Source organism: Psittacula echo, assembly GCF_963264785.1.
Source record: "Psittacula echo genome assembly, chromosome: 5".
Taxonomy (NCBI): domain Eukaryota; kingdom Metazoa; phylum Chordata; class Aves; order Psittaciformes; family Psittacidae; genus Psittacula; species Psittacula echo.
The window spans coordinates 62,659,746-62,731,834 of NC_137739.1; the positions used below are offsets into that span (position 1 = coordinate 62,659,746).

General features: G+C 40.7%; 1 protein-coding gene across 1 annotated transcript; it reads left to right on the forward strand.

The window, feature by feature from the left end:
• Positions 1-16,102: 16,102 nt before the first annotated feature.
• On the forward strand, positions 16,103-46,299 carry TUNAR (transmembrane neural differentiation associated intracellular calcium regulator; the record flags this gene model as incomplete). Its single annotated transcript, XM_080619443.1, has 2 exons — positions 16,103-16,141; positions 46,114-46,299. 2 exons carry the CDS (start codon positions 16,103-16,105, stop codon positions 46,297-46,299), a joined length of 225 nt encoding a protein of 74 aa, XP_080475569.1.
• Between the last annotated feature and the right edge of the window lie 25,790 nt (positions 46,300-72,089).

Below are 72,089 nucleotides of genomic sequence, written 5' to 3' on the forward strand. Positions count from 1 at the left end.
AAATGTACAAAGCATTATGCCAGAAGCCAGTGTAATCTGCTTCCAAGGATGAGGATAAAAGTACAAACTAAAGATCAAACAGCAGAAGATTCTGTAAGACTAAGAAAAAGCAAAACATTAACAGCAGTCTAGAAGTAGGCTGAAAGGCAAAAACTTTCTTATGAATAAGAATTGTTTGACTTTAGACAGCATTTTCCATCTGTGAATTCCAAAGCATTTTACTAATTATAATGAAAGCATCACAATATCTTTCTGTGGGAAGTAAATATTATGTCTGTTGTGTGTATGTGTAATGATGATATTTCAAATAAAAAAGGTATTTGGGCTTCAAATACTGCTGTCAACTTCTCCCTTCAAAAGCTGTAAATTGTAAAGAAATTGAGCTGTGATGAAAAAATAACAAGGTTTTTGGACTGAAATCCTTTTAACCTTTCCAGATTATTTTTTATATGACAGTCACAGGAGTGTTCTTACACAGACTGCCCATTGTGTCTGGTTAAGCCGTATTAATTAGAAACAGGACTGCAGATTGATTGTGATATTATATTCCTCTTTATATGTAGTCTGATTGATATGTGATGGTTCTTTTGAGTTAATGAATAACATGAGATGCAAACATACTTTCTTTTTTTGTTCAAGCAGAGTTAAAAAAAAATGTTGCTGCATGTCCTGTTGAAAGTGCTCAGGAAAGGACTGTGTTCACAGGCTTTCTATAGTGAGAATGTTGTCATGAATGGATGACTGGGCTGAATCTTTTATATGTGATCTTTTCCTTGCAAACCCAAAAAAAGCTTTCCCGTCCAATGCATGTATCATAACGGCAACTGATAAAAAATATCTGTGATTTATTTATCTGTGGCTTATCAAGCTTACAGAATAGCATACAGTGAGAATGATTATAATGCATTCATAATGTCTTTTCTTGAAGGTTTGAAATTAGAGAAAAATGTAAAAGAAAGAACAGCAACATCTGTCACATCTGTTCAAGACATATCACACTAAGAAAAGCCTGTTCTTAGAGTTATGCTTGAGATAAAGGTGGGTGCTTATGGCAAGCAGGCAAAATTGGGTCAAGGTTGACAAGATGACCTGCTGAGGTCCCTTCCCACCTGAATTATCCTATAAGACTATGTTTTTAAACATAAACTCACTTTAGAGTGTGATGCACTGTTCATAAAAGTCTGAGGAAAAAGAAATGGCATTATATCCATTTATCCTGACAGGTTGTTGCAGTATTCTCCCATTCATTGCATGCACAAAGTATGCAACAAATGTGTTGTAACCTTCTCTTAAAGCAGCTGAAGGATCAGAGAAATTTTCCTTTGACAAAGGAGTTTCTGTCACTTTTTGGACTGTGAAAAAAAGGTGCTTCTTTCTCAAGCTTGGCTTAGATATTTAGGCATTTGAACACTGAACATAGGACAACAAATAAAAGTTGTTTGTCAGTTTAGATTCCTGTTGACACATGCATTGGCATGTTTTAGATACATTCTACTATTTTGCAGGGAACGTAATCTCTAGGGGAATTTTTCAAGATAGCCCAATAGCAGCCTGTCCAGCTCTGCAGCATTGAAACTGATTTTATATGTAACATATAGGAACCGTTTGAGCTTAACCAAAACTAAACACAATTCTTTAATTTCTTGCTGCTGTTGCTACAAGTAAAAGTGATCACGAACTGTTATTTTAAAATACGACTGAACTTAATCAAAATTGAGTCTTAAGCATGCTGACTCAACTTTCTCATTCTTATGTATAGAGACTTGTTCTTTAAGCACAAATAAGTTTATTCCAGATATGAATATGGATATGCACAGGGTGTGTCAGGATTTATGTTTCTGGCTAGAAATAAAAGTAACATAATCATTAAAGACACCAATTTCCACCTGTGTTTATTTCTGTGTTCATCTCTGTGTTCCTGGTTTATTGTTTCTTTTAATAAGACTCTGCACCCTCGACAGAGCGGTGAAAGTGCAAACTTTTCGTAGTTGTTACTTTTTTTTTTTTTTCTTTTATGTCTTGGAACTATTTTGCCATTTGATTACATTTCAACAAGGAAGTTGTGCAGGGTATATTATTTACTGAAACATGCATAAAAAGAATTGCTTTGATGAGGATTCTCTGAGCAGGATACAAAGTAAAAGTATATTTGGAGGCCTTTGGTGTTTAGGGAGATGCATATATTATCTAAAATGAACTGATCTCAGTCTGTCAAAGGCTTTTTTCGTGCTAGAATATTATGTAGGAAGATCCAAATGACACAATAGAGCATTATGTCATGCTTGCTAGGATCTTTTGGCTCTTTGAGAGGCTGTATGCCCTCACTGAATTCCTGCTGACTTTCAAAAGAAGCTGAAGATGCTCAGAGTCCTTCATAGGACACACAGATTTTCCCAGGATGAGCAGGGGATACCCATAAGCCCTCTGCAAGGGTAGTGTCACCTTCCTATGCAAAAACAGCCCTTGGAACAAATTCAATTCTTTATAGTCAGTAGCTGAAATGCCATGTCTCATGGAAAACTATAGATCTCCAGTGTTATTAATATGCTGGCTTTGGGGGACACCCACATTGACCTCTATTCCTAAAATGTACCTTTGAGTGAGGGAAGTATATTGTACAAAACATAAGGCAAGCATTTTTACACAAGAATTATTGGACCTGATGGACAGAGGGATAATTCAGACATTCAAAATAATTTCTAGAGGCAGATACATTTTGTAGAGTCAAAACATTGAAGTTCTTCATGTTTAGCAAGATAGTGCCAAATTTCATGGTCACTGGCCTTTGTTCTGAAAGAAGCTACTGATACCTTGCTCTCTCTCTCTTTCTATCTTTTTTTTCTCCTACTCTCCAATGTTAAAGTGATCCACCCTTTGAAAAGTCCGTACAACATCAGACCTCTTTCCTAGCCTGGGAACCCAAAACGGGAACCCTGGGCATGCTAAAAAGACCGAATGCATGATAAGTGGTTTTAGAAGTCAAATATGAGTTGAGAAGAGGATGGACATTGAGATTTCTGCCATATAATACCAGACTTTGTTGCAGGGACATGGCTGAGGGTGACCTTCCATCTGTGGTATCAATCTACCATAGTAGGAAATATATGCTAGTGTGCAGAGAACACTATATGCTGCATCAGTGGCAGTGGTGGTTTCTTTTTGTGTGGAAGTGTTGCTGTTTACACATTCTGTGATAGATGGTGCCTTACTGCTTTTTTTATTGCAGGGGTACTTCATGTGATGCTCTGTCAGAGGCTTGGATGTAGAGCAGTCCTGTGCTAGTGGGAAGACTCCTGAAAGGAGCAAATACCCAGTCAAACTGCAGAGTTGTAGGGATGAAGGGAATTTTCTTGGGAATCTAGAAGGGTCTGAGTGGAGTTGATACAACTCAAGAAGTCACTGAAAGTTGCTGGACTCAGTGGGCTGGGATTTCCTCCGCAATGCTCAGAAAATGGTGTTCCTACCCTTCTTATCTGTGTCTTTTCCAGGGGCAGTGGGGTTGTTGAGCATCCAGAAAGAGTATTTACCTTCCACCCAGGCATCATATATAGAAAGCAAGTTGCCAGTATATCTAATGCATAGGGACATATGAGCAAATGTTTCCTCTATAGTATCAGCAACCAAAGCTTTATCAAAGGGCAGCTGTTTTTCCACGCACATATAAGATAAGGATACTAGGTTGCAGCAAAATACAGAACTGTGAATATGGCAAAGAAAGGAACATGCAAACTAAACTTAGGGCTACAGCATTTTCAAACAATGCCAAGGATGTAGGATTTGCTGTATCTGGCATGTGCAGTTCCTCAGAGCTTGAATGGAAAACATAGTCATTTTTTAATCCCCAGTTTTCATATTTTCAGCATATCACACAGATGCACATTGACTACAGCCTTTGTAAAATCTGGGGTAACGGAAATAGCGGTTAATTTTTTATTTTTCCAAAATGTGATATTTTCACTGATTGCAAAGGGCGAGATCAAGCTCTTCTAAGGGGAAAAAACAACCCAAAGTATGGCAGCATTAATAATTAGAAGGCTTAAATTCAGGAACTCTGTTTCCTGCAAGATTTGGTGCCACTGCAGGTGGACAGTGTGTGTGGAAAGCATGAAAGGTGACAGCTGGACTGTAAATTCATGCAGCTGTGTTTCTTTGTTCAATGCTTGAACAGCATTTGGCTCAGTGGCGTTTTGATCTGTGACTGGGCTGGAATGTTTTCTTTTTGGCCCTGAAGGGAATGGGCATGTGTTTGTGCTGCATATGTTATCTGAGCAAATTCAGACCTAGCGTGGCACCGTTACATCCAGGGGAGCTTCAGGTCACAGCAGGGTTTCAAACAGCTCCTTCCAAGATGTTTTTGGTGACTTTGTGGTCTAGCTGTATAGTGATGCCCAGGGACACAGGAGCCAGCTGGCAAATGTCCTCATCCACAGCCTCTCAAAATCTATTTTTGTGGGCCTCAGTGGGATTTGAATTAGGGTTTTTAAGCTGAAGTTCCCATTGCTTGATGCCAGTAATTGGGACAGTTATTCCAAAGTGTTCATCAGTTATGATTTTCATGACAGCCTTCATAGTCACATTTTCTGGAATGTCCAAAGACCTGGTGTGTTTAGGCTATAGAAAAAGCAGTCACAAATGCATTTATTTGTATCTAGGAGATATGGCATTATTAAATGTTCGTTCTCCACATATGCTTCAGACAGTATTGGTAATAATAAAATGTTCTATGGTACTGATAAATGCTGCTTTCATGTACACATCTCTGGTAGATTTTGGAGCTATCTGATAAGTTTCTCAGGGGAGCAGAAACAATTACAGTAGTTACACATACTGAATTTTCTTTTCCTACCTGTTTACCTCTAATAAACAAAAAACTTCTAATTTCCTTTGCACTCTGTCTCAGTAGAAATTAATGGAGTAAATGCACATGCTGCTTTACTTTGCCAGAGACTGGCTTATACAACAGATTTTTACTCTGTGAGACAGATTTTGCTGTATTTGTGCTTTTTTCATCTCCCCCTAAGGAGTATTAACTCAAAGCAATCGCAAGACTCCCGTGCTTGCCTGCTGCTTCTTGGGCTGCTATATCCTCTTCTTTGCTTCTTGCTTCTCTATTTGAAGCTGCTTTTTTTCTTTTTCTCTCTTCCCCCCCCCCCCCCCCCTTTTTTTTTTATTTAAAGAGGAAAGAGCAACAACCAAAAAAATCTAAGGGCTGTCTCCTTTCCTAAATCATAACTATTTGATATGAGAAAGCTGAAGCATGTAAAACCCTTTTGTTCACACAGAATTTACTTTCCACAACTGTGTTTTTTCTACTCAAGTTAAGATAGGTAGAGTGCTCTGTAAAGTACAGTGTTGGAAAAGGAAGACGTGTACATGCTTGGAAAATGCTGAGCTGCTTGTGAACTATAGACACGGCATGTTTATGACTTGGTTTTCTAAGCAATCTCCAGAGCCTGAACGGATTACAGTGATGTTTTAACAAGGCTGCTGGCATCCATCACCAGCTTTCACTTACTGAGAAAGCTAAAAGATGGAAGAATGTAATTATTTCCCTGTAAGCTAAATGGTAATGGCTGATTGTCACGAGAACTTTGATGCTTTAAACTTCTTTGTCTCCTGTAACGTAAACAGGTAAGTCTCATGGGGTTCTCTTCAGCATTCATTTCGGTAAGGGAGCAGGGGCTCACAGGAGAATGGTGTTGAAGGAAAATGAGTTTGATATGAAAGCAAACTGTATTTCTAAAATTTTAAACAGTATTACACATTGTCATTTTCTGTCTGTCAGGTTACAAGTCCACTACCTATAAGAAATATTATTGCATTCCATAGTTAAGATCTGAATCTCACTCCAAATTAATCCTGAATATAAGCACTATTGTATACATTTATATGCTATTGGAAGAGGATGTTCTTCTCTGTCATCTGTGCATAGTTAAGTATCTGTGTCTAAACCTCTGTCATCTTACTGTTACTTCTGGATCAATTACCCTGGCTAAAACAATGTTATTCCATATGATAAATGCAATAATATGTATGGAATTGTATTTGCTAAAGATGATTTTTGTTGAAGAGTTTTTCCCTGAAAACATGATTTCCTGGACTGAAATCTTTGGGCAGCTTACATTTCAAATGAGTCCTGCATCACTGTAGAAATACTGTGGTAAAAAAAGGGGTTTCCTAGCTCGCAAATGGGGGTCTAACAGCATCAAAAATAGATATTTCTTTCCCTTTAACCATTGAAAAAATACTTATTCTCTTTGACTAATTGCACTGCTGTGCCTCTAGAGGTAAGGCTTCCTATTTAAAGACTTTTAACCTAAAAGACCTGATTACCACTTAGGAAAAAAAGGACCCTTTGACCATAAATAGTTTTCGTCTTCATGAAGTTTTTTTGTTGTCCTCTGGGAACATTTACTTGCTTATGTATTGTTATTATCGAAGGGCAAATATTTTACATAGTCCTCAAAGATTTTTGTCTACAGGAATGACTATCAGAGAAAAGAGTATTTTGAAGTAAAAAATATTAATACATATTTTTTGTTTTAAAATATGATTGTTTACAGAAAGCAATTAATTTAAGCTCCATTCCCAATCTGGCTCCAATAATTGAAAGAAAGCCTGCTGGCAGATACAATTAGAGACAAACTTCTAAGAATTAGATGTGTAATTAACAGAAGACTGAGTTATTATCACTTTCTCCTCCATATAGTAATTCTGCATAAAAACATGAGAAATGGCTCTCATTAAAATCTCACAGCAGATCAATCCACAAAAGGGAGTGACGCATTAAAACAGAGCATTCAAGATGTGCAAACAGTCGAATTAATTAATTAAACAGAGACCAGCACCAAGGAAAAGCCTGAAACAAGTTTAACATTTAAGAAAGAGATATGTCATGTTTAGGATGGTTTGAGGGTTTTTTGTTGTTTGTGGTTTTGGTTTTGGTTTTTTTTGGGGAGGGCAGAATGTTTGTTTTTAAAAGGAATACCTCAGAGTACCTTGTGGATCTATATTTGTATATTTTGCTTTTACCATTTGGCTCTGAAAAATTCTTCTGAATACCTGTGCTTTATTCATCTGTAAAGTTTTCAAAATATTAATTAATGGGAGTGAGTAATTACATACGAAGGATTTAAAAGAGACTGAGAGAGTAGTTTGCTTTATCCCCAGCTACAGAGTATTCTCTGTTGAACTTCAGGGACTTGCTGAGCTGTTTCCAGTGACTTTCACCAGAAAGCTGCTTACAAAGGTATCTCTGCTAGTGGCAAACAGAAAACCAAACCAAACTGGCTGACAAGTCTTTTGTGAAACAAAGGATAAACAGGCATGTATTGAAAGGCTTTACCAGGCAAAATACTGTGATTCTGGAGAATGACAGTATTAAGAATAGAAATGACAACAGTTACTTAAATGTGGCTTCTGTCAAATTCCTCAAAGTGCAGTATTAACCCAACATTTACAGTTTGCATTTTAGAGTATTTAATAATATCTTGGCTACGTTGCTGTTGTGCAGTATTCATGCTATCTCTAGCTGTGGATCATATAAATATTCAGGTTATTTTACTTCTCTTAGGGCTTGGAAGTTAACCCAGAAAGGGAAATCTTCACCTCTTCTATTAAAGAAAATAAAAATTAAAAAAAAAAAAAAATAAAAAAAATTAAGCAAGAGAAAGAAATTTTTATTCTCTAGTATTAAATTGTAATGTCATGTAATACACACCCAAGAGCTTAACAAAACTGTAGTAGGACTAGTTTAGCCGAGTCTGTCTAATCTGTCATTAGCATGCTATTTCATTAGCATACTATTATTTTTTTGCCTGGTGGGTATATTGCCGATTGAGAAATAATGTGAATATTTATTCAGCAGTAATAACTGTTGCTGCTTAAGAGCTTTTTTTTTTTTTTTTTTTTTTACCATGTGTGAACATGCGTATCTAGAAAAGGATTTCAGGCAGATGATCACTCTTGGGATTCAATGAATTCATTCATTGCATGTCCTGTTTTACTACATGGCTGTACAGCAATATTACTCTTTTTCTAATGCAATTCCAGTTTGAACTTGGACACTGCAAACATCACTGCATCTCAGAAAATAATACCTGTCTTCTGGAGTGGTTTAATCTATACATGGAACTAGTCTATTAAAGCAGCATTAGAGGTGCAAGTCTGACTTTATTTGGTGCAACAGGTTAAGCAGTTTCTGTTTGAGACTGTAATAGTCTCCTCAGATGCCAGTTCTTTTGCTGTAGAAACTGGGGAGCATTTTGCTCCCAGAGAAGTAGGATCAGACCAGCTGTTTTGGTGTGTAACTCGTGTTCGGTATTGATGACCCCAAAAAAATACAAATGCCACTGCATCTTCATAGAATCATAGAATAGTTAGGGTTGGAAAGGACCTTGAGATCATCTAGTTCCAACCCCCCTGCCATGGGCAGGGACACCCCACACTAAACCATGTCACACAAGGCCTCATCCAACCTGGCCTTGAACACCGTCAAGGATGGAGCATTCACAACCTCCCTGGGCAACCCATTCCAGTGCCTCACCACCCTCACAGTAAAGAATTTCTTGCTTATACAAAACACCATTTTAAGTCAAGATGTCTCTTTTTAAAATGAGATTATGAATTTATGTTCCATTGTGTGCAAAGAAGTTAATTTCAAACTAGGTTTTCTTTTTCTGAAGAAAAAATATACTTAGTGTATGCATTTTCTGCAGTGAACATAGCTGTGCTACTAGCTAAGTAGTCACATATTTTATTCAGCTATATTGAAATGCTATTTTTAGTGTTAGGGTGATGTAAGGGAAGCAGTGCTACATTACCAGTACACAGTGAATTTAAACTCAAACTAACTCAGCAATGGACAGTTATTGCTGCATATGTACTGTTACTAGCTACACTGGTGTAAATTAGGGACAATTTCTTTCCAATAGGTGACTGTAGGAGGTTTATTTTACAAGAAATAAAATTCAAATCAGATCCATTAAAATTTATTTCAGACTAACTTGGGAAAGTATAAACAAGCCCAACAATTAGTAACCACAAGCTGTAATCTTTTATTATTCTTTAGTTAGCAGTTAAGTTGTAGTAAAGCAGCATTTATGGAAAAAGAAGGAGAACAACAAAATCTAAAATATTTTGCATTTTGTTGTTTTTACTTACAACTGATCATAATATTTTCTTACCATAGCAAGTTTTGGGCAAGTATGATACCCTAGCCTGATTTGCACTGATGGAAACTCGAAAAGACTGAGACCAGTTGCATATAGAATATTGAAAATAATTATTACAGTAATATTATATTAAAGTATATTAGAAATAGTCTGTAGGGATTCTAAGTATACTGCATATAAATGGAATTATGTGGACATTCTCTGTCATGCTTTCGGATTTTTTTTAATGAAAGTCTGTTTCTTACACTTAGATTTTCCAATTAATTGCTGATGATGATCTGGAAATGCACTCACTGAAACTCAGGCTCTCATGCATGTATTATGCCATTTCAACTAAAAAAGCAAAAAATCAATTCAGTTGTTTGTGCTGCAATTGACTGAATAGTAATTGAGACATAGGATATGGAAAGGTCAAAAAGAGAAACATATCCAGAAAACTTATTTGAAAATTATTTTCACAGGTTTTTAATTAAAATTTGGTTAATAATTAAGCTATACCTTCTGTTTAATACTTTAAATATTTTTGCACAGCCTGTGCATATCTTTGCATTTACTTTAAAATTACTGTATCTTTTGCGTACAATGCTGCTTTGAAAAATCTAATTCAGTTCTTAGATGGCAGCTACCAGAAAAGGTACATCTTGCAAGGAATAAAGCGATGGTCTCTATCAAGTATTAATCTATGGTTGCAATGAACGCAAATATTTTGGTAAACAAGCAATTTCATTTGCTTCTAGCAGCCAGGCAATATGTAGCAGGCAGTTGGGTGAACTGGGGAGGAGGTTTCCCTTGTCACTCAGTTCAGAGCCTGCATGGATGGCCTGCACTGCCCTGTGGGAAAGCACCTCCTGACCAAAGTGGGTACTGAGGCTCTCTGAGCACCCAAGGACCAATGCTGGTACACCTCTGCTTCCACCTCCCTTGTTTTCTGTGCTTCTGACACTTGCAGGGAGATTTCTGGGAGATTTTTCTGCTTCAACTTAAAGCCTGACAGCCTGCGACCACATCTTCCAAGTCCCCAAAGGCCTCTGCTCTGCTTCAGGCTAGGGGACAGTTGCCCAGGACAGTAAGGAACCTATACCACCCCACTGCCCTCCCTCCCTGCAGCACAGACATCCACACCCAACCAGAGGAAGGCACCATTTCCCTAGCCTGGACCACCACTCTGTGCTTGCTGCAGCCCTCACTTGCCTTCTTCAAATGTCATCCTTCCACTTGGTCCTTTCCTACACTAGAACATACTAATGGAAGAGGCTTTTTTTCTTCCCATTCATCTCCCTGGGGGCTTTCTCTTGCCAGGTCGCAGCAACATGGAGGAGCCAATCTAAGATCTGAAACTGGGCTTCTCCACAGCCAGTTGTAGCTTGCTGCACCTCTCCATTATGTTGATGCCCAAGGTCTTGCAGTATGGGCCTTATTTATCTACACGACTTGAACAGAGAGGGTTGCTGCTGGTCTGATTCGGCTGCAGTAACTGATGTGGTTTTGGAGGGACACCAGTTGTACCATTCCCCCGGGGAATGAGGGCTGACTGGGTCCTAGCTTGCTCTGGCACTTAGGCTCACGAGACACTCATTTCCTCAAAGAGGATAATGCTACTATTGAAAGGATAGGAAGGTGGGAAGAGAAAAGATAAATAGAAAATGAAATAGGAACAGAACACATGTATTAGTCAGCCTTTTCAATGCATAATAGAAATCATTTATATGAGATTAAATTCAACCCTTATGTAAGTAAAAGAAAGATACTGTACTTGCTTTCTGTAAGAGAATTTTATCTCTAAGCAGCTTTGCACAAATGTTGACATCTCCAAACCTATTTCTCCTACAATTTCTTTTAATAATCTGGTGGCTCCTTCCTACATGCTAGTTCACTTTCATTTTGAAATCACCAGTTGTTGACTTGTTTCCTTTCTATAGCTGTTTTGTTTTATTGTCTTGCCCTTCAACTGCACTTCCTTAGCACTTTTTATGATATTTGCTCCAATATAGAGAGCTTCAACACTGTGTTTGGTATTACACCTTGTAAAAATAACAGACAAAATAAGGTACATTATTATTAATTTGTTGGCAGACTTTTTAAAGTTTGTACTGTTGAGGATTAAAATGGGCACTGACATGAATGTAAAGGGTTAAAGTGGAAAAGATAAAACAATTACAGTTTATCATGTTGAAACAAGTCTTTCTTCACTATTTGAAGTGAAATGGTGAAATGTATAATGAAATATGTTCGTACACACTTAATGTCTTCATAAGAATTTGGGAAATCTCTCCACCCCTTTGTTCCCTTAGTCTAAATGCTCATAGATTTTCCAGGCTTTCATGAATCCAGGCTCTTACTCCTCCTTATCCCCCCAATTTTTTCTCTATTTCTATATTTTTCATGTTTTATATACCTGAAAGCTTGTGCTAGCTTCCCTTTTCTGTTTAGTCTTTTATAAATGATTATACAAATTCCAGGGAAAAAGTTGTCTAAGAAAAAAGAATATTGAAACACTATTTAACCTTATTATCACACTTAGGTGAAGCAGTACCCCTTGTTTCCCCATTCCTGTGTATAGGTGACTCACTTCCTAAGAGAGACACTGTCTCTTTGGTACCTTTTACTTTTGCATGCACTAATGTGCATTCCTATTCACACGTAATTTCACACTTGGTTTTCTGTACTCTCATGATCCAGAGGTCAGTGTGTTATAAACCACTCCCTAAAAAGTGACAGAAGAGTAAAGGCTCAGATAAATTTTTAATCTAGAAAAGGACAAGAATAAGAACAGATCTAATGAATTTTATATACATGAAAGGTAGTTGCACTGAGGAATGGAGGAGCTCTTTTCTTTTACTATAGTGAACAGGACAAGAAATAGTGTGTTTAACTTTGCAGCAGTGGTGCTTAGAAATACCTTTCTTGTAGTTACAGTTGTGAGACTTCGGAATAAATTGCCTTTTAAAAGCATGGAGTCTCCAGAAAGGAGACTTGTAAGCACTGGTTAGAAAGCCATTTCCCAGAACTAGCATTTGTGTGATTGATCCTGCTGTGAGACAGAGGTTGATTGGCTCCTTTTCGGCCCTGTTTTTTGTCATTCTTCAGCATTTTATTGCAAACAAGTAAACTCGTGGGCTAAAAGAAGCAATGTCATGTATGAGCAGTGACATGCAACAAAATACAGTGTTTACATCAGCAGCTGCTAAAGGAAACCTTGTTGGATTTATTCCTATCTAGGAACAAAGATGAGGTACTATGAGAGACAGGCAAAAGAAATGTCCAAAGGGTCAGAAGAAGAGATAAAGGGAGGATCAGTGATACCAGATTAATTACATAAATCGATGACCATATAAATCAAGAACAGTATGTTTATTATGTGTGAGTTTGCTGTGCTTAATATGTTAGATCTCCAGAGCCACATTTTCATGGAGTGGGTGAACTATATCACCTCTTCCTTAGACATATCCTGCTGTATTCTGCTGTTGGTAGGAGGTTAAATGACTTTCATTTACTAAGTGTCCTGGGTTCAGCAGTAGCAGTCAGTTTTCTCCTTCTTAGTAGCTGGTGCAGTGCTGTGTTTTTGACTTTCGGCCTGGGAGCAGAGCTGATAACACCAATGTTTTTAGTCGTTGCTCAGTAATGTTTACTCTGACCAAGGACTTTGTGAGTCTCATGCTGCAATAACTATATTGATATTAACTTGTGCAGCATCATGAGATCAAGAGAAACATCTTGGATCTATTATAGCATACGTGCAATTCAGGCCCTGAAGGACACATGCAAAGCAGTGAGGTTGGGTGGAGGGCAGTGTTCTGCTTGACTGTAGGCAGCATCAGAAACTGCTTCTGCAAAGCCGTTGGCAGGTGTCCCGGGTTTAGTAGTAGCAGTCATTTCTTCTTCTTAGTAGCTGGTGCAGCGCTGTGGTTTTGACTTTCAGCCTGGGAACAGAGCTGATAACACTGATGTTTGGTCTGAGGAAGGACTTTGTGAGTCTCGTCCTCTTCCAGGGAGGAGGGGAAGCCGGGAGGAAGCAGAGACAGGACACCTGACCCAAACTAGCCAAAGAGGTATTCCATACCACAGCATGTCAGGCCCAGGATATAGCTGAGTTACCTGGAAGGGCTAGCTCACTGTTGGGTGGGGGCGAGGTATCGGTCGACGGGTCGCGAGGTGTTGTATTCTCTTCCCTTGTTATTTCCCTTATCATTATTATTATTGGTGATAGCAGTAGTGATTTGTGTTATACCTTAGTTTTTAAACTGTTCTCATCTCAACCCGTGGGAGTTACATTCTTTTGATTCTCCTCCCCGTCCCTCTGGGAGGGCGGGGAGGGAGTAGAAGCTGCGTGGCTGACTTGCCAACAGGGCTTAAACCACAACACTAAGTCAATACCAAAGTTCCCATATGACTCTGTATGCTGTACTTTCGGGATCAGGAATATCCAGTATGTGCTTTTATCAATAGACATATTGGATGAACTGAATAGGTTGTGCAATCTGTTTCATCTAGCAGCCCTGCTAACCTCATCTAATGATCTTTCCTGAGCTTTGCATATATGTGAAGCATCTGGCATTGCTAAGAAAATGACGCTAAATGGTAGATCTTTGTTGGTAAAGCATGAAAGCAGAGTGTAGTGGGGATAAGGTACTGTCAGAAAAAAATTAATCTTTTGCTTAAGATAACCTGTCCGTTTGCACAAAGACCTCGTGTTTGCCATTTAGATAGTGCACACAAGATATAGGTTGGAGTCTTTCAAGGGCAGAATTAGATAATTCTGTTCATATGACTGCAAGCAAAGGCAATCCTCAGGGCCTTGACCTTTAAGTTGTCCTATCACTACAACAGAATAAAGAGCTGATCTAGCTCATGTCTTTGACAGTAATCACGCGTGAGCAGCTTGGCCAAGACCTGATATTGCACTTACTGCCAGGTCACAGGGAGAGAAATCCTGAGGTCTTTTCATTTTTTATGCCTTACCTGTGCAATGGAAAGAAAGCTTAGTCAGTGCTGAACAAATGCCATAATCCGACTGAGGATTTATCCAAAACAAAAGCACAAGAAAAATGTCTTGATTCAGTCACTGTGGTGGTCTTGAGATTTTTTTCAGGCTGTAACGCCACAGAAGTAATTGGAAGACCTGACACAGATTGCAGTGGTCAGGTCCTGTTCAGGGTCCATCCACCTGGCAACCTTGCAGAAGTTCCCAACGCAGCCATCAGTTGAGGCACTTTAGGAGGAGCCCCTTTGAGCCAGCTGCAGGCTACATGGCATCATTGCTGCTTCTCTCCTATGAGGAACTTAAATACAACATTGGTTAAAGCAATGACAAGGTTATGTCAGAGCTTCATTTTGCAGTCTCTGGCAAAGACATCCAGGCCATTCCTCTGGATGGTGGCTCTGGCTTACTGTTGTACCCTTACAGCCAGAGAAGTGTCTGCTCTGTCTGACGGGCAACATGAAAAAGAGGTCAGAAATAAGTAGTAAATTTGCCTTGTTATTGCAGGGACAGAGCTTAAGTGGCTGAAGCTTCAAATGGAAAATCACTTTGAACCCATGAGTTGACATAGCTATGAGAGTTCCTTGTTATTTTGACGGCATCTTTGCAGTGTGCCTGGAGAACCCGGAGGGTTAACTTAGCTTCACTTTTCAGAAGGAAGCTGCATCACTCTTGTTACTTGCCTCTCACCATGGTGGGGTGTTTCCTATGCCCCCCTAGCCTAGGTACCCCCTGCAGGGCAGCTGCGGGACAGATGCCCTTTGGGGCTGCAGTGGTGCTCGCCTGAGCTCTCCCAGTGCCGCACAGGGTGGGGGCAGTAAGCCACATCCTCTCCCTGCTGCATTAATTGGGGCTTTTTCCTTTTCCTTGCAAAGCTTCCCTGCAGGGCAGCTGAGGGCATCCTAGGGAGGGTGAGGGAGCCCTGAGGGGAAGAGGATGGTAGGAGAGACCATCCCCTCTCTCTGATGCTGTTGCTGATGCTATGCTGGAGCCCTCATAGATGTGGCTCCCCAGAGTTAGTTGCTCAGCAACCAGAATCAATTAATATGCTTTGCAGAAAGTGCAGGGGAAGCCCAAGCTGCTGTCAGTGAGAAGGCAGGAGGCTGAGGGTGACTCAGGATCCCACTCCCTTCTGTCACCCATTTGGTCCCACCCCATCCTTTCCAAACTCATCATTAGCCACTGTTCTTTATCTCTTTCTTCCCTACGATGACTTAGTGTATGTGTCCCCAAATTCTTCAGGCAAAGTATCTTCTTGGTCAAGAACTTTCTTGCTTTCAGGGTTTTGGTTTTAGATCTAATTTGTGTTTTGGGGTTATTTGTCAATCTTTCTTCAACACTTTTCTAGAAATTCGAATATTCATGTTCTTCGGGAAGGGAAAGAGCTGATGTTTTTATCGGATTGTTTTAAAGATTCCTCAGGATAAGAAGGGTTGTTTGGCAGTGCACAGCTGAGCAGCAGTAATGAAAATGCATCATGTACAAATTGGGAAAGTTTTTGCTTCTTCTTTTATTACAAGTAATTAGCACTGCATATATGAGACCAAAGAGGTAGTACTGATCATTGTTGAACACATGGACAGTAGAATAAATGAGGGGTTGTCGTTTTGTTTTCTTCTCCTTTTCTGCATAGTAACTTCAGGGCTTCAGTAAGGTATTATTTTCTTCTTTTCTTTCTTTGATTTTCTTTGGAGTCCCTCTGATGACACCACGAATCTGGGAATGAAGAACTTCTTAGAGCTGATTGGAAATGGCATTGCGGAGCTGAGACTTAACTGGAGGAAATATATGTCCTGAAGAAGAAAAATATAATGCACTGTAAGGATCTGACTTCTGGTGAAAAATTCAAGCCTAGAGAAAACTTGTCTGCTTTGTTAGGAAGAATGGGTTGGACAATTTTCTTCAATTCCAAAGGATATCTGAATGCCATGCTGAGCTTAATCTCTGCAGCATGCTCTGTGCTTCTCATCTCTTCCTGATGCACTGCATGGTAAGGCCTTTTTCCTTCCTTTTAATAATAACAACCACCATATTTCTGTTACAGTGAGAGGTAAAAATAAAAGCAATAATCAACTGAATATTAAAAAAAATAAATATGGAAAGTTAGCAAAAGAATTTCTGTTTGTATGGTCGTTTCCAGGAGCAAGTATCCTGATTACTGCAGCAGCATTGTAAGATCATTTCTGTCTTTCTTCCTTGCTGTGTGACAGTGTGTGTGTGTATATATGTTTGTGCACACCTGTGCTGTCATTTGCACTTGGAGTGGAACATTAGTAGCTGTATTGGACATATTTCCATGCTAAAAAGGGTGCTTAAGGATTTGCTTTGACATTTTTCTCTTTTTTTTTCCTCCCTCCATTTCCCTCCTCCTGCCTCCTCTTTCTCTTCTTCTGTTTGTCTCTCTGGGGTCTCTGCACCTCAGTCATGTACTGACCACTAGAAGGCGAAAACAGAAGGTAAAAGAAATCCAGTGCCAATGTAAGAATAGTTCTGAATAAGTATTATCTGAGTAGATAAAAGCTGCAGGAGAGATTAGTATGTCTGCAAGATCTGCAGGTACAAAAGATTTACTTTGTTTTGTTTCCCATGGGAAATAAATATCAAATGCAGATTTGGATGCTGTGTTTTAGATACAGTGCGAGGCAGATCCTTCTGCACATGTCAGAAAGCCAAAAAATGACCACTGTGAATTATGACAATGTTACTCGTGATGACCCAAGTAATAAAATAAGCAAACCTAGTATGAGATGTCCTCATATCAAATAATTTTTGTCTTGTATTAGCAGGGTGTTGAGAATTATTATAAATTACTTCAGTGGATGTTGCGAGATATTTTTCATTAACAGCTGTAGTGTACTTACATCTTCCTGGATGAAAGGTGCTGGGGGAGTACAAGGTGATGTTATTAAGTAACTACCCAACTTACCAAAATTTTGGGTCATTATCAGCAAATTGCCAAGCAGATCAGGAATTATATAGCGAGTGTACTGAGACAGGAGAACAGATTAGTTTTCCAGAAAGCCTAGTTTTCTTGGATCTCTGTTTCAGAAATTAGAGTAGAACTAAAAGATGAAAGAATGGTGATGTGAAATGTATGTATTTCTTATACATTCTGGTTGTTCACTGAGTGTGGAAGAGGGAAAGTTGAGTGCCTCTTGAGAAGCAAACTCTGATAAGGGCCTCCCCCCACTCTGAGGGTAATCCCTCACAAATCCCGCTGCTTTTGGGGTTAGAAACAGACCAGGAACGGGTTTGTGTGATAGTTGTCACCGGCTGTCCTGCTGGGTATGGAGGTTATGGGTTCCTGGCAGCAGGTTTTGAGGGGGAGAGGGAAGCAGAGAGCCAAAGCAGAAAGGTCAGGCCAGGCCAGGCCATACCAGGACTCGTGAGCAAGCATCAGAGCTTAAATTCTACCCAAATAATGGAATTTTGTGGTAGTACCCAATACATCTCCTCCTTGTACGATGGACTCCGTAAGAGAGATTTTAGAGAAAGAATAGTAATAAAGCTTTTTCAGATCACTGCTGGAAGAAGAGACAATACAAACACATTCAGGTAGCGTGACAATTTTTCAATAGGTTTCAAAGGAAACACCCTTGATATCAGGAGTTCAAAGTATGCATGCATGTGCATTGAGGTAGATTTTTTCATGTGTTTTACCACCTAAAAATTTGGCTACTATAAAAACCAGTAAGGAAAACTGAGAAAGGACAACAGAACCCATAAAGGTTATCGAAGTAGTCCCCTCAGCTCTTTATTTGAACAAGGACTGCACCTTAAGTTCAAGTTTCCCAGTTGAAATCTCTCCTCACATCAGCAGTTCTATTCCAATGGGACAACTTGTACAAGTGTCACGGTTTAATGCTAGCCAGCAACTAGGCCCCACACAGCCATTTGCTCACCCTGCCCCAGTGGGAGGAGGGAGAGAATCAGAAGAGTAAAAGTGAGAAAACTCCTGGGTTGAGATAAAGGCAGTTTAATAGGTAAAGCAAGAGCTATGTGTGCAAGCAAAGCAAAACAAGGAATTCATTTACTTTCCATGGGCAGGCAGGTGTTCAGTCATCTCCAGGAAAGCAGGACTCCATCATGCATAATGGTTACTTGGGAAGAGAAATGCCACCATTCTGAACATTCACCCCTTCCTTCTTCTTCCTCCAGCTTTTCATGCTGAGTACAACTTTACATGGCATGGAATATCCCTTGGGTCAGTCGGGGTCAGCTATCCCAGCTGTGTCCCCTCCTAACTTCTTGTGCACTCCCAGCCTGCTCGCTGGTGGGGTGCTGTGAGACGAAGAAAAGGCCTTGACTCCGTAAGCACTGCTCTGCAGAAAGGAAAAGGTCTCTGCATTATCAAGACTGTTTTCAACACAAATGCAAAACATAGCCTTTACTAGCTACAATGAAGAAAGTTAACTCTGACCCAGCCAAACCCAGCACATTCTCCTCCCCTTATTTCATGCCATTTATGTCACGTTTAGATCTCACGCTATCTGGCACATTCTCTTTAACCACTGCCACCCTTCCCATCCTTTTATATAATACGCAGGTACAATTTCCTTAGTCTATGGACCACACTTGTAAAAAGTCCTTAAAATGTCCACAAAATGTCCCTTGAGTTAATTTAGTCCATGACTTGGGCTTCATCTGTTGGTCACATAGGACAGAAGAAGTCAAAACCACCACAATGAGTAAGAACTACTCATGTGGATAAATTATGAAAGGTTTTATAAGATCAAGCTCTTTGATTTTTATGGCAACAGATTTATTAGGCTTCAGGCATAATTTGTATTTCCCTTCAAAACAAAATCAGTTTTTCTTTACCCATGTGAATCCTTTTGCCTTGTAATTAGGACAAGAAAAATAGGTTAATTACATTCTTAAAGATCATGCAACTGTACAGATACATTGTTAGTGAAGAATTATCAGAGTATGCAGAAATTTACTTTAATTAGTGGTCTCCAAATCCAAGAAGTGTACTCTTATTGGAATCATTCATTGCCTTATTTATTTTTGCGACAGTATTAGCATTGCTAATAGGTATTTTCAATTCTTCTGGCAACTAAAAAATAATAAATAGTTACTTTATCACTGATGTTATAAAAGTACTCACTATTATAAGGTTCAAGGATACTTACCAAACTGTCTACTATATTAGATATTCGTTTTATAGTTAATACATGCTGTTTAGCTCTTTGCTTGACCCAGGAACATTTTTACCTTTAGGGTTTAGAAACACAGTATGAAGTCATAATTATAGTAAGCTTCCTGCAGAATATGGGTATATATTGAAATAGGAAGCATAAAATCATCTAATTTTCTTCTTCTGTGCAATTTTTTGTGCTTATAGATGTCTGTACTGTTGATAAATATTACATAAAAAGTAATGTTTCCTTTGTTATAGTTTATAAAGAACAGTTATTTTTTAAAATAGATAGGATTTTGCACGTATAGCAAACTTTAAAATGCATCCAGTACATTAATGCAGCAATAGGTTTTTTTCTTTCTCTTCTCTATAATGATAGCAACATATACATAGGAAGAATAGTGGATTATTTTCCAAAGAGTGTGTGATGTTGAGAGAGAAGATTTTGCATGATACAGGATGTTCATTGTAACAGATATTTCTGTCAATGATTTATTGTAACTTAGAACTTTTTCTTCAGTGAGATTTTTAATCATTTAAACATTTGCACAACAGCTGTATTTGACTTGCTCTGTCAATTCTAAAGCAAGTAAAATTAGTAATTTCCTTTGCTTTTAAGATACTATTCAGAGAAGGTCTGATGCTGAAAACACATGTATTTCATTTCAGTCCATTGAACTGTTTCTTTAGATAAACTATGTGAGATAGATCTTGAACCATCTGCATTATCAAGGAAATGATACTGAACAGTGGAAATACATTCCACGCTTGCATCAACTATTTCTGGTAAAGAAAAATGTAGTTGAATAATACAACACATAAGCACAACACATTACTGTACTTGGAATGCCTCAAACTATCTTGATTCAAGATCCAGCAAAAATTTTGAAAAGCTTGCAAAATCCCAACACAAACCAAATGAGTCTTAAGCTTTTGTTGTTTAAACATAAATAGACACAGAAAGAATATTTATCTGACAGAAAATTTCAGTAGATCGGCATCTGTGCTTTTCTTACATCAGGCTGAAAAAACTGAAAAGGCATAATGTTTTTCAAAAATGAAAAGCTCTGCAAATCCATATGTATGGAAATACTGATTTCAAAATGACATGCCATTTCATGTTAACATTTTTAAATTTTCACTTGTCACAAGAAATTGTACTTATACCTGTGTATCTGTTTTTCTCCGTGAAAATTTGCAACACTGATTTTGTTGGGGTTTTATTATAGAATCATGGAATCATAGAATAGTTAGGGTTGGAAAGGACCTTAAGATCATCTAGTTCCAACCCCCCTGCCATGGGCAGGGACATCTCACACTAAACCATGCCACGCAAGGCCTCATCCAACCTGGCCTTGAACACCGCCAAGGATGGAGCATCCACAACTTCCTTGGGCAACCCATTCCAGTGCCTCACCACCCTCACAGTAAAGAATTTCTTCCTTATATCCAATCTAAACTTCCCCTGTTTAAGTTTGAACCCGTTACCCCTTGTTCTGTCACTACAGCCCCTGATGAATAGCCTACCACCAGCATCCTTGTAGGCCCCCTTCAGATACTGGAAGGCTGCTATGAGGTCTCCACACAGCCTTCTCTTCTCCAGGCTGAACAGCCCCAACTTTCTCAGCCTGTCTCCATACGGGAGGTGCTCCAGTCCCCTGATCATCCTCGTGGCCCTCCTCTGGACTTGTTCCAACAGTTCCATGTCCCTTTTATGTTGAGGACACCAGAACTGCACACAATACTCCAAGTGAGGTCTCACGAGAGCAGAGTAGAGGGGCAGGATCACCTCCTTCGACCTGCTGGTCACGCTCCTCTTGATGCAGCCCAGGATACAGTTGGCTTTCTGGGCTGCGAGCACACACTGAAGCCGGCTCATGTTCATTTTCTCATCGACCAACACCCTCAACTCCTTCTCTGCAGGGCTGCTCTCAATCTCTTCTCTGCCCAACCTGTAGCTGTGCCTGGGATTGCTCTGACCCAGGTGTAGGACCTTGCACTTGGCATGGTTAAACTTCGTAAGGTTGGCATCAGCCCACCTCACAAGCATGTCCAGGTCCCTCTGGATGGCATTCCTTCCCTCCAGGGTATCAACCGAACCACACAGCTTGGTGTCATCGGCAAACTTGCTGAGGGCGCAAGTTTGTTGTTACAGGGAAATATTTTTTTGTATATATTTTAACTACATCTGTTCTAGCTCCCGCAATATTTATTGGCTTTCATAGGTCAGTCTTTAATTAGAAGCTCTCTAAAGGGTCATCTTTAGCAAAACGTATTGTATAGCCTTGTATTACTGGTACTGAACAGCAGTTCTTACCAGGTCTATGGTAGACATCAGCTCTGATTGTCATTCTGTCCTTTAATTCTTCTTTATGTTCAATAAAAAGCAGGCTTCTATTCTGCTGACTGCTTTACAGATACTAGAAGTACTTCCTACAACAAAAACCTTGAAGAGGCCTTCAAAAGCCATGTGGGCAAGGAATAGCACTAACTGAGTATTAATATCCTTATTAAATAGATAAGGACCTGAGGAACAAAGAAACTGCCCAAAGCTATACTGGCAAAGAAAGAGATCAGAATCGAACCCCAATGTCCTTATTCTTAGTTCATCATTGCCCCTGCAAAGTTGCTTTTAATTTTGCAGTTGTTTTTGGTTTTTTTTTTTTTTATTTTTTTATTAATGATTTGCATTTGGACTTTTAAGTCAACACTAGTTGAAATATCATGTGTAAAAGGAAATTCCTGGTGCAGTTGTCCTAAAAATTCTTTTTTCTCTTTGTTGAGCCATTCTGTTTGAATGTAACCATTAATTTTGCAATTGCTTTACTACACAGGGGAAGTATATGTTAGATGAAACACAAAATGACTAAACAGAAATATTCTAATCACGCCATACAGGTTCTGTGGGATGTACAAGTGTATCTGTTTACGCTGACAGGGTTTAGGCATAGCTGTGGGGCTATGTAAGTGTTTTGAGAGCTCTTGGTAAAATAATCAAATTGCAGCACAGAAAAAGATCCAATTGAAACAAGAAGGCTGATGATTTGTTATCTAGAAGTCATTATGAATCCAGCACTTGTGGGCAAAAAGATGACACAAAGAATATGGTACCTAACAGCTATTCTTATTATCCCCGATATGCCTCCTCTGTCCAAGGCAGTCTTTCAGCTTTTGATCCTCTCTGTGAAAGAGGAAAAGATGTTTTGTACAAAAACTACTTAGCTGCTAAAATTACATCTGAAGTTGGGGAAAAAATATCTGTCTTGGCATCTTAATACAAACCCAGGGAAATCTTGTACATGTTGCGAACAGAAAAAAGCTTTTTGCAAATGTGCTAGAGTTTTGGACTGAGTTCTGCAGCAGAATATCCCAGAAACTTAAAGGGTATCTGCCTCACTCTGGTCTGCTTCTACAGCTCCCGGTGTGGCACACCTCTGGAAGGTTCTTGCCTGATTCCCTAATGACATATTAGTGTAGAAGAGTATAAAGTCCTATTGAAAGCAGTGCGTCCACTGGAAACCTCATCTCATTTGCGTTTTATTCCTCAGAAATGTTAAGAAGAGAATTTAAAATGCACCATACTGCATCAAGTACATTCTCTTATTTTTCCTGACATAAACTTTTCACTGGCTTATAATGGAAAAGGGTTAGAAAGGAGTGCTTTAGTCGATATATACTCCATTATATTAATCAATTACATAATTAGATTCAAAGTACTGTTCACCAAAGCACAGAACTCAGGGCAGCCAGGAAGATCCCCTGCACTGTATTTTCATCTGCAGTGATGATGCACAGGGTCTTCCCCAGCCTGCCTCAGCCCTCCATCCTAAACTAGACCTGTAAAAATCATAAAAGAGGTTCTGAAAGGCTTTTACAGTTAAGCTGGCAATTTTTCCATGGAAACTTGGATGTTAGAATACATAAAAGTGTTTAAGTTCGAACACATGCTGGTGTTTAAGAACTTAATATATCATGTGGCCCCCAGTTCTTTTTTAAATAAGCAGGGCTAAGGAATTCAAACACCTTTGAGGACCTGAGCATGGGGTTTATAATATTTGTATATTTTCTGCAACACAAATCGATCAGAAAAGTAAATCTGATGATTATAGTAGGATAATTATTGAACTTTGACAGGTAAGGAGGTTTTTAGTTGGCTAAGAAACACTGAGCAACCACTGTAATCCATGAACATGAATAAAGAATTTCATACAAAGTAAGAGCCTCCAAAACAAAAAGCCTGGAGAAAAGTTGATGAGCCAAAGAACTCAGTAAGCTTTGATGAAAAAATGGGTAAAAGATGTCTGGTACATCTCTATATGAGAAAACAGAGTGGAGGAATGCCTGTTCCAGTTGTCAGCCAAGCTAGACAGAAAGGACTGGTGTGAGTAGAAAACAATGTAGCGTCTGAGAATATAAATTGTACCTTAATAGTTTGTTACTCTTTTAATGAGGATATTAATGCAGTACCTATACTTGACTTCTGAAAATTTGGGACTTGTCACTTTATGCATATGTCGTTAGATACTGAAAAGTATCACTTTCTCCTCCATGTGCAACCATGATGTGTTTGATGAAAAAACTGAAACTTGACTTTGACACATCCCAGACCCTAACAAAACTGTCTCTAAAGTGAGATGTTGCTGACCTATGTTAGGAGTACCAGAAACTTTCCTTTAAGGAAAGTCTGATGCTTGAAAACAAAACCATTGAGCTTTTTGGATGAGAAAGCAGATGGCAAAATTGCTTATCAAGACCTGTGACTTATGTGTTGTTGGAATTTTTTACTTTGTGCCTAAACCAAGAACTGGTTGAAAGGTTTTTGTTTATATATTCACAGGAAATGTAACTTTTCACTGAATATAGAAATCATACAAAATATTTAGCAGGAGAAGGTAGGATTTTGGAGGGGTTTTTAAAGCATTCTTGAAAGCGGCTCTTAATGGATGAACACAATGGCCCTCAGGACAATATTGTTCCTGTACTGCTGAACATTGTATTTGTTCTCTATCTGTATTAATAAAAGCTAGAAACTAAAGATTTCCTTAGGAAGACTAATCCATTTCACTGACATCATAGCTATGTGGTTTGAGTTCCTGTGGTTTTGTTCCATAGCAAACACTTTACATTGCACTAAAATGCTCTGGAGCTTGGCACAGCTGAATGCGTTCTCAGAAAGCTGCACTCAGTATAAAGGGAACAGCATCTCTGAAATTACTGTCAGAGTGTTTCAATGTGTCATGTCACTGGGAACATCCTGAGTGTTCAATGTGATTTACCTTATAATATGGTTTTAATATCACTAGCGTATCAGAGCAGACTGAGGAAGGGTTGCTCTGTTACTTCTGCTCCTAATTGCTGTCCCTCAAATTCTGCATATGTTTGTGTGCTTTTTAGTGGAATTGTAAGTGATCACTGGTATCTTTGGGTCTAGTTGCGTCCCCACCCGGAAAACCATGCTATGGATATGCGGAAGGGCCCAGGAACTATCTGCTCCAGTCATTCATGCTCAGCACAAAATAATTCCAGTCTTCCTCGCTGAATTTTAGTAATCTAGTAAAAGAACACAAGTCACATCTGCAATGTTTCACAAGAGAGGATAGATCAAAAGAATCACTAAAGCCTTAAACTCCTTTTTCAGAGGGAAAAAACAAAAACAAAAACAAAAACAAACAAACAAAAAAAAAGCCATTAAGTAGACCATGCCTAATATTACACAGAGAATCCTACAATAGTTTTGCTTATTGTGTCTCCAAATTAATTTGTGATCTCTAGTCTAGCTTCCAGTAGATTTATTGAATGCATGAAGAAGACACACCAAATGGGCATCACAGGGATTTTAACATCAGTAACACTAGTGCTCCCTACCTCACAACCTGTTCCTACCCACACCCCTTCTGATCCTCACATGGAGGTTCAGCATCCCTTTGCAGAAGTCAGGTCATGCATGAAGAGAGAAACAATCTTTTTGGATCCCTGTAGGTGAAGCACAGTAGTACAGTGTGATTATGATGCAGACAGACAGGATCAGTAAGCTATTTCCTTCATAAAACTGAGGAGACCTTCCTGATATCAGTTCTTTGTGGATAAATCCCAAATATCTTTACCAAATTACAACATGTGAATTACTATATCTCTTAAGAATCAGGTGGCATGTCCTCCTTGCCCACACATCTCTAGCAGATACCTGCACAGACACATCTTCACCTAACACTTTTGTGTCTGTCCTAGTCCATGTGGACACACATCATTAATCCATAGGACAGCATATCTGGGTACATCCATCCACTGTATGAGTGTATGAATCTCTCACCCCTTTGTTGCGTGCCCCTCCATCACAGATCCTCCTTGCTCCTCAGTGCAAAACCAAAGCCTTTGGTTCAGGACTCAGCTTTCATCCATGTTTAGTATACGGTGACTGCTACTGCTTTTAGAAACAAGTCCCACTGAAATGAGCTGAGATCCATCTGCGGGTCCTGAAGGAGCTGGCGAATGAAGTTGCTAAGCCACTGGCCATCATATTTGAAAAATCATGGCAGTCAGGTGAAGTTCCCAACGACTGGAAAAAGGGAAATATAACCCCCATTTTTAAGAAGGGAAAAATGGATGACCCAGGGAATTACAGACCAGTCAGTCTCACCTCTGTGCCTGGCAAAATCTTGGAGAAGATTCTCCTGGAAGGCATGCTAAGGCACATGAAAAACAAGGAGGTGGTTGGTGACAGCCAGCATGGCTTCACTAAGGGGAAATCCTGCTTGACCAATTCTATGATGGGGCTACGGAACTGATGGACAGGGGCAGAGCAGTTGATGTCATCTACCTGGACTTGTGCAAAGTGTTTGACACTGTCCCACACGACATCCTTGTCTCTAAATTGGAGAGACATCAATTTGATGGGTGGACCACTCGGTGGATAAAGAACTGGCTGGATGGCCACACACAAAGAGTTGTGGTCAATGGCTCCATGTCCGGCTGGAGACCAGTAATGAGGGGTGTCCCTCAGGGACTGATGTTGGGACCGGTCTTGTTCAACATCTTTGTCGGTGACATGGACAGTGGGATTGAGTGCGCCCTCAGCAAGTTTGCCGATGACACCAAGCTGTGTGGTTCGGTTGATACACCGGAGGGAAGGGATGCCATCCAGAGGGACCTGGACATGCTTGTGAGGTGGGCTGATGCCAACCTTATGAAGTTTAACCATGCCAAGTGCAAGGTCCTAGACCTGGGTTGGATCAATCCCAGGCACAGATACAGGTTGGGCAAAGAAGAGATTGAGAGCAGCCCTGCAGAGAAGGAGTTGAGGGTGTTGGTCGATGAGAAAATGAACATGAGCCGGCTTCAGTGTGCGCTCGCAGCCCAGAAAGCCAACTGTATCCTGGGCTGCATCAAAAGGAGTGTGACCAGCAGGTCGAAGGAGGTGATCCTGCCCCTCTACTCTGCTCTCGTGAGACCTCACTTGGAGTATTGTGTGCAGTTCTGGTGTCCTCAACATAAAAAGGACATGGAACTGTTGGAACAAGTCCACAGGAGGGCCACGAGGATGATCAGGGGACTGGAGCACCTCCTGAATGAAGACAGGCTGAGAAAGTTGGGGCTGTTCAGCCTGGAGAGGAGAAGGCTGTGTGGAGACCTCATAGCAGCCTTCCAGTATCTGAAGGGGGCCTACAAGGATGCTGGGGAGGGACTATTCATCAAGGACTGTACTGACAGAACAAGGGGTAATGGGATATAAGCCATGCATTGTCTATGCTTTCAGATGATATTTGCTGATGTAGTTTGACTGTCTTAACCCTCTCAGGATTTAGCCCCACTTTTTCTAGCTTACTGATTGGGTGATACAGCACAAATATGTAAGGCTGCTGATTTTTCTCATAACGTATTCTCTTCCCTCGTTATTTCCTTTATCATTATTTATTATTGGTGGTAGCAGCAGTGATTTGTGTTATACCTTAGTTATTAAACTGTTCTTATCTCAACCCGTGGGAGTTGCATTCTTTCTGTTCTCCTCCCCGTCCCTCCAGGAGCGGGGGAAAGAAAGGGGAGGGGGGGAAGTAGACTGCGTGGTTCTGATTTACTGCCTGGGCTTAAACCACAACAGCAGGATTTGGCCCTGCTGCACCACAGGACCTGCAGGTCCTCACAACAGCTGGGAGGCTCAGCATGAGGCCCTCCGAGAACCCTACCTACGAGTGTGCTTGAAATTTGGGAGCCTTTTTGCCCTGTGCTTATCACATAGATTATTATCTATGCTATTATCAGTTATTGATATCAGGGCCTGACACTGGTATATACTGTACAAACAGTAAGAGAAGCAGTCTCTTCTAGAAAAATTCTAAGTGAATGCAACTTCCATAACTAACTCTGCAAGCACACAGAACAACAAGAGTGTCCAAAAGGTAGCTAGTTTCACTGGCTGCTTTACCATATACCTGGTCCCAGTTGTCAGCATTACTTGTGGATTTTTATGTTGATTTTTGGTATGAATGATTACTACATTCATTATCTTTAATGCTTTTTGCAGTGATGATCATTTGCCACTGATCTTTTCTCATGTCTCTGTAGGTGTATCTATATTTATCCTTAAATACCTAAGCTAGAAATCAATGCTGCAGCATGAGGCTGTTACTGCCACAAGATGTTACTAAATTAGAATAGGACAGCCAAAAGACAGGGACTTTCTGTGAATCTTCATTGTCACAAGGACCTCTTCTTTGAGGCTACTGAAGGTGATAACTCACTATGTGGGCCATTTTCAGAGACTAACACAGCAATATGGGGTCAGTACATATGCTAGCAATTTACGAGACAAAATTATGGAAAAATATTTTTTGTTTCTGTCACTATTGCTTTTCTGGGCTACTTTTGCTTTCAAAGCCTAATCCAGAACCTGGTGGACTCAGCAAGAATTGTGCCCCTGATTTCTTCCATAGCTGGATCACACCGTCAGCTGGTTTCATCACCACCACCAGTACAAGCTGCTGCAGTATAAAATATAAAGTGGCTTTGCGCTTTATTTCTTTAGCTGAAATTTTCTTTACATTCTTCTGCTTCAGACATTTATCTGTCACATACGTAGGGCTTCAGCAAATGTACAGGGCATATCTCTCTGTCTCTGCACAATGCCTTTGCATGCAGATCTCCACTGGTATTACCAGAGCTGCTTCACAGCTGAACTGACTAAACATATCTTGTTTAGTTTCACTCAAACAGTGTGTTTGTCAGCCACAAAACTCTGTGAAAATGATTGACAATGAAAGGACTGATTTCTTATTCTCCCTCATAAAAATAACTGTGTATCTCTATTTAGGGTGTTTATTTACACTTGTACTAAACAACCTGTGTAAATGTACCCAGCTGTCATAGATCTAGCCAGATTAAGCAACAGGCAGAGGGAAGACAGTGAGGTGTGGGCTTCAGGGTACATAGAATCATAGAATAGTTAGGGTTGGAAAGGACCTTAAGATCATCTAGTTCCAACCCCCCTGCCATGGGCAGGAACACCTCACACTAAACCATGCCACCCAAGACTCCGCCCAACCTGGCCTTGAACACCGCCAAGGATGGAGCATTCACAACTTGCCTGGACAACCCATTCCAGTGCCTCACCACCCTCACAGTAAAGAATTTCTTCCTTATATCCAATCTAAACTTCCCCTGTTTAAGTTTTAACCCATTACCCCTTGTCCTGTCACTACAGTCCCTGATGAAGAGTCCTTCCCCAGCATTCTTATAGGTTCCCTTCAGATACTGGAAGGCTGCTAGCAGGATTGTGGCTGCGGTTTCAGGTAGCTGTTCCTCTTATGGGGTGCAGGCCCTCATATTTTCCAGGAGACTTCTACTTCCAGCTGGCTATGTTGGAGCAACCTTGGGCACGGTTATGCGTGCAGCAGTCCTGTCTGCAGCAGAGATACAACTGATGTCAGTTATAAATGACTACAAATTGGAACAGGAGGATACTGTTGTTTGGGAGATTTTCAATACCTTGTTTACCGTGCTGTTAAAAAAATTGTGTAAACTTATAACAAAATAATGAAGACCAAACAGCTGTAAATCTTCCTTTGATGAGATGCCTGGTAATAACCTGGTGTTTACAGTTTTGACAGCAAAAAGACACAGAAAAAATGCAAATTAGCATTTACAAGAAGTCAGGAATGAGAAAACAGGAGGAAGGTCACAGACACTTGTGCTAGCAGAGGGATTATGGCTCTTAGGAGAGGGAAATGTGCCATCTATAAAGAGCAGACATTTTTGCAAATCCCTGCCTTCCTGCTTAGCAATTACCACCTGGCAACAGTGAGGGAAAGGCAGCCCATGTAGTGCTTTGACAGGGTGGAAATCCTGTGCTTTAACAAAATGTTTGGTAGCTCTGTACAGCAACCTCCCAGCAGCACATACTTGGGGAGAGAGTCCTCATGAACAGGGAGGAGGAGATACAGTTTCTCAGAGCCAGGATTGTTCATGCTAACCAGCTTCCCAACTGCAACAGGTGTCTTTGTGCTCCTGTAGGTGCCCCTCGGTACCCCAGAGGCCATAAATCTCCAGTCCCCAGTCGGTGCTTTGGCCACTCAGCCATCCTTCCTGTGACAGACAACAGTGTACAGCAAAAATGTTAATGCAAGTGTGGTATGGAAGAGTTTGTTCCTAGCTGGTTGTGAAGGGTATGGAGAGTGGCACAGGCATCATGCTGGTAGAGCATGGTGTACACGCAAGTGTCTATGAGAAAGCCATTCTGTCCTTTATTTGCAAATACCTGTGTGTGGTGGAGTGCTGTGTATTTGTAAGTCATGCACATTTTCTTCTCAGTAATGCTTACTTTAGCCCCAGGGAGAGTGCAGAAATTGTAGCTGTGATCAGAACAGATGACTTTGTAGGAGGAGGGAAGTGACCCAGCCTCACTGGCAGATTTTTGTGAAGGATTTCCCAAGGCCAGCCTGCAGCAGCGCATCGTTATAGATGTGCTTTTGACATTTGTAGTCCAAGAAGCAGCAGTACTCAAAGTAAAATGCTGCCAGTGGCTTTCCAAAAAAAGCCTGATTCTTGGATTATTTGTGGGGGTTTGAATGTAACTGTGTTGTACAACCTTAAGCTTTGTCTTGAAAGAACTCCACCAGCCTACATTTGTTTTCCTTTCCCCTCTGAGCACAGTGAGCTGCAGCAGTGATGCTTTGCTCTGCAAGCTACCTGCAACCACTCCTGGCCAGTGAGCAGCTCCTACTTTGGATTGTACCCTCCAAGCAAGCTCCGGTGAAGAAAACTAGAGAAAGGAAGAAGGAATTGGGAACAACTGTAATAAAGAGAGTCATGAACTTGGGAAGACAGATTCGGGAGTCCTCTGAATGTTTTCTTTCGGAAATAAGCCAAAAATGCATCCTGGCCAAACCTTAGCTTCCTGAAAATCTGACAGAATTAATTTCTTCTCCATAATATAGATTATCCTTTTGGAAAAATAACTGGAGTCTTACTAACCCATGCAGAATAGATTGTCCAGTTTTCCTATGGCTCCTGCCATAGATCCTAGCCTAATTATAGGCATGAAATATAAGCAAGTATAATTATGATGCAGGCAGATTTATGTGTCCCCAGACGGGTTTCCAAATAGCAAAAGAATATAAATATTGGATGTATGGAAAGAAAATGTCCATTATTAAAATCAATCCACAAGCTTGTACCATGAAAAAGCTCTCTTCTTTAACACAGCTGTCAGACCCACTGAGATTTTAAATTGGAGTTTGTCTAGTGTAACTCTCTATTTAAAAAGCAAAGTCAGAAGCATTAAAGTTTTGTCTTGGGTTTTTAAAATACAGGAAGCTAATATAATTGCGGTACTAATACAGAGTTATGAGCTTTTAGGCTCTTCAGTTTTTGGCAAAGAAATGTTAAATCTTTTGATTCATGTAGTAAGTCTTTTCCCTGTGTAAATTTGCCATATGCTTTCTCTTCAGGAAAAAAAAAAAAAAAACAACAACCAACAGCTTCATCCTTCCCTCTTCTCTGGACCATTTGATGTGGCTTTTTGGTTTGTGACTTTCACTTGAGAGTTGGCTGTATTTCAGTCACTAGTCACTGTGAAGACTTTCTGTGTGAATTACTGGAGTGTACATGGCATCTGGAGATCTAAGGAATTGAAAAGTATGGTTCAAAAGTCAGACTACAACTTGAAAGGCTTCCGGAGATGTGGAGCCAGGTCTGTGGTCTGACTGAGGCAATGCCCATGCCAAATTCAACAGAAAAAGCCGCTGGGTGATGAAATTATGTCCCCTGTTGGACCCGTGGCATGTGCAACATGGCTTCCAGCTTCAGCATTAAAAAAGTCGTTTACAGGGTGACACAAATTCCCAAGTCTGTGAGAACAAGGACTGGATATGTTACCTGTGTCGGTGCTGCTTGAGAGAAACTAAGGACTGATAAGATAAGCAGAGTGGAACTTAGCTTGAGTTCTTAAGTTAGACAGGCTTGTGTGAATGCAGATAACCACCTGGGAAGTCTCCAGAGAAAAATTGCTTCAGACAAAGGGAAATCTTTGAAAAGTTGCTTTTGTATCAAGAGAAAATGGAGAGGAATTTAAAGATTTTTTTTTTCTGAGCTGTGCACATTTTATCATTTTTTTGGGGGGGGGGTTTATGCCCTTTCTTGGAGTCTGTAGAGCCACAGATCAATTGCTAGTGTTTAGTGACCTCCTGCCTGAGAGTGTAGGGCCCGCGTGTGGGTCTTCTTCTAAGGCTGGCACTTGTACACTGCATAATCTAAGATGACACTGACCCTTGCAGACTTATGGGGATAATATTTTCAGCAGGATGAACTGTTCTTGAATGTTTTCTTCAATGTACTGTGTCACATGGTCAAATGTTTTTTTCATCATTTTGAGCATATGTCCTACATTTCCTCTCTGCTCTTTTTGTTGCATGGTTTTGATTGTAGCTAACAGCAAAGGTCAAAAGACATTTTAGTGTTTCAATTTCTATGTTTCTGTTAGGCTGAATTAAATTGTTGGTGCTGCAAAGTGACTTGTTAAAAAGCTTATGCTGCAGGACTTGAACCAGTATAAACTGAAGCTAAGCTGCATCAGTTTAAATCAGATGGTCCAGAGAGACAATGTGATCCAAAGAATAGGGTACTGATCTGGAAACGTGAGCAAAAGAGTTTGGTTCGCTGGAGCTTCAGTGTGCAGCTTCATGAATTCAGATGAAGTTTTTCATCTTGCTCTGCTTCAGGTTTTGTGGATGGGTGGTAGAGTGACACTATTTTAAAGCACTTTGCACAGTCAGTTTTTCATTCAAGTAGTCTTATTCCTGTCACATCTAACATTAATCAGTAAACCTGCCTGTTTAATTTACACTACAGATAGGTTCTGAAATCATAATATCTAGGAATGCTGTGATATCATTGAATGGATTAATTATGTTTACCAGTGCCTGTGAGTATTTGCTAGAAATTATCATTTCTCAGTCCAAAATTAAACCAGCACTAAGTTTGCCCATCAAGCCACCTTCCATTTCTTTCCTACTTAGTAAAGCAAATCCAGAAGTTTTCTTAGAGTATGAACAATTCCAATCAGAAATTTCAAGTTAACCTAAACTAATACTTTGTTTGGTCTTTTAAATTACCCCTCAAATGGCCTTTGGAGAAGTTCGGCCCAAGTGTCTTTTTATTTTTTTTTTTCAATCCCATCTATATGACTCATGCAGGATCTTCATTATTTTTTCCTATGTACTAGAATTTCCTTAAAAGCCATGAAGTGGCAATACCTGAATATCTCTGGTATGTTAGGGTTCATTTCCGCATTTTGCTTTCTAAGAAAAGTCCTTTCTCTCACCTGAGCCTGAAGAACATTGTTCTACTGCAGGGCTGCATCTTCTGTGGGTTTTAGATGTTCCATGGCCACAAGCTTTCTTTATTTTTCCTGGTATGCTCATTTTCCCCAGTCATCTCGCCCCAGAACCCCTTGATGTTGCCATACAGCATGAAAGGGGAAGAAATGGGTAAATATCTCCCTAGAGGACCACTTGAATTTAAAAATACAAGTAGAGCTAAATGGATGGTTTACAAATGTGAGCAAGTATCTTAGCAGTCTTACAGGGATGGAGCTACAGCTGCTAGAATAAAAACCAGGTCTGTGTGAACATGCAGAATATTTTGGGCAACGCTTCACTACAGATAAACACTTTGTTTCAAAAGTTAAGTTGAAATAAACATTATCAACCGTTTCTAGGCATATTGCTATTCATTTACTTAACACACCTGTTCAGTGGGACTCAGTGGTCTCCCTGTGTGTTACAAGGACTCTGGGACTTTCCCAATGACCAATTTTGCATAATCTGGACACTATGAATATTTTATTTATTATTATCAGCGTCTTTATTGCAAGAGATATTTTTTAAGAATTATTTATGTGTTAAAAAAATCAAGGTTAAATTTGGCTCTCTGTTCTGAGGGCATAAATCCAGATCAGCTTTCCTTTTAACAGTAACTTTACCCAAGGTCTTGTGAACAGAATTTGGCTTGGTGTCCGCTGAAGAAAAATATTACAAAATATACACTCCTTTCCCTAAATCCTGAAGAAATGTTACCCATATGCTACTGAACAGTCTTAATAAAAGAAAGCAGTGAAATATTTTCAGTTTTGTGGCTATGTTCTTGGTCTTATTCATATTTTATATAGGTATTGTTTTAAATTACTGGCACTACATAAGAGTATGTCAAGATGCATCATATAAACAGATGCAATTTACCATGACCTTGAGGCAACATGACGTGTACGTTGTATTACACTAGCTATCAAAATATGTTCTTTATATAGTACAGTACCCACTGTACTATATAGAGAAAGACAGAGATAGAACATGGGTTGTTGGGCATACTGTACAGAGTTGGAAGACATATGCAAGTAGTATCTCCATATCTATAGCCACATCATTAGTATCTTTTAAAAGTGACAAGTAACAAGCAATAGGAGAAAAAATTAATCCAAAAGGCTTTGCTTCATTGTCAAGGTGACATCCTTTGCTGAAAAATTGAAAACTCTGAACATCAGGAAACATGTGAGAGTTACCGAGCACTGGAACAGGTTGCACAGAGAGCTTGTGAAGTCTCCTTCCCTGGAGATAGTGAAAAGCTGTCTGGACATGGTTTGGGCAACTGGCTCTAGGTGACCCTAACTGAGCAAGAGAGTTGGACCAGTTGACCTCCAGAAGTTCCTTGCAACCTCAAACGGTCTGTGATTCTATGATATCCACAACTCCCATCAGCAAGCACTTGTATAGCAATTTGACAGTGCACAGGGGTTAGGAAATCCTGCTCTTCCCATGTTCCTTTCTTCACTGCCTATCCTCATGGCCTTGCCAGAGCATTGGTGAGTTAATCATGACTTTTTCCCATATGCCACTCCTCTGCTGTGCCACAGAGCTCTATCCTGAGCCCTGAAGAAATGTGTCACCTCACTTTCATGTTTTTCCAGATGTGTTACTCCATGCACAACCAGCTTTTTTCCTCAGGAGTGTGGGACCTGCGCAGTTGATCTGCCACTTCTCTCCATGCTGTGCTTGCTCTGAGCACAAGCCAGAGGGGCAGCTGCTCCCATGGATCAAGGGCCTGGCTCTCCTGGCTGTGCCCTATTTGTGCAAATTGACCTTCAGCAGCTCACTTCAACCTTCTGTTCTTCCCCGCTCCCCTTCCCACACTTCGTACTGTTAGAATTTTGTAAGCTGCTTGGTCTGGGTGTCGTTCTCACTATCTGTGTCTGGTTTCTAGCCCAGACGTCAGCAGGGGTTGCCGCATGCTGCTGCAATATAAATGACTAATGATGATGATAAAAGGTGTGGGAATTGGTTGCCTGGAGTGTTATCCTACTTTAATAACTTTGTTTTAGAAACTATCTTCTTCCTCAAATTATCTGTTATTTTATCTTATTAGGTCTAATATTCTAAAAGTGGCAAGATATTTTTGGCTGCCTTTTTTGGAGTGTTCATCTTAGGACTTTGAAAGCGGCTTTGAAATTGTCAGAGGTTGGATGGTGTTGCTGTGACAGTGCCAGTAGCCTTCAGCATGAGTTGCAGATTATTGGCACTTTTAAAAAGTCAGCTGCAACTGTGTCCTAAAAGATGTGTTTGATAAGGAAGTGCTCTATTTTTAAATTTGGGCTGAAATAGCTAATAATTACATACAAAACAGGATGTGAAAAGAACATTATCAAGGTTGCACAGCTCAGCACTTGGAGCTAAGAAACGCTGCAAGTAAAATTGTCTCTACTCTGTTAATTTGCCACCGTGCACAGGTGCATCAGTCACAGACTATTTTTGCCCAGGATCTGGGTCTCGCTTGGTGCACATAATAGATGGCACAGTTTGTGAGTTCAATACTTGATTTTCTTTTCACTGTTCAATGCATAGCTCAGAGTCTGCTGCGAAGGCAAAATTATTTCCCGCTGGGACATTCCAGGCTGTTCCACTGTGCAGGTCCTTGCCATGTGCAAACACTGACTAATTTCCATTTACAGAACCTTAATAGCAACTCTGGGTATCATTGCTGCCTAGTACAGCTGGTAACCTAAGGCAAAAAACAGTAAGATTACAAGTATCCATAAATGTGGATGCCTGATGTAATTTTTTAGAGGACCAGACAGCACATACTCCAGCTCCCATTGACTTCCATTACAATGGCTAGTACTCAGCACTTTCAAATATTCAAGCCTCCACATTTAAGGCTCCCAGAAATACAGAACAGGGAAACAGCTTTGGAAAGTGTGGTGTGAATGTGTTGCCCTGTTCCAAGACTCCTGCTTGTTTTTCCAGACTGTCTTGCCAATTTTTAAATGCTGAAAAAAAGAAATAATATATATATATATATATAAATTAAGCATCCTACAAGCAAAAGCTTTTTTTTCTCCTCTTTGATGGCAATGCATTGTCCTCTGACTGAAGCTGGAATCTGGTGGACAGGATAGTGCTAAGTCTATCTGATAATGCATGAACAGAAGGAGGCTGAATTCATCCTGGCTCACTTTTAATTGTGGTGGTTTTGGTTGGTCTTTCAAATTAATTACAAAACAAACAAGCAATCAAACAAACAAAAGATTTCTAAAAGCAAACTGAAAACCTTTTGGTATTCAAATTTTCATCTTGACAACCGTCAATGTAATTTCAACCTAATGCTACAAAGATGCTTCGAGCTAAGGGAGTAATTAAACAGGAAGAAAATTACGAGAGGGAATTTCTTTTACAAAACTGATCATTTAAAAATAATGTATTTTCAGATGCACAAGGCCTTCATCAGCACTTACAACAAACTATCTCAGCTACAATAAAATTGAGAATGCAGTCCTTGCCACAAAAAGTGCAGATTCTTGGGTATTTCACAGAAAAGTTTGCCAGGTTTTTATATGGATAAAACAACAATTGGTTTCCAAGTATCATTTCTATAAACAACAAAACTGGGTGATTGTTTTTTTTTTTTCTTCAGAAAATATATTCCCTGAGACAAATGGCTGGCATTTGCATAATTTCAGACTAAATAGTTATGATTTTAAAAAGTTCCAAAAGAACTAGAACACAACTATCCAACATCAGAAAGTACCAGTTGGCTAGAATTATTTGCAGTTTTGCAGTGTCCATTAATAAAACTGTAATTAACAATTAATTTTGGAATAAAGGTATAGTTGCAACTAAAAGGGGGGGACATTAGGCTTTCTATAGTGTTGTCATACCCACAAACCAACAGCTCTTTTCTAGAGAAGTTCTGGTGTTATATGCCTCAGGCTTCCGGATGCTCTTCTAACAGATGTTTGGTTTTTGTATGGAGAGGTCACATCCGACGTAAAGGTAGTTTCATCCATTACTAGCCAAATTATCTTCTGGTCTTGGCTGAATTTAGAAATGTTCTATAGCAACAAATTAATATAGATTTGTGTCACTTTTCCATCTCTTAATGTTTCTTAAATGTCTTCTGAAGCAGCTCAGTTTCCATTCCAACATGCAGTGGTGAGGGCAGATCTTCAAATTGGTTATGACTGAGGTTATGTGCCTTCTGGCAGATAGTGGAGACCTGTCTTTCTCTAAGACTTGGATATTGTATTTTTTTCCTTTTACAGGGCTTCAGTGTATTTTTGTTCCTACAGGAGAACCCTGGAAATGCCTTTGAAATAGAAAATGAGGTGCTGAGATCTGAAATGATGGAAAGAGATACTTTCTCATCTCATTCCCTCACATAGCTCTTTCAGCTAATGCTATTTTTGTCTGGGCAAAAATGTGACTTTTACGGCTTTTAGAAGTTGAGGGACTATTATTTAATCTGAATATGCCTGAATCTAGGTCGCTGTAAAGGTTCTTGGTGATTCTGCTTTTTTAAGCTCAGGAAAGATAAGGTAGAATTGAAAGAATGTAAATCCCAGTGCACAGGCTCCACATTAATACCAGAAGCCCAGGAAAGTTTTGTCTTTTGTTGCTTCAAAACGCCTTTGTATAAGGAGAAAAGGCAGGGAGAAAGGCAAGAATAATAACCAAAATCATGGAATGGCTTCTGTACAAGGAGACAACTATTCAGACCTTGATTTTTTTTTTTCAGTCTTGAAAAAAGATGACTACAGGGATATGGTAAGAGACTTACAGCATCCTAGGTGGCCTCCGGAATAGAAGCCAGTTGCTCACTGTTTCCCAGATTACATAAATGAGGATTGAAGTAACAGGTTCAAATGACTAGGTATCTTTTCAAATGTCTCTTAATTATCTTTTGAGCTCCTTACTAGAAGACACTGTACAGGAAAAAAAAAAAAAAAAAAAAAAAACCACCAAAATACCATGAATTCAAGCAGAAATTGGACAAATTTAGAGAAAACAAATCTATGAAGGGGTATTGAACCCAAAGATGCTTCCTCTGGTGGAGAATGTCCTTGAGCTGCATATTTCTGGACCCTAGTTAGGTATAGCTGGGTAAGCAGTACTGCAGTCATGCTGTGCACCTTTGGCTTGAGCTAACAGTAAGGGGCACCTGGTCAGCTGGGCTGTGGTTTGGCTCCATTTAGCTACTTCTATGCCCATAACACATGTTTGGACTATACTGGACATCTTATAACACAGTTCTGGGAAATGTTCCCTGTGGCTAGCTCTTTCTGTTCCCACTGACGGTAAAGGAGCAGCAGTGAGACACAAAAGATCAGTTCAGGCTAATGTTTGGTTTCTCTTCTCCATTGCAGCTGCTGCTTCTGGGGCAGAAGCCCCTCAGGCTCTGCAGGACAACGCTCTGCAGACACTATATGAACAGGAAGCATGAGAAATCTGTTCCCCATCTTTGTATCCACAATACGAAAATCTCATCTTTCAACACTAACCGTTTGTTGCAGCAGAGCAGTAAATTGTCTGAAAATGGAGCACGCATATTCAGTATTTTTTTAGAACCAGTGCATTTGCTCACAATGCGAAAGGATTCATGCGAAAAAAGTAAACATAGACCCTGTCATTCTTCCTCCCTTGCTGATAGAATATATCAAGGGCTAACTTCAGGAAGAGTGGGAGGGTGGAAATGCTATTCTGACTCAAAAAGTCTGAAAAGAAATACAGAATAAAAGGAAGAAAATGGCAAGTGCATGTGACAGTACCAACTGAGAGTCAAACGGTTTTGCTTTTGAGCATTAGCACCAAGCAACCAAGCACAGTGCTGTGTATCAGGAAAATGGATTGTGAACACAAAGCAGGCTTGTCTAGCCCAACCAGAATTACACTGAAATTTCACCACTGTTTGGGCCTAGCCAGGAAATTAATCATATCTGGATTTGTGAAATTTGGATTTCTAATGGTAGATGCTTCCAGTTTGTTTTAAATAGACTGGTCATTTTAATCAATAGTGATTAATTCTTCATAGTGCATCTTGTATCAAGGGGAGACGGGTATGGGTTAAATATGACCTATGTTTCAGTCAGGCTTGTTTCTATCACAAACTAGGACTCATTAAGCTTTATGAATCCTGATGTATGGGAGATTGTGTGGGTGGAGGATACAAAAGCTGTTAATCAGTCTGTGGATAGCACTGTCTGCACGGTTGCAGGTAAGGGAGAGTCTGTAGAGCCTGGATTTAAGGATCATCATATGGCTACCTGTCATAGCTTTGTTTCTAAGATAAGAATACTTACAATCAAAATATCTGGTCTCTTTATAATAGAGCTTAGGTATCCTAAGCATTTCAGAGCTGTGCATGATCCCAGACACATGCATAAGGAGAAGGACGATAAAACTGTAAAACTGGCTGCAAGTTCTTTGCCTCCTCTGGGTTCTGAGCTGCCTGGGTTACAAAAACTGCTGCCACAACAAACTGGATCAGACCCATGGTGGGGAGCAGGATGAGCCCTGTAATGCATTACTTATTTGAATTCTGCCCTCTCAGAATAAGCTCTTTGTTGCTGAGTGCTTTCCTTTATTTTAGAGGAGGTCTCATGATGCTGAGACTTTTGGAAATATCCTAGCTGTAGTGCTATAAATAGCGTGTGTTTCCCACTGACTAAAACCTGCCAGCAGCAGCCTGATATGAGTTTATATTCCTGCTTGAGGACTACATAAGTGCTTGTGTCCTCTCTCCGCTATGACATCTCTTTGCTTTAGGCACTGATCTCTTTACTTGATGCTGGGGTGTGTTACTGAACCTGGCTCACATTCCTGAACTTTCTGATCTGGGTACCATTCTTTGTCTCCCCTCTCCCCACTCTTACGGCAGGTCTTTGCTTTTCTCAGGTATCCTGATTTCTACTAGGTATTAGTTTCTGCTTATTCTATTTCAATTCATCTGCTATTCATAGATACTGCACACTGTCTATGCAAGCTGCTGTGTCTTTAGCGAAGCTTATTATGGCCCCAGAGCTTCTTTTGGCCTTATCTTGCATTTACATGGTGCCTTTCAGTTTCCTGAAATCTAACTCTAAAAATAAATATCAATGTGTGTCCCTGCACCCGCCAGTGCTTCTCTGAGCAGGATCTTGACTGATAGCTGACAACATAGTATGTTAGTGCAGTTCAGGAGAGGATTTATCCAGTCAAAACGGTACAAGGATCGGCAGTCACACAGAAGTAAGAATACGGCAAAGTCGTCACAGAAGTAAAAATATGGCAATGTATTCATTAGAAACAGGACTGCTAATGAGCACAAATGTGTGAGCTCAGTCTGTCTTCGCCCCACAGAACACTAGCAGCAGTGCAGTATCCACCTAACTGCCCTGCTCAGCATCTTGCCTTGGGGGCTGGCCAGGACTTGAGCTGAGCACCCAACTTTCCCAGGTCTGTCCTTGCAGGAAAACAAGGTTAAAATAATTCATTAGGAGTAAAGGAGCAAAACTCCACTTGGCTGTAATGTGCAAGGGGGGTTAAATCCTCAAGGACCCTCTCTTCCCTGCTTGGTAATAGGAGCACTTTTGTGAGATAAAAGAAGGTGTCAGCTCCAGCATCTGAACTCACACTCCGCTTTGTATGATTTCTGTGCCCTCTTCGGTTTGATAATCAAAACAAGTTTCTGCTGTGTTTCTTATCCCCAGAGGGTGGAACTATCCTCAGAAAATTAAAGCTCTCTTATCTCTTAATGTGTCATCACAACTAATAGCCTGGGGACTGTAAACAAGTTTAAATATCAAAACAATTTGGCTGGTGATTGTCTCTGATTATGGATTAAGAATACAAAATTTGTGCTTACTGATATTCAAGCTAGATTTAATACAAGGAGCCAGATCCTCAGCTGGTGTAAATAGAGGTGGCTCAGCCGAACTTGGGAAAGGGAGGCTGCTTTCCACCAGCTGAGCATCGGACCCTGGGAGCCTTTCCGAAGTTTTTGTTCTCGTTTTTCAAAATGCCAGAATGGGGAGATGGGTGTGCAGGGTACCTGGCAGAGCCCAGACCGTGCTCCCCTTCTCTTATGTCCCCAGAGCCCCGTTTCTGCTGCAAGGACCCTCCACTCATGACATCTTTGAGGAGCTCATAAATAATGACTTGGAATAGAAGTGATTTAAGATTACAAAACTTTTTCAAGAGCAACTCAAGGTGCCAGCATATTCAAAAACTGACAGATATATCAGAGCAGGCACTTCTTGAGGGATGTGCTTTGTATCCTCGATGTGATAAACACACTGCAGCAAATTCACAAACGTGCACTTTTTCTGCTGCCTTTTCCAAAGCTCTGCCACTAAACCGTCACCTTTAGATCAGTCACTGCTCATGCTGAGAGCAGAGAGATGAATGGGATTATCTCCTTTTGCTAGAAATGTTTAGTCTAGTTCACTGGGCTGTTTGCAATGACAGTTGGGTGCAGATGGTCCCACAGATCTGGGGACATGGTAGTGGGTGTATTTTATAGCACTGTTGGATTTGAAATTTTTCATATTAGCATCTCTCTCTTTTGGAATTATTTGTGGGGCCTCACCTTTTTTATGGATCATTTCCTGTCATAGACATAGGCTGGGAAGTTCTTCAAAGAATTCCACAGATAGATAAGAAACTGAGACAGGGATACTAAGTGGATTTCGCATACATATATAAAAAGTCAGCAGTAGTGCAAGGAGGTGAATAGTGCAGGGAATGTCCTAAGCACTGAAATGTCGTTTCCTTCTTTGTGCAAAGCAGAATATATGGAATATGTATCTTTTCATGGATAGCTTCTGGAATACACATCTTTTCAAAAGGCTGTGTCATGGTTTAACCCCAGCTGGTAACTCAGAGCCACACAGCCACTTGCTCATCTCCCCCTTCCCTCTCCCCGCTCTAGTGGGATGGGAGAAGAATCGACAAAATGCAAACCCCATGAGTTGAGATAGTATTGAGTCAAATAACTAGAGTATAATATAAAGCTACTAGGACTACTACTACTAATGATGATAAGGGAAATAGCAAGGGGAGAGAATATAAAACTGGCTGGAGAAAGGGTGAAAAAAACAATAAACACAAGTGATGCACAATACAACCACTCACCACCCACCAACTGATACCCAGCCTGACCCAATCAGCAATCTGGGCCTTCTGGGTGACTCCCCCCAGTTTATATACTGGGCATGATGTGCTGTGGCATGGAATATCCCTTTGGCCAGTCTGGGTCAGGTGTCCTGTCTCTGCTTCCTCCCGGCTTCTTGTACCCATTCTCACTCATTTGCAGAGCATGAGAGACTGAAAAGTCCTTGATCAGGGTAAGTGCTACTGAGCAACATCTAAAACATTTGGTGTGTTATCAGCATTGTTCTCAGATTAGAGCCAAAGCACAGCACTGCACCAGCTACTGGGAAGGATTAAAAAAAATCCTGTTACAGCTGAAACCAGGACAGGCTCTTAGGTTGATATAAGGTTAACGATGAATCTTGCAAAATGAAGTAGGAAATATTAATTTTGATGTGACAGGAAAGTGCTTTCCCAATGAAGTAGTAATTAAGTAAGAAGTATAGTTATTAAAGAATTGGTAAATCTAATGTTCTCTATCTCTTCCATGTCAGCAGTTCTAGCAGCAGTTCTGTATAACGAAAAGGTGTGCTTCTGATAAGCATGAAGTTTGATCAGAAATATGTAAAAGGCGCAATGTGCCTTAAGAATCTTAAATATATGAAACAATGTCAAATAAATGAAATCAATTTCCAGAAGAGAATAATAAAGCCTGATAAAAGGTATCCAGAAATCCAGAAAACTTTTCTATTTTCTTAATTGGGGCAATTATATTAAAACTGACAGCAAATACTTTCCCAGTGACAAAACACCCACAGACCTCAGTCAGCCAAAATACTGCTGTGAGCCTGAGATCTGTGAAGGTTAAAGGCTTGAGTCTACCATTAGGAGACTGCTCCTCTTCTCCCAAGGTCAGTCCTTAAATGTGGGGAAGTAATTTTGATTCTGGTCTCCTCACAGTTCAAAGTCAACGCTTACCTTGATTTCAACAGTGCTATATTTGGCAAAGTACTAATATAATTGTATTTGGTCCCAGTCTTGTCCTGTTTGAATGTTAAATGCCTCTTAATACCAAACCTATTGAGCTAGCTCTATTTCAGAGTTTAGGTGGTGTATGAAATAGCAAGCAGTGTGGACCCACTGAAGAAATCCCTTTAGGGAAACAAATGGCACCACTGTCCATACCACACGTTTTGGAGGTTTTACTTTAGACCAGTTTTTATCTGGACCCCTGCTGCCGGGGACTGCAATTTCTTTTACTGTTTTTATAGCACATGAAGCACTCCTGGGACACACCTTTTGTGTAGTTTCATCCAAAAAGGATGCAGTTCATGCAGTTGCAGGCTGTATCATAGCATGAGCTAAATACAGCACACAGGCATGACTGGAGCAAGAGAGATGACCTACAATAAATCACACTGTGCATCAATCCATGCATAAACTCTCAATTGCTGTTGCCTTCTTGTTGTTCCTTCATGTTCATCATGTCCCAGTCACCAGCTTCTCCATGTGTATTTCACTGAATCCCACTGAGGACCTTTTCTCTCATTTAAGGCCCCTTAGCGGGACAGAAAATATCTGGCAGTGCATGTCGTGTTGGTGGTGTTTTGTTTTGAAACTGCTCAGCATCTCCTTGCTAATATTAAAAGAGGAGAAAAGTGATAGTGCAACCTCAGATCAGAGATCGCGCAGCCCAGGGACTGGTTTGTTTGGGTTTTTTCCCAAATAAACAGTGAAATGCAAACATTTGGACAGAGGAAAAACCTCCCAGTTACTGGAGGGGAAAAGAACATGGTATCTGAATGACTCATGGCTTTATGGGTGAAGTAATTGCTGCGAGTCATAGCTTGGGACATGGTTTTGTGGTCTGATACCGCTCAGAGTGTATGTGCTTGGGTTGTGAGGTTAATGTAAATGGCCGTGGTAGGAATGCTCCTGTGACTTCCCAATTTGCTTGTTAAGACACCACTGACTGCATGGTGGCAATTACTAAGGGAGGGCAGCCACCAGATGCAAGCAAGCCCTCCTCTGGATACCAGCTGGGGACAAATACGACAAAGCCCTTCTGCTGCTGGAAGAAGTAGGACCTGCAGGAGGAGTTGCAGATGGTTGTGGCTGGAGGAACTGTGGGGGTGAGTGCATTTCTGAGGGTTGGAAAGGAACCTGGAAGGGGGCAGCAGGAGCCAATGTCCCTGAGAGGTACCTGGTGCCTCTGAGGCTTTGCTCTCCTGGGGCATGTTACGTGAAGACCTGCTGGATGAACATGCTCTGATGTTTGATGCAGTTCCCATCTGCCTGGTGCCCCTGCTCCCACTGACTGCATCTGCTGTGGGTACCCTTTAGGTTACTGATTCTCTCTTTTTTGTTTTTCTCTGAATCACTTGGTGACACTAAAGCAAAACACGTAAATGCTAATGCAAGTGTAAGTATGAAGGCCAGTGGTACCTCCGCAGACTCCCATGTCTGCCTTACCACTAATCACTTGTACCTGCTGGGATTCAACTACAACACCCATTCTAGGAAGTTGCCAGCAGCTATTTGCGTTCCTATACATGAACAACTTGCAGATGTGACAAAATACAGGTTGTTTTGTCTCGCTTCTCTGTTTTTCCTTCCAGTGTCTCCGTCACAGGATTTCCTCACCTTTCCCAGTCCTTCTATCTTTTCAGCTCGATGGAGCTGCAGGTCAGGGCTACCCCCTGGTGGTAACTGCTGATAGGGACATGCCCACAGAGGGGGTGGCCTGTTCTTAGGGAGCCCTCATCACGCGGAACATCCATGCCACATGAGATCTAATGGTTTTGCTCCATGGGTTAGCGGAGGGAGGAATGAGGAAAGTGCCTGTGCCCCCTTTCTCTTCCAACCAGACCGCTCCCACAGGCACAAGATGTTGCAGAGCATTTTTTTCCTACATCCTGCCACTGCTTCCTGCAGCAGAAAAATCATGGGATATGGTTTACAGCTTGGGAGACAACAGCAGAGCATCGCCTGAACCCAGCTGTTGGCAGATCAGTTGGCTTTGGGAAACCAGCCAAACTTCTTCAGTTTTCTAGGACACTCTGGTTTGCCCATGAGGTTAGAATTTGCAGCATTAGATAAACACAGATAAATAGAATGTATCCGTTTCCATTTTGAACAATCAAATGTTTATCCAGGTCTTAATGCCTGGCTGGAAGACCAAAGGAGCTTCTTTATCTGTGGATCCAGCAGTACCAGGAGTCAGGGCTGGTCCCACATTTGAAGAATCTTCTTTCTTTTTTTAAGCAGTTCAGAGACTGGGGCTGTTGCTTGGGAAATGACTGTATTCTCCCTGCAGGCAGATCAATACATTTCAGCTCACTGCACTGCAAGTAACTTTTCATCGTACATTAAGAATGAGGAAAATAAAAGCCAAGATGGATGTTATTTTCGTTTTGCTTTTATTTTAAATTATTTATTAGGAAGTTACTGCTGTCTTCTTTCCCATCAGGAGAGAAAAATGCTGTTGTCTTTGGTGATTTTTCCTATTAAAAAAAAGCAAGCTCTTCACAGTTTTATTTCCCTCACCTAGTTGTTTCTTGGTACTGAAGTGTAAATCCAGGGTCTCCACAACTTGACAAGGTGGTTTACTGCAATTGAAGTGCAGGCAAAGTCCCCACTGACACTGGTGGAGTCACACTTCATTGATACATTTCTAACCAGCTTTATAACAGCATTGCATAACAAAGGATAGCTGGCACGTAAGCAGAGTGTTATAGAAGGTTATACGTAATCTACAAGCTAGCTTAACTATCATTTTAATTAAGCATTTACTGAATAGTTAGTAAATTATTAATCCTTTTAAAAATAATTCTTAATATAATGCATTATGGGGAAAAATTCTGCAATTGGCTCCACTAGTAATATGAATTTGGAAACTCTAACAATTCGTTTTGATGTTTTTATTCTGAAACCTAGGTTATCCTGAAGGGGAGGATAAAGAAACTGGCCACCAAGATGGTAATCACTAGTGGAAATGAAGAAGATAAAGGCAGTCAAGAAAAGGAAAGCAAAGAAGAAACCATCTTGGCAATGCTTGGAATTATTGGGACAATTCTGAACCTCATTGTGATCATTTTCGTGTATATTTACACAACGCTGTAAACTAGAAGGCATGCAAATAGACCAGATGAAACGGCCATTGAGTGACAACAAACATTGCTGACTATTGATAAGTTGTTTAATCAGAATTGACTCTGTATTATATTGACACATCATATAAGCACTGCCTGCAGGCAGCGAAAGCTGAAGCACAATTAATTTAACAAGACTTTTTCACACAGTAACAAGCTTAACTCTTCTGTCTTGCCCTCTTCCTTTCGGTTTGGTTTTCAGTTTGGGGGAAAATGACTGCAATTATGCAAGGTGTAGCTCTGAAGAATCCATGAGGGATATGTTATTTTAATACAATTGATTAAAAAAAGAAAGAAAGAGAGGAACTGTACACTATATACAATTAGAAATGTATACTGTATACCCACAAAGATTGAACTTAAAGATAGCTCCATAGCACAGATCAAGTGTCTGTTATGTCAAATGACTTTTTTCTCTTGGTTTTTGCTTTTACTTTCATTGAATCTGACAAGCTTTTTATTTAGAATGAACATATGGTGCAATCATGAAAAAAACAATTCCATTGAGCAAGGTCTGCCTAAATATGACAAAATGTTGGGAGAAATATATTATATGATTGTTTTTCCTTTCTCATTTGCCTAGCATCTGTGTCTGTTCATATCAATGTTTATAAATATCTATTTTTAATAAATGTGCTATATTTTTAGCATGAACCAAATATTTGGAGACACTTGTATTCATGCAGCTAAATTTTGTTTGAAGTGCCCTTTTTGACAATGGATGTTATTTTTCTCAGCAATTATACAGCAGTCTTGTTTGCAGCCCTCTCACTGTGGTTTGAAGCAAGCACGCATCATGCTCATATGCATGACTTGAAGTTGGAATGTCAGCTGAAAAGCATTGCTGCTTAATATGGGAAATAGCAAAACATCATAAGGTGACCTTTGGAGACTGGTTGCAGAAAAAAAGGCTTTATTTATAGTAAAAAAAAAAAAAAAAAAAAATGAAGCATATAAAAAAAAATTAAACCACTACAGAATTCACAGAATTCCTGGCTTCCAAAATCTGATCACGCTCTCTAAGTGCATATATTGAGAGAAGTGAAGAAAAGGTTTATGCAGTTGAAAAGAGAAATTTAGAGAGCCTATAGTGAAGGGCTTGAGTGAAATTCAGACTGTAAATGCAGAATATATTTTAAATGTGAAGATCTTTTATGCTTCTTTGACATGTGCTTTATCTGAGGTTGGTATAATGAAATTCTCTGACTTGTGTTTTTTACAGGAGTGTACAATGATGATGATCACGATTTTTCTTCAGAATTCAGTACCTATAAATATATGAAGCATTAAAAATATGAGACCTTGATTGTGCCTCAAGCTGCCTAAGTACATTGCTGTCTTGGTTTAAGTGCAGTCAGTATCCCACGCAGCCCGCTCGCTCACTCCCCCACCTTTCTCCCCCCCACCGCTCCTGGAGGGACGGGGAGGAAAATCAAAAAATGTAACTCCCACGGGTTGAGATAAGAAGAGTCCAGTAACTCAGGTATAACACAAATCACTGCTGCTGCCACCAATAATAATAATTTTAAGGGAAATAACAAGGGAAGGGAATACAATACCACCCTTCGATACCCAGTCCAACCAAGCAGTGAACTAGCCCTTCCAGGTAACTCCCAGTTACATCCTGGGCATGATGTGCTGTGGTATGGAATACCTCTGTGGTTAGTTTGGGTCAGGTGTCCTGTCCCTGCTTCCTCCCGGCTTCCTCTCCTCCCTGGCAGAGCATGAGACTCACAAAGTCCTTGGACAGACTAAACATTTGAGCAGTAACTGAAAACATCAGAGTTATCAGTGCTGTTCCCAGGCCAAAAGTCAAAAACACAGCGCTGCAGCAGCTACTAAGAAGGAGAAAAAAAGACTGCTACTGCTGAACCCAGGATAATTGCCCATTAACTGACATATCATCTTGAAAAATAGGTCAGTTAATTGTTTACTGACTTCTGGTTTGGATTGTATCCTTAGATGTACAAGGGGGATTGCTATTGAAGTCAGCAGGAGCTGTAAAAAGTTTGATACAAGAGTGTAATTGATTTTAGTGATTAGTCTTCTCCTTCTGGAATCAATAAGGAGTTTTTTGGTGAGTTCCAGGGACTAGAACTGGTCTCAAAAGCACGGAATTTCATTGCAGGATATAAAAGCAAGCCTGGAAAACCCTGAGGGGCACCTCTCATAAACAGAGGTGTGTAGTCTCTTGTGGTATTGCACACTCAATAATATCACTGAAACCAGGACACAAAACTAATTTGAAGAATGGAAAAGGTCAGTAGATAAAATGAAATTAAATCAGATATGAAGACCGCAGGAAAAAAAGAGCAAAAATTATCTCATGTTAATGAAAACAGGGGTGAGAGGTGAGAAAATGAGCAGAGATTTAAACAAGCAAGAGGATGCCAATCATGCTGGTGTGGTTGAGGAAACATTTGTGTTTGGACAGAAGAGAGGTAGGTCTGGGAGAGGATGAGGACACTAGTGGCACAATTCAGTGGAGCTGCGTAAGGCTGATCTTGGTTTTTAATTTACAGTTATTTATTGGTAATTCTAAGGAATTAGCAAGTTCTGCTTTTTGGTTATCCAAATAAAAAAAAAAAAAAAAAAAAGCTAAAATGTATTTACCTCCACGTTTTATCTTCTGGTTATACTACTGCCGATCACAGACCATGACAATGGCACTGGTGGTCTTGTCCAGGAGCACACCTGCACATACTCCAGGCAGCTGACTAAATCCAGCCTGCCTCTCATGCTGGCAGGATCTTCCCTGCAGATGTCTCTCTTGAACCTATCCTTCTCCAGCAAACACAGAAGCAATCTGCCTGAGGCTCATACCCATCTTCTAGAGGTAAAGCCTGGGAAAGAGCAGTGGTCTGAGTCAAGAGATGCCTGATGCCTGATATGTCTTTCTCTCTCTGCATGAAAAAATACCTGTCATCTTCTTGTGGGCATGAAGACGCTTAAGGAATAAAATTTCATGAAGCATTTCTCTTAATATTAAAAATTAAAACTCTGCATTATAAAACAACATATTACACTCCTTACCCTTAAAGTAGCAACTTCTGCTGTTCATCACTGTTGTACTCCTTCAGACATGAGCCAGCATCTTCACCAAGACAGGCCCAGCAGATAGCCCAAATGTGCTTAAGCTGAACTGATGGATCAAAAAGCCTAAGGACTCTATTTTTACCATGTCTTTCCCAACAGAAGACCAATTAGAGGAAGAGTTTCCAGCTGCAAGCGTTCTGTACTTTGCCTGTTAGTCTTAGCATAAGCAGTGTGTCCAGGTGTCTACTGCTCTGCACCGGCAGCAGCTGTGTGCTCTGTGCTTTGCCACAGGGCTTTCATTGCACCCTGAAAAAGGAAAAAAGGTTTATCCTATTCCATAAAAAGTTTTAATACTTAATATTTTAATTTTACAGGTTTCCGTTCACAGATAGACCTAGAAATGTTCTGGGACAAGTACTTCTTAAGTAGATTAATTTAAGTATTCATTTAAATAAAAATGAAGAGTTCCCTTCGAGGGCAATTTCTTTACCTTTTATTTGGTATTCATGAACACTGATATGGGAAAAGTATGTTTTCAAGACTGACTTTTGAAGGTAAATGTCTTATACAAAGACCTGAACATATGCCTACCCAGGCAGCCACATACAGGCCTGCTTTCGGCTGAATGCCAGCTGGAGCCAAATTACCGTCATGCTTTTTTATGTGAGCAGTTTTCATCATGCACCTATAAGAAATATTCAACTAGGTAACATATATACCATGGATACCTTATAGTCAGTAAGTGCAGTATAAACAGTTGAATAAAAGTCTCATTACAGGTACTGAATGGCAAATCTGCTTTGGCAAGGAAAACACTGACCAGGCCTCTCAGTGACTCTGGCTTGCTTCCCAAGAGTACTTCTTGGCAACACAGTACCACTCTGCACATGTGTAAGCACTGGAAGGCTTTGTCTTCTTTGAATAAGAATTCAAGAAAAGCTCTTCCTCTTTATTTCCAGCAGGTACCCTGCAGAACCTGTGCTGCTTCTGTGCCTGGCTGTGCATTTTGGAGTCTCTTCCCAAAGGGTCTTACAAATTCACTGTAGCTTTCCTTCCCCACCACATATCCAAGAGGAACAAAACCTGTTCAGCATGGAAACCTCCACAACAGCCTGAAATCCCACATGCATCCACATGCATTTATCTACATATGAACCATCTGGTATTCAGTAAGACTTGTCTTAAGCATTAGGTTTGATTATTGGCATTTCACTTGGGGACTCAGATGGTGAAAAGCAATTTGTAAGGTTGAAAGCACCCAACTGTTTCCAACTTTGCATAATGTAGCTGTTACCTAGAAAGGTGCCTGCTCATCCTGCAATATGCTTGTGCAGTGCCATGTGCATGGCACACAGTCTGCCATGTGCAGTGTCTCACTAACAGAGTATCCATGACTGTGAGCCAGGTTTGGGTTGTAACTGGCCCTTACATCAGGATTCTGTATCAAAGCCTAGATCCCAAGGCAAACTCTGTAGAGTGAAAGGACATCCTTCCTTGTCCATAGAAAGTATTTAGCTATGCTCACCCTTCTTCTGCAACCAGTACAGGTTCAGCTTCAGATGCACCACTGGTCCATGCACCACTCCTGACTCTCTTGTGGCAGCTGCAGAGCTTCCTTTCTCCTGGGTGAAAAAAACAGCTTTGAGCTTTTGCAAGGCAGAGATAGCAGCAGGAGGAATTACTTCTTGCTGACAATGACCAGGTCACTTGCCTGGAGTGCTGATGGGGACCCTTTTTCCTCCCATCACCCCACATAGCCTGGAAAATACAAGTGTATTATGTGGCTTCTGGGTTCTCTACAGGCTCAGTCACCAGTTTGACTCAGGCAGACTTGTTTTATGGTGCTGAGACTTAGTTATGCTCAAATGCCTCCTGGAGCCAAATCTTCAGGAACAGATTGAAGTCCCTGATATCTTAATCAGGCCTGATATCATGAAGGTCTCAGGATAAGAAGTCTCAGTCATTATCAGTCTCTGTCAGCAAAGTGTTAATGGACTAGCACTAGCAAGGGACACCAGATGGGAGCAATGATGAGCCAGTTAGTGCAGAGGAGGTTGGCTGCCTTTCACAATACTTGCCTTCTGGAGGAGCAACAGTATTATGGTGGATTGATATCACTGGTGGGTAAATGTAATAAAATGTTTGTGTAGCAGGGGAGTGATTTCTCATCTTTAGTTTCTGCAGATTTAATGGGAAAGGCTTTATAAATAATTCTGGCTTTGTCAATATAAGATATGGATTAAAATTTACTACATGTTTTTAAATTTTAATGTGTTGCTTTTTTCCCCTTACCAATCAATTCAAATTTAGTTTTGCGGATCTATTCCTATTTTTGTAATAATACTGGCTAATACAAAAAGGCTGGCATTGGATGCATAAGGAAAAAATGAAGACGATATTGTCAATGTTTTAGTAATTTGCTATTGCTGGCAGGAAAAGATAGTCAGTGGTTTTCTTTGCATCCAGTGCACATTGTTAGCAGTATTTTTATAATAATATGATAGATTTAAGCTCCATTATTTCTGGAATTTAAAGGAATTCTGTGGGACAATGTTTCATCATTTCTAGCTGTGCATTTTCAAACAGATATCAGCAAACAGAGAAATGTATGAAATGTTTTCATTAGCTAAAAGAAAGCAATGTCAGACATAAACATTTTTAGCAGATTTGAACTCAAAAGTGAGACCACACAACTGTCATCCTTACACCCCTGCTGATGTTGCATAATATACACCAGGCCATAATTTAGGTGCTCACTGTGCTAAAACTATGCATGGACATAACTCAGACTATGGGGCTAAGTTATGATATTAACTTCACAGTTAATATGCATATAAATATGTATTTGCAGATTTGGGGCATTAGCTGACAGCTGACAATTCAGCTATAGCAACAATGCAACTAATCAGACAGTGAAAAATAAAAAGTTTCCTGTACAACAAGCTATTTCTCTTTGCCTCATTGACCTTATTTTCAGCTGAACCATATGAGACTGTGATTGATGAGAATGACACTAAAGCCTACCTAATATGACCAATGGAAGAATCAAGACAATGGCAAAATATTCGACCTACACCTTCCATCAGAAACTAAGCATTTCAGCATTTCCCTAAACTGCTTCGAAAAAAATATCAGTGCTGGACGTTTTACATTTTCCTTTATATTATTCACCATCATCCAATACACCAATTCATTAATGGCTTAATCACATTTCTATTTGATTGTATAATAATATTTATGTACAGTTTCACTGAGCTGTGCAAACACTAGCAAATGGATTTTGCATCCTTTGCAGCTGTTTAAGCTTTATAAGCCTTTCTAGTACGTACTGATCTCCTGTTTTAAAGATCAAGCAGAGAAATATAATCACAGCCTTAGAGCAACATGCAATCATATAAACCTCCTTGCAAGTTTAGGTGCAAAGTATATGGCCATTTACACAAAACAGGGAGGCTTATTTCTTGAGCCTGTTCATATGGCCAGCCCCAAGTGACCCTGATGCTGTGCTGAGTACAACAGTCCTGCAAGATTAGGTTCTTCCAATTTTATAAAAAGGAGCTCAGCTGCCAAACTCCTTGAAGCAGTGCATCCACCTTTGCAGCTTACAGAGCACAACAAAAAAACCTGATGATCACAGACAGTGCTCAGCTTCTGGCTGACCTTCTGTGCGGCAACAGCCCTCAGTGCACCCTGACAGACCAAGTGCCTGGTGTCCTTTATACTTGATGAAAGGCAATAATAGCTAGGCAATTAACTTTCTAAAATTTGTAATATCATTATTATCAATGTCCCTGGTTCTATTGGTGCAAAGATGTAAGATAACATCAGAGCTATTAGCAAGGCAGTAGCCAAACACTGCGACAACAGAGAATCCTTGCTGTTGTGTTTGGGTGTTAAAACACCCAAACCTGAGGCTCTCCTCCCTCTGCTGTGACTTCCCGTCATCAGAGATGCTTCTTCTGCCCACTGAGTATTTGTTATTCTTTGAAATGGCTTTTGGTCGGAGCCAAAGCAAAACCCTCAGCAAGTTCAAGGATTGTCATGGAAAGTCATTTAGAAACAACTGCTTTTAACAATTTGGTTTTATACATTTTAAACATGTTTTATTTTAATTATTTTAGTTTTCTTAAAAGAAAATGCATTTCAGACTAAAAAGTTGTTTCAGAGTAAAATCAAAACTCTGTTCCAAAAAGCTGTAATACCTTGCCTGAATGAATTTTCATTGGCATCAAAGAAATTCTGTGGAGAAAAAAAAAAAAAAAAAAGACAAACAAGCAATCTTTTTGTTGAGTTATCACATTCTCATTGAAAGCTACCTGGATTACAATGTTCAGACCAACTCTTTCAAGCATCAGTAGTCCTTCTGTATGTGGTAGAAAGTATCAAATAGAGATCCCGAATGCTCTTAAATTTCTTCAGTTATGGTTTCCCATTTCTCCACTTACTTTCACAAAGATAGATGGTACCTTTCAGGGCCAGCAACAAACCCCGCCACTCTTGCGCTCTAACCCTCGCTTCATGGTTTCCTTCCTGAGGTGGCCATCTCCTACATACAGAGTCCAAAGCAGAGCCTGTGCTCAGGCAGGCAGAGCCCTCAGCCCTGCCTCCCCTCTGACACCGGTTCACCCTAGGGATGCCGTCCCATGACAAATAAAACTGCTCAGCAAGAGAGAGCACTGGCTAGGAGGCTGAGACCTGCCTTATAAAATTTATTGTGTGAATCAGCAGAGTATTCAGGAGTGTTCAGCAATTAATGCCTTTTGGTTTATTTAGGTTTTTATTTTTGTGTTTTGTGGGGTTTTTAGTCACTCATAAATCTTTTGGAAACTGAGGCCACCCCTCACCACGTAAATCCTGTGCATCAGATTGCTTCTCCCATGAGTCTGGAAGCACTAAATGGAAGTGGAAAGCATGAGACTGCGAGATATTTGCTTGGTTTTGACACACTGTAGAAAATCGACAGAGGTACACAGAGCCTGTGAGCACAGAGCTGCCTCTCTCCCACGCCTGGCTGTTGGCCACGTTGTCCCTCATGCTCTCAGGGGGTGTCTGGGGAGCATGCACATTTTTCCCATCCTAATTGAGTTTCATGCTCTGCTGGCTTTGCTGTGATGAGAGTGACTATGGCACGGGGCAGAGCATCAGGAGACCATGGCTGGGGTGTCTCTGGGGTTTGAAAGGCTTTTGTTCGGCATCAAAGTCTTGCTGCAGTTGGTGGCCGCCTCATGCTTTTGTGGAGCTTATCTATGACTCACAGGTACCACAGCTGCTTGGTTTTCAGTTCTCAGATCATTAGGGATAATTTGTAAGTCCAGCTCAGCTTTTTAGAGCCACTTACATGATTCTTATGTGACTTGTAAGCACTTCCATGGCATGTAAGAATACCCAGTAGCACGTTTCATCCACAGTGCCTGGAGTACTCATAAATTCTTCATGCAGTTGCTGAAATACTCCCATCATCTCAAATGCATAATGAAATTTAAAAAGAATAATCAGAATAGAAGAGGTTAGTCTTTTAAATTGATTCAAATATTGTTGCTTGTACTGAAAACAAGGGATTCTAAAAAAATCAATAGCAAAAATAGGCTTTGAAGCCACAAAACCTGAAGAGGATTAAAATCTCATGTTATTAAAATACCACAATTTGCTTACTTTGAAAAGAGGGGATCCAGGTAATTGTTCTGGTTCGGAAACAGCTCTGCCATTACCAAATGAGATATAGATAAAAAAATTCATATACCTTTTTTTTCTTCACAGAATACAACAAAAAGTCCAAACCAAATGATCCTTGTGCTTCAATTCCACTGCCTGGAAACTAAATAAAGAAATCAATAAGCATGCAGAATGTTTCTCCATCAGCCCATGCTGGATTTGCAGAAGGATGTATTGAAGTGCGGCTAACAGTAAAAGTCTGACTGCTACTTTCCAATATCCTTTCAGATCAGTAAGTTTTTATTTATAGTCCCTGTCCCCTGTACAGAGAGGATGGATATTCTTCCTTCCAATGGCATCGTTTCTTCTTTCTGTGCACTTTTTATTCACCAAGGCCTACATGATAGTATTGTCGATGTCATTGCCAAGAAGTGGTTTTAAAAGAAATTAAATAGTCCAGTTGTAAAAATAAAATGCATGTCAGTTTGTATCAATCAAAGCTACACAGAACAAAATGTATAAATCCCAGTAAGCAATAAGCGCTTTAGAGAAACCATGATTTCCTAAGGAGTGGCAGAAGTAGAAGGATGCGCAGCACATATCCAAAGGCTCTTTGAAAACTATCTTGGAAAATAAAACTCTGTTACATAAAAATTCAATATATCAGTTCAATTCAGTGGCTTTTCTTTGATAAGATTTTTCTTCATTACATTCACATATATGGAGGGTGGTGTATCCCAGCTGTCAGTCCAGCCCTTACAGATGTTGCATGACTAGAGCTGAAGTCACAATCTAGCTCCCAGGTCTGAATCCAGCAGAGCATTTATATTTGCATTTCTTTCCCAGAAAGTGTGTGGTCCTGTTGTCTTTCTGGGCTGTCCGTAAGCTTGAAAGTAAGTATATGCTTAAGTGCTTCACTGGAACAGGGCAGCACCCTGCAGCCACACTGACGCATTCAGTTCAATTCACTTTTCAGGGAGGTTATTAGTGCTTGAAGTATTTCTCCCGAATGGAAGAAGGGAACAAATGTCCCAGAGCACTCATTCATTTCCCTCTCAGTCCCTTTCCTCCTTTCTGCAACTCCCTTCTCCTATTTTCCTAGCTCATCATATCGGCCCTGCCAACTCCTTACAAAACATCACTGCTAAGCAGTCCTGCTTAACACTGCTAGCTCTCTCTGCTTTATGGGTCTCAGATTTATATTGAAAACCTCTTTCTTGCCCAGGGCCTTATTTATACTTCTGATCCCTTTTCAACCCCCAATGGCACCAGCTGTTGAGCATCATCATTTCCCACAGCCAAGCAGCTGTGGGGTGTTTTCTACCGCATACCTGTCATACCTTGCACTTTCTACTAGCCTTACTTCTTCCCTTATTTAAAGCTTGCCAGAAAAAAAAAACAAAAACAAAACACACTGTGTAGTAATAGTATAGCTACCCCTCAGCAATCTTTTCTGCCTGGGAACAAAGAACAGCTAGTGAGGGAGACCTGTTACCAGGGCAGATAGAGAAAGGGCTCTTTGCAGGTTGGTATAAACTCCCAGGGTTTCTTGGACTGAAGTGTAACCATCAGAGCCCCTGGGTGAAATTCTATGATCCCCAAAGGAAGAGCAGTATATGCATGGATCTGTGGCTATAGTGAGCATTGCATTTCAAGGACTGTATGAAATTCCTTCTTTACATGCTTTGGTCAATAAAGGAAGAGCTGAGGGGAGGGAGTGTCAGTATACCCTACAAAGAGGCCTCTGAGGTTTTTTGGTAAAGCTGCTTAGAAAAAAAAAAATCACTTTGGTTTAGTGTCTGGTGATAACCCATTCTTATGCAGTTTTAGTCTTCACTTACAGCACCAGTGATGGTGATCAAGCTGATTTCATGCTTACAAGGTCACAGCTAATCTAATCAAATGCTTGCAGCAGTCTGTAAAGAAGCTGCTGCCCTATAAATCTGCCTAATTGTGATTCTGTATGCTTTTTGAGCTGTTGCTTGTTTCAGGGGATTGGAAAAGCTCTGGAAGACACTGGCAGATCTAGCGAGACAGTCCTGAAATCTTATGTGCTCCATCACAGCAGATGTAGCCATGCTGGTGGTGAAGGGGATTTGGAATCACAGCAAGTGCTCTTAATGAAGGCAGCATGGCTTTCTGAGCAAATACATTCTCCTCAACATGACTAAGAGCAGGCTTCAAAGGAACACTGGAAAGAAGCAGGGAAGTATGAGTCATCTGTAGAATGTCAGTTTTCATGTGTCTTTATGCAGCATGTAATTATTTTTATATATGTTTAATTAATTCTTCTTTGTGTTTCATCTGGGACTACATTTGTTTGTCATTCTCCTTGCTGGGTATAGCGTCGTGCAGTTACAATGTCAATGACTGTTTTGGCAGTGGGAAGCCTTTGAAGAACACCGCAGTGAATGCAGCTGCCCTGAAAAGTGTTTCGAGTTGGAGACAACATCTGAAGGTATTCTGTGACGAAAATTATATGTTCTGTTGCACAGCTCCCTCCTGCACCTGTGTCCAAGGCCAAAGCTCCTGGTTGGAGCAGAGGCAGAGATGCTTTGGTATTGGGACTTGCTGTGCTGACCGTAACCCTCTCCTGGCTGCAGGGAGGCAACTGCTGCAATGGGAATCTGCCCCATAAACACCCTGCCTGGGAAAGACAGAACTGAGATGCTGTTGAAGCCTTTACACTGGTGTAGCAAAGAGTGCTGGGAAAACAAGATGTATAAAGCCAGCTTCTATGAAATAGAAACATAGAGATACGGTCTCAGAGCAGAAGGGTTGGAAGAGTGATGTGGGGTTTGCAGCTGGAGCTCTATGGAGGCAGCTGAGAAGGGGGCAGTGGCAACTGTCTGATTCCTCCTTGTTCTTTCGTTTCCATGAAGAGAAGAAATTCTTATCAGGAGAACTGGCTACCCTGGATTTGGAGAAGGCTGAGGTTCTTAATGACTTCTTTGCCTCGGTCTTCACTGGCAAATGCTCTGACCACAGCACCCAAGTCTTGGAAGGCAGACGCAGGTGATGTGAAGGGTTAACCAATGTACAGGGAGGTTAGGGTTAAGCCGCCTGCTTAACATGTTACTGCTTACTCATGCTTACTCAACAAATGCGTGCACAACACTTATTGTGCTTGCCAGAACAGGGTGGGAGGACCAAAGCTATTGATAAGAGGAAGGAACAGTAACTCGGTTCCTGTTCTCCGGACCCCTAAACCTGCTGAAATCAGCTTTGTGTTTTGGACAGTGACTAAATCACAGGGAACATGCGCAATGACTAGAGGTGAAAAGTTCAAGAAAGACTCGTTTACTTCATCTTGAGACCCTCGCCCAGGACCACCAGGAGACACTATGCAAGCAAGGACCTTTTACCTCATTATAATATGAGAGGGGATAGGTCATGAATACATATAAGTGCGTTGTGTAACCTCATGAATATGTAATAGTTTAGAGGATAAATATGAAGGAGAACAACGCTGAGGTGCGCATGCCTTTGGAGGAGCAATCCCCCATATGCCTCAGCGCTGAATAAAGCATACCTACTTTACAACTTTAACAAGTTGTGGAGTCTATCTGTGCATTACAAGGACTGTGAGAATAAGGACCCTAAGTCCAATGTAGGAGAGGATCTGGTTAGAGACCATCTTAAGAACCTGAACGTGCACAGATCCATGGGACATGAGCTGGGATCCATCCATGGGTCCTGAAGGAGCTGGCAAATGAAGTTGCTAAGCCACTGGCCATCATACTTGAAAAATCATGGCAGTCAGGTGAAGTTCCTGACGACTGGAAAAAGGGAAATATAACCCCCATTTTTAAGAAGGGAAAAATGGATGACCCAGGGAATTACAGGCCAGTCAGTCTCACCTCTGTGCCTGGCAAACTCTTGGAGAAGATTCTCCTGGAAGGCATGCTAAGGTACATGAAAAACAAGGAGGTGGTTGGTGACAGCCAGCATGGCTTCACTAAGGGGAAATCCTGCCTGACCAATTTAGTGGCCTTCTATGATGGGGGCTATGAAACTGATGGACAGGGGCAGAGCAGTTAGTGTCATCTACCTGGACTTGTGCAAAGCATTCGACACTGTCCCACACGACATCCTTGTCTCTAAATTGGAGAGACATCAATTTGATGGGTGGACCACTCGGTGGATAAAGAACTGGCTGGATGGCCGCACGCAAAGTGTTGTGATCAGTGGCTCAATGTCCAGCTGGAGACCAGTAATGAGTGGTGTCCTTCAGGGACTGATGTTGGGACCGGTCTTGTTCAACATCTTTGTCGGTGACATGGACAGTGGGATTGAGTGCGCCCTCAGCAAGTTTGCCAATGACACCAAGCTGTGTGGTTCGGTTGATACGCCGGAGGGAAGGAATGCCATCCAGAGGGACCTCAACATGCTTGTGAGGTGGGCTGGTGCCAACCTTATGAAGTTTAACCGTGACAAGTGCAAGGTCCTAGACCTGGGTCGGAGCAATCCCAGGCACAGCTACAGGTTGGGCAGAGAAGAGATTGAGAGCAGCCCTGCGGAGAAGGACTTGGGGGTGTTGGTCGATGAAAAAATGAACATGAGCCGGCTTCAGTGTGTGCTCGCAGCCCAGAAAGCCAACCGTATCCTGGGCTGCATCAAGAGGAGCGTGACCAGCAGGTCAAAGGAGGTGATCCTGTCCCTCTACTCTGCTCTCGTGAGACCTCACTTGGAGTCTTGTGTGCAGTTCTGGTGTCCTCAACATAAAAAGGACATGGAGCTGTTGGAACAAGTGCAGAGGAGGGCCACGAGGATGATCAGGGGACTGGAGCACCTCCCGTATGGAGACAGCCTGAGAAAGTTGGGGCTGTTCAACCTGGAGAAGAGAAGGCTGCGTGGAGACCTCATAGCAGCCTTCCAGTATCTGAAGGGGGGCTACAAGGTTGTGAATGCTCCATCCTTGGCGGTGTTCAAGGCCAGGTTGGATGAGGCCTTGGGTGACATGGTTTAGTGTGAGGTGTCCCTGCCCATGGCAGGGGGTTGGAACTAGGTGATCTTAAGGTCCTTTTCAACCCTAACTATTCTATGATTCTATAAGCCTGAGACAAAGGGCTATTGAGTTATTTGGTTTAGGAAGAAAGTAAAGTATTTTTTCTGAAGAGAAAAAAAAAAACGTTAGAATTTACCTTTGTCATCAGGAGAAAAGTTGTTTCTTAGTTTATTGAGTTGTTTTGGTTTTTTTTTTGGTTTTGTTTTTTTTTGGGGGGGGGTGGGTTCCCCTTTTACCCATTAGAAGAAGGCTCTGAGTTTTCTGGAAAGGTAAGTTGTTAAAGCTGTTCCCTGAAGACTTGATTTGTGCATGTAAGGTGAAAGCAGCCCACGGCTCTCCTGTGTACTAGAGCCTGGGACATGAGAGGGAGAGAAAAACCTCCTGCAGTAAACTACAGTGGTATTTTCAGCTATTAATGTATTATTCCTGTTGCATATAAGTTTAACATATCATGTGCCATTAAAGCCTTCTGTGGTTGCTGCTCTCTGAGCATGTAGTGGGTGACAAATGAGAGGGGATCTGCTCTGCCCAGGTTGAGATACTGCAGAAGCAATCTGTGCAAGCTTTCATTTCACCTAGGTAATCCAGTTCAATCCAGGGGTATTAGACCAGTATAAAATCTGACAAAACTGAGCTAATTAACCATTGCCAGCCTTCTGTCAGATGTACAAAAAGTATCTGAGAATGCCTCTAGTCTCAGGATTTAAACTGAAATAACCCATTTACTAGTTAAAGCAGAAGGGAAATCCTGCCTGCCACTTGTTTCTGGCATTCCCCAGCATGTTTTGTGAGCACAGGATGCTCACCGCATGGCCACCTCCCCCTGTCCTCTCTTTCTGCCATCGCTTTGGCCATTAGTTCAAGGTTTCCTTCGATGATTTCAACCCTTGTTTGCTGGCTGGTATAAACCTTCATTTACAAGACATGTTAAAATATGCCTTCTTCTTGAGTGTTTTTGATTTTTGGTGTGTGTTTAGCCTATGTGCTTTGGGGCATATATCTTTTTCTTGTATGGTTTCTTCTTTTGGAATATTTGGGAAATTAAGAACTTTTTCATATTGTGCCTTTCTTTACTCATGATGCTTTTATCTCCATTCTCTATGGCTACCTCATAACATGGGTTTGACACTTTATGCGTAAAATCCTTGCCAATACTTTGCTTGTTCTAGCTTTTTAAAAGCCATAAATAACACTTCTGCTTTCTTGTAAATTTTCTAAGAGTAAAAATGCATTGGAAAAAAATTCATTTTTCCTTTTCTGTGATAGGGCAGGAAGAGCATGGAGCAATTCTGTAACTTACTTCAGTATCCCTGGCCTTACAGCGAGGGATTGCAGTCCTGCATCACCACTAACAGAAGTATTTATACTCTTTTCATAGCGACTTCAGCTGGTACATCTCCACCCATCTGCAAGACGAATGGTATGCTTGGATTTCATCTCTTTGTATTTACAGAGTATCACATGTAGTGACTCCATCTTTCCTGAAAGAATTCAGCAAGCCTTTGGCAACCCATGCTCTGCAAAAAAGGATTCTTACTGTCACTGTATATGAAAGTAAATTGGGAGTTCCATAAATGCAGGACCCAGATAAGAAAAATTGGAAAGTGTTGAACTTGTCAAGATATGAGACAAAAAATAAAATAAAATAAATCTTCTCTTATAACCACAAGAGAAATTATCAAATTAGTGTCAAGAAAGCTTCCTGACTTGTAATATATATTAAGATGTTACTGATGCATCTGCACTTTCCTGCAGGTACCTCATCTTTTTAGAAAAAATAAATTTCCCCTGTTTAACTTTCTTTGGTTCAGAACTTCCGTTTCTGAAAGATGCTTGAACAATGCATCATGCACTGTAAAGAATTCAGTAGAGACCTTTATAGAACTAAGCTTGTCATGTATCTGAATCACTACAAACGGGAGTAAGTTAAATGACTGCCATTTCCCACAAAGATGACTAAAAGGCAAGGGCTTTCATCTGAAAGCTGATTACTATTTTTAATTGAAACTTTTGACATACCTTTGGCATTTCACTCCATCTTCCATACAGACAACAAGATGGGTAGAAAGTATTCTACCATTCCCAGGATGTACTTGACCATGGAGGGAACCCTCACAGTATAGCCAGTGTATGTCTTATTCGGAAAGATTTGATCAGCCCTTAAGACTTAGCCTGTTTTAGCAGTGGTTCTTCTAATTCAGATGAGTAAATCAATGGTTTCCCAGAGGTGGTATGTTCAGCACTGGTGACATGCAACCTGTTGTATGGCCCTTTTGAGACCTGCTGCTTCTTGTAGTGTTGCAGCTTATTGCAGAGACACTGGTGGCTGTTCCTGGACAGAAAAATGCTTATCAAGTTGTGGGATGAGACTGGCCAGCTGAGTATTTCCCATTATTTGTGACTTCTATCTTCACTGCAGGTCAGGATATCTCCTTCATGGCAATATTGGGAGACATGGATGTTATTGTCTGGCTGGTACAGACCACAGATGAAAAACCCTATTAGACCCAGTCAATGTAATGCTCCGAGGGGAACATCAAGTGTATTAAAACCTGGAAATTACTATTGTGTTGCTCCTTTGTCTCTGCTTTGGTATGGGAGCTAGTGGATCTTTTCTGTGAGATGCCAAACACTGGGCTCGTTAGGCTCATGTTCCTCTCCCAGTTATGGAGGAACCCAGCATTCAAGTAGGATTCATCCCTGCAGGGGTTCTTACAGAGTGAGGTGCCAGCCAGCCATAGCATGCTTTCCCCTACAGCTTGAAATATTGTCAGAGGGAGAATCTGTGGAAGATTGCTTGTCATCTGATTGCATTATTTTTCAGCCACACAAGCAATAAATATTTAAAGTCTGGTTGTAGGCAATGTAACAAATCTGTAAATATGTAGTTCTGAATACAGAAGTGAGAGGCTGATCTTTTCTTTTAAGAGGAAACAAATACATCTCTGTTTGGCATAAAGTGTCCTCCTCCCTATTCCTTAAGGAGGAATATGTTGAGGCAATTTTGCTGCTATGAATGAAGGTGGAAACTAAAGGCAGAAAAATACTGCTGCATATTTATTGCTACCTCCTGGCTATCCTGTGTTCTTTTCCATTTGTCAAATTGAAGTATTAGATAAAAACCCAGTAAGGAAAGGCAGGGACTGAAAGAGAGAACTGAGAAAACTGAGTAGCTTCACTCTTGCTGTATTGCTGCTGTTTTTTATCTCTCTGCCTGTCCCCACTATGATCTTTCCCACAACAGAGAAGCTGTGATCAGCAATGAAGATCGGAAGCAGTATGGAAGTTCCTGTGAGGTTTTGTGTCTTCTCTACAGCATCACATGAAGTTGCACTATTCTAAGTAATTTTGTTTTACAGGAATACTTACAGCTGGTTTATGTAAACCAAGATTGTTCATTGACAAGTGCCTGAAGATGTTGGGCTCATATCACTGTATGCACTAGTGGAAGAGTAGTGAGAACAGCAATAAAGTGGTAGCAGTAGTGGAAGAGATGAGAACAACCTGTAGTGACTGAAAGGTAAGTGCCCTGTAGTGTCCTTAGGCATGGACTACAGTGTGGAAATAAATCCAGGCCTGTTTTGATGTAATGTTCAAACTAGATTTTGTGCCTTTGAAAGAGCTTTGAAAGGGAAAATAAATACTCAACATTGACTGAAGGAAGATCTAGGCTTTCAGCTGATTTAAGTCAAGTAGCAGAGCTTTGGCAGTGAGGGGAGGCTCTGGTTCAGCATGTTCCCTTCTCTAGTGTTCCTCGGATTTTTTGAAAGTGTTTATTTTTTTATTTTTTACATGGTTTTATGAAGCCCTTGCAGTTAACAAATAACTCAGTGATTTGACTCATGTGGCCTTTTTCTCCTCTGTAAGGCATAGTTAGTAAAGTATGTATAAATAATTAGGACAATGTGGTGAAGTTACACCTCTGCCATTTCTAAAATTAGTTTAGTGAACAAAAATCCTAGTGGCGATCTCAGAACAGGTCATTATCAAACAACTGTTACCTACAGAGTAGTTTCCTTTCAAAAGCCCAGCTGAGGCATAGTAGAATATTTATTCCACGGCTGGCAGTATCCTTCTGCCTGAGGGATGGACTGCAATTACAGCATGGTAAATATTTCATTAGAACAAAGCAAGACTGCATGGGAAGTAGCCTTCCCTTTATTTAAAACATTTATTAAAATACAATGTTAGAATCTACATGGGAATAATTCTTTCTACCCAATCTACCAACTAAGCTGCAATTTTAGGTGAAACATTTTGTTATTACAAAACCTTGCATATTAGAGTAATCTATCTTTCACTTGGAAAAAGATTGACATCTTAACATTTTAAACTTAGTGCACACTGATGTTTCTTATACCATTCTGGCTTCATTAAGGAAGTAACAGCAGGTACAGCCTAAACCCCTTACAAAATCCCTTCTCTTCAGAAGGATGATACGAATATAATTTAAGAGCAAGGCCTCAGCACAAATGAATGTTGAAGTCTGTGCACAAGAGTGGGAAGTAGTCACTTCAATACTGCATAACAATCTTTGTGCAGTAGTGGAGAGCAATGGTCTACATTAAATACCTTCTGATTTCCATTTATTTTAAAGATATCCACTTCTCTGGACACTGAAAGAAACCACAAAGACAACCACTTTTTTGAGTGCTCACTCTACTACAGCAATTTTCTCAATGAATAGAGAAGACATCTTAAGAGCACTTATGAAGAAATTGGTCTTATTGAACAGTAATGTGGCAATAACTCCTTTTCATTGGAGGTTATCTTTCTACTAGAGGACCAGATTATACAACATTTAGCCTACAATACTCCACTTTATCTGTTAGAGGCCTACAGTGAGGCCCCAAGTCTGTAGCCTGGTCTTACAGTGGTAGCAGCCTTCTTGCTTCTTCAAAGGCTAAGGAACTAAAAGAAAAAGATAACCTTCTCACTATGCCAGTTACAGGAAACCCTAAACCCCTTTTTGCCCCTATTTTTCATGATTATTGGAGAGATACTGCTTCCAGTTCAGGTTTTCAAGCAGGTGAACTCCTTTCCCATGGTATCCATTCTCAAAGCAGGAGGACTTTGCTCAGTGTCTTTCTCTCTCAAGGATCCTTGTCCTGGGTTCAGCAGTAGCAGTCAGTTTTTCTCCTTTTTAGTAGCTGTTGCAGCACTGTGTTTTTGACTTTCAGCCTCGGAACAAAGCTGATAACAACTGATGTTTAGACTGACCAAAGACTTTGTGAGTCTCATGCTCTGCCAGGGAGGAGGAGGGGCCGGGAGGAAGCAGGGACAGGACGCCTGACCCAAACTAGCCAAAGAGGTATTCCATACCACAGCACGTCATGCCCGGGGATGTAACTGGGAGCTACCCGGAAGGGCACGTCCTCTTTTCGGTCGGGCTCTTTTCCGGCGAGCGGTATCATATTTTCTTCCCTTGTTATTTCTCTTATCATTATTATTATTGGTGGCAGCAGTAGTGATTTGTGTTATACCTGAGTTACTGGACTGTTCTTATCTCAGCCCGTGGGAGTTACATTCTTTCGATTCTCCTCCCCATCCCTCTGGGGAGTGGGGGGGGGAAGTAGACTGCGTGGTTCTAATTTACAGCCAGGGCTTAAACCACGACAATCCTAATCAGTCCTTCCCTGCCAGTGATGAGAATGCTACTTACCTTGCTTTGAATAATTTGTAGGCTTGATGTGCAGTTTCAGTGTGGAAAAAGAATATTTTTGAAACTGCATGTTGTGGTCATGTAGGAGTGTGAAGTAGCCTCCCTGCTGAGCATCCTAAGCCAGACTACTGTCTCTCATGTGTTGGAGACTCAGTTTCGCCCTTGATCAGCTCAATCCCTTACAAAGTTTCAAAACTACTTGCTTATGCTGTGGTATGTACAAAACCATTTTCTACATATCAGCACTAACCTCATAGCATGACTTACCATCTGTCACAGCTGCTGCCTCTGCAGCTGCCCAGCGGAGAACTTCTACAAGGTGCTCCAAGTCGTCTATGCACTTCTTCATGCCTGTGTGAGTCATCACGAATGCCTTTTAACTTGTTGTGACCTTTAAAGAAGCAGGATGACTTTAGCAGAGAAGAGTCTGGCATATGCTAATTTATCCAGAGAATTTTATTGTCTTAACTGGTGTGTGTTGTCCTACTACCTTCAGCTCCAATAAACACTTTTCCAGATACACTAGAAAGCTGACACTCTGCAAAAGTTAATATACAGTGAAACCTGTCTCTAGAGAACCTTTAACCATTCTTGATGTTACAAGCATACAGATGCTGAAAAGCTGTGTCCCCTTCTTTAAAGCTATGATTGTTTTTCACCCTGAGAAAGGGATCCTGCATTAAAGCTGCCCTGGGGCATAACATTGCCATTCATTGCATATGGCATGAGCTAGCTCTTGGAATGCAGCATCAGCTCCAGAGTCTGAAATATGTTTAGGTTTAAATGCTGGTTTCCTTTGGGTGGCCTCCAGACTCTGATGATGCAAACTGAAAAGCATTCTAACAAGACTCAAAAATAAGCGAACGCATTGCAAGTGAGTCTCCAAAGTGCACTCCCAGGTCTGGCTTCCATGCTGTGCATTGGTCCTGAGCAAATAAGAGACTTAAGCCAACTCACTGCCAGACAACAGTGCAACTGAGCCTGAGCCACAGACATCCTCTTGGCTCTCCGCCAGTCTGATGGGTAATGAAGGCCATACTGCACTTCCTGGTGCTGCCTCCTCCACAGTTAACAAAGAAAGTCATTTCACAGCCCAGTGAAGCAGCTTTGAGATACTCAAGCTTAGATGCCTTAAGTTGGTTGGTTGATTGGGGTTTTTTTGGGGGGTGGTGTTGGTTTGTTTTTTGTTTGGTTTATGTTTTAAAAAATTTCTTCTTTCACAAGCAGAAATGGGTTGCTCAGAGGCAACGAGTCTGAATGTGTAGAGTTGGCCATTGGGATGCTAGGCAGCACCTGAGCAGTGGAAGTTGAGTATTTCATGTGATAGATACAGCCAAAATAACACTAAAATAACATTTTGGTGCTTAATTTCTTTGGAATACTTGGACTCTCTCCCTTTGTGGGTCATGGGATTAACACAGCAGCCACATAAACATGCTCTCCTTAAGCAGAGCAGCGAGGCATTCTGTGCCTGTCTTTGTAACTAACACAAATATATGCAGTGCTTCACAAGCAAATAACTATGCCAGGGTTTGTGTAGAGTCCTGGGCCAGAAGACAAATTGTACGGCTTTATCACCATAATGCTGCTTCGCTTCACCAAGAAGTCAGAGCAATGAGATCTCACATAAATGTGCTAAAATGCATGTGTTATATTCAAAAGCAACAATGGACAACTACAAATAGGTAACGCTCAACAGCAAAAGAACTAAAGTGGTATTATAGATTTAAGTTAGCAAGACAGCTAGTAAAAGAACAAGAAAATTTAGGTACTTGCTGTCTCCTGGGAGGTTTATGATGACGTACCAAAATGAACATGAGTCTTTGGAGTTGCATTCCTTCCAGAGAGTGCTCTCTTCGTGGGAGTGTTGGTATACCTCCAGCAACATCCTTATGGTTGTCTCACACACACAGACACACACGCATGCACACATGTATATATATGGATGCTTCACAGCTGAAGTGGTGTACTTATAAGAGAGAAACAACAACTTTATAACTACTTCATGAAGTAGTGAGTTAGCAGAGTTCAATGGTAAATGCAACAGCGGTTTAACAAAATTTGATGGAAAGGCACGCAAGGTTATTTACTGCACAGAAGACAGGCTCAGACAAAACTGAAACAAGGACACTCCTGTTGAGCCATGAAGTCCAGAGAGCACCCCTTTGCTTTCCAAACTCCTTCACAGAGAGGAGCCTAGGTGTGGCTGGATCCTCTCCAAGTCCTAGACTTGGTCAGTGGTTTATGTCTGAAGGATTACATATGTGCAATCAATCCTTTATATTACTTAACTAAGATTTCAAAGTTTAGCACCTTATTAATCACTTACTGACAATCTGTTAGGGCAAGAAATCTCTGTGTAGGACTTCTCAGTGGCCCTGGAACGCCCACTATTTATAGAGTAAGGTGATTGACTTATGTTTGACATTTGCATAGTAGCAAGACCACTTGCTACCACACAGTAGCAAGACCCCCCACCGGCGTCGCTACTGTAGACAGTGATGTAGACAGCCCTTGGCTGCCACGTCCTCCAAAGAGCAGAGTTAAGTGGATGCAGCCATCACAAGTCCCACTGCTGGTTATGGCCTAAATGGTGGGGGGAGAGCACAACACCACAGGATCTTAAGGATCCCAAAGACCCCAACACTGGCAATTTATAGTTATATTGAGTACTTTAAGTAGTTACTGAAAGCATTAATACGTTGCCATCATGTGATGAGGTACTCCAATTCTATAAACTGCAATCTTTTCTACAAAACAATGCATCTGAACAGCTGTATTCTGGAATGTTTCCTTGGTTTGCCTTTTTGATCACGAATTTCTGCATCTCTGTGCTTGTCTGGATTTTGTTAGAACAGTTGTTACATCCAAATTCACATGTACGTCATCTGTCACCCAATTACTGAAGGTTATTCAAAGGTTACATTTGAAGTACTCATTTGAGATTTAAAGCAAGCATTTCATTTATTGGTAATGATTGCTGAGCAAAGGCTTGAAAATCCTAAAGGAACCATCAGAATAGATTTGAACTTCTATGCTATGGGAAGAGCATTGTGAATTCAAAATGTGACTTTACCAGAAATAGCAGGTAGCTGAGCTCACACCTGAATTATGAGGGACATGTTTGCATAACTGGCTGAGGGTGCTTTTCATGTGGCTGGCATGTTGACAGTGATTACTTATCTTAATATTTGCTTGGGTTCTGAGCCTGCACCAAGCTATTAAAGATACTTTTGGAAATTAATGGTTTTGCTTGCACACCTTCCTCTAATTGTTTGCTAAATAATTTATCATCATCTCTGAGTACTGAAAATAGTACTTAAACAGTATGTGTTAGTGGAGAGGGAAGTAAATACAAATGTGTAAAGAGTGTGTCGATGAAGGAAGGAAGGAGTGGGCATTAAAGGTTAAAGGGAACGTAAGTATCTTCCGCAACTAAATAGGAGGTGATTATTTACAGATTGCTGGTATCAAAGAGCTGTAATGTTTCATGCAGACCTGCAGGATCTATCTTTATTATGTGGATGTTAAGTGGACTGTTACAAACTTAAAAGTCTATAGCAAATTTTCCAACAGTTTGCATTTCTGAACATCAGGCAACTCGCCAAACTAGGTCCCTCCAGAAACCAAACTACCTACTCCTCTACCTCTGCCTAAGAGATACCTTTTTTGCTGCACCCATTTGTTCTCAGTGGCCCTCATTTGCAACTCACTAGGTATCTCTCTATGTTCTTGAAGGTAACAGTGATGCCTGCAATGTTCAGCTTGTTCATGGTAGGTATCTTCTTCAGCATGAATTTGACTTAAGTTTCACCTCTTTGCACCCTACCAAATGCATGGCTCCAGTTTGCAAGCATATCATGCATTGTTGCTGCCTTTTCTATTGAGATAAAATAAATCAAATGATGCAGTAGGGTTATTTAAACAGAAACTGAAATTCATGAAAACAGGTAATGATAGAATAGCTCTGTCTTTGTGATTTCTGATTGATTTAGAGTTGTGAGTGAAAGGGAAGCTATGAGTCTCTTACCCTTTTTGACTGTCATTATCTCGGTTAATCCACTAAAACCTCTATGACTTAGCTAACACTACGCAGTCCAGAAGCCAATGTCCGAATAACTACCAGAAGGCATCGGTCAGCCTTAGAAGCTATAGTTCTTACTGTTGTCACTGGTATGTCTCATCAAATTTACAACAGAAACTTCTAGTATTGGGAAAGGATTCTGGCTGGTTCAGACATGGTATCCTGTGTTAATTCTGGGCCAACTACCTATCTGATGTGTGACTCATATATATGACTGATAAAATTGATTATGCTGATATGTTGTAAAGTAATGGCTGAAAGCACTAATTTCCACAAAATACTGATCAGCTTCCGCTACTCCTTTGTGAAAACACAGCCCTTCATTAATCTGCTGGTGATCCCACTACTAAGGTCAGCTGCATAATCTTAACAACAGTCGAGCATCAGTGGAAACTCAATGGCTGTGGTAACACTTTTTGTTAGATTTAATTCAAGCACTGTTAGGTATTTCCCCATATCCTTTACAAACACAGAGAGAAAAAATTAAGCGAAGTATGAAGAGATAGAAGATGGGAATTCTCCTACATATGCATGAACAAATCATCCATTTCTATCCTTTGGTATGTCTGGGCTGTCCACATGCAAAATCTTTGGCAAATTTCATTTCACTCTGCAGAACTTTGTCAAAAAAAAAAACAACCCAAGCCAAGCCAAAAGAGAACTGTGGAGAAAAATTTCATAAGGATAACATAGGGTTAATGTAGGAAAACGCCATTTGCAAACCTCAGAACAATCCTGATTAACTGCACTTATTCCTTCTTTGCTCGATAAAAATAAAAGGAAACAAGTGTGAAGTACCTTCTACCTCAAATTTCCTCATGCCTCTGTTCATGTAGTGAGTCCTTCCCATTCTCAGTGGATGAATTGATATTGTTCTCCATCCAGCCAACCTATTGGCTATCCATAAACTTATATTGGCTAACTCTAGATGACCTATAGACCTCTGGCAGTATATCAACTTGCAAAGCCAGGTTGGATGGCGCTTTGAGCAATCTGGTCTAGTGGAAGTTTTCCCTGCCCATGGCAGAGGGGTTGAAACTAGGTGGTCTTTTGGGTCCCTTCAAGCCCAAACCAGATCCTACGCTTAAGACTTTGATGTGAGAGTGTTATCAGTGAGAGTGTCTGACTCAAAACGAGCAACAGTAAATTCCTTTTTTAAAAAATGAAAAGGAATCCATGCTGTCTTCATCTCTCCTGCCTGCTTTTCTCTCATACACACAAGTGCACCTTAATCTGTTCAAGTCAACCACTCTCTCCAGCCTTCATGTTTTATCTTAGATTTCTGCCTTTCTATTTATTCTATTTTTTCAAAGGAGACTTCTTTGATCACTTTTCTCTTTAGCTAAATATTCAAAATACCGGTAACATTAGCATCATAGAAATTTCCTTGTGTGCATCCAGATAATAGAGTTTAACAGTTACCAGATTTCATATTTAGGGGTGCAAAATGAGGTCTGGGATATAAAGGCTCAAGTGAAAGAGCCACAGATGCATTTTCCTAAGCCTTACACTGTCCAAAGAAGTCCTTGGTTTAGCTTTCAGTTGATCTAGGTAAAGAAAACAGGCACGTGTGTTCAGTCAAAGGCTTAGGATGGGCTCTTTCACACTCAGCAGATCACTATATAGTTTTACATGCAAGTGTCACTTTTTGGGTTAGCTGGTTGTTGAAAAACTGCTTGTTCCTCAGGCTCCCAGTGTTTGACAATCTCTTCTTGCATATTTGGCTCCTACTCTTCCAAATGTTTTTCTCTCCTAAATGGCTTTCTCAAAACCTGACTATGTTCCAGGGATTTGCTCATGATATAAATTGAAGGAAGGACATGATTATCTTTATTTGGCCCTGTAGATATGATACAAGAGAAATCTAAGATGCAGTCTTGGACTCTGTGATCTTGAACCTCGTATGTAAGCTTGGAAGCTGTGTCATCTCTATACGCCTGCACACTAACACACACAGCAGGAGAAGGCAAACTGAGCTGATGTGTGCTGGTGACTCATCGAAGCAGTTTTAGAGTGGAAAGCCTGTTTGGCATATGGCTCCCAAACTTTGACACTTGGTAGGTGATTATAAAGATAGCTCCAATTCTGAGCCATTATGTTATTACATTCATACTCATGTTATAAACCATGCTACCCAAACTTGCTAAACAACCAAAAACCCTCACTGCTTTGTGCCAGATTAATACAAACAGATCCTTCCATTTGTATTTGGCTGTTGGGATTACTTGACTATCATATGTTTCTCTCTGCTGTGTGTAGCAGGGCTAACAGCTGGGGACAGGAGACGTAGCTTCAGTTCTCCAAATTTAAAGTGAGAGC